This window comes from Bos grunniens, chromosome 2, assembly GCF_055505025.1.
Source record: "Bos grunniens cultivar Pamir isolate PY7600 chromosome 2, Bosgru_T2T1.0, whole genome shotgun sequence".
NCBI lineage: Eukaryota > Metazoa > Chordata > Mammalia > Artiodactyla > Bovidae > Bos > Bos grunniens.
In genome coordinates, this window is record NC_141166.1 from 32,158,243 (window position 1) to 32,229,548 (window position 71,306).

The 71,306-nt window shown below is 48.9% G+C and overlaps 1 protein-coding gene and 1 long non-coding RNA gene across 3 annotated transcripts; both read right to left on the reverse strand.

The window, feature by feature from the left end:
- Positions 1–5,981: 5,981 nt before the first annotated feature.
- On the reverse strand, positions 5,982–35,007 carry IGFBP2 (insulin like growth factor binding protein 2). Of its 2 annotated transcripts, none has more exons than XM_086341090.1 (4): positions 34,500–35,007; positions 9,860–10,089; positions 8,701–8,841; positions 5,982–6,502 (listed from the first exon to the last, which is right to left on the reverse strand). In XM_086341090.1, the coding sequence occupies exons 1-4, from the start codon at positions 34,915–34,917 to the stop codon at positions 6,338–6,340; spliced, it is 954 nt and encodes a 317-aa protein (XP_086197216.1). In that variant the 5' UTR covers positions 34,918–35,007; the 3' UTR covers positions 5,982–6,337. The 2 variants fall into 2 exon arrangements, with proteins under 2 accessions (XP_086197216.1, XP_086197224.1); XM_086341098.1 differs by lacking the exon at positions 34,500–35,007 and adding an exon at positions 22,604–22,719 and having other exon boundaries at positions 9,860–10,166.
- Positions 24,743–34,181, reverse strand: LOC147377873 (uncharacterized). Its single transcript, XR_015142248.1, has 2 exons — positions 26,234–34,181; positions 24,743–26,049 (listed from the first exon to the last, which is right to left on the reverse strand). It is a non-coding gene; the product is annotated as an uncharacterized LOC147377873 (long non-coding RNA).
- Positions 35,008–71,306: the final 36,299 nt, after the last annotated feature.

The following is a 71,306-nucleotide window of genomic DNA, read 5'->3' on the forward strand; positions in this document are numbered from 1 at the left end:
CAGGAAGGCCATGCTGGCCCAAGTCCAGCCACAGGGCACCACCAGCCCCGGGACTGTCTCCTGGCCCCTCCATTGGCAGCTGCTCACCCACATACTGCCTAGGGGTGGGGGGCAGTGAGCTAGGATTTTTGGCCCCTTTGTTCCCCCTTCAAGGCTTGTCCCATCCCCGGACCCACTCCTCCATGCCCCCTACCCCTACAACCCTCACCAAGCAACACCCTGTTCACCTCCCCACGTCATTAGGAGATCTGGCTCCAGGCTGCTCTGCCCTTCAGCCTGCTCCTCCTTGCACAGTTTATCACTGAGACCCACAGCGCCTTGCTGACCATTCATTCATCTGGGGGCCGTGTGATCCGGACCCGGCAGGGGCCTGGGGTCTGCCCTCTCCCACATTCACCCTTAGGTGTGGGGGCTGATCGGAGACCACTCTGTTGAAAGTGGTAGCCCTCCATCGTGTCCAACTCTTTGGGACCCCATGGACTGTCGCCTGCCAGGCTCCTTTGTCCATGAAAGAAGCTACTGGAGTGGGTTTCCATTCCCTTCTTCAGGGGATCTTCCCAACCCAAGGATCAAACCTGGGTCTCTTGCATTGCAGGTGGTTTCTTTACCGTCTGAGCCATCAGAGAAGCCACACTCTAGTCCACACTCTATTAGAAATGTCCTCAACTCCAAGGTCCTCCATCCACTGCAGCCACTCTCTGAGCCTGGGTTCTCTCAGGGGTTCCACACGGAAAATCTGAAGATGCTACTTTCCCATTCCAAGCCCAGCTAGCTCTTTCAGTGAGAGAAATGCGGTGAGAGGGCTGCAGTGTCAACGTTTTACTCAGTGGAGAACGAGAGCCTTTGGCCTCCCGCATTCTGTTTCTCGATTCATCAACACTTCCCTGGCTCGGCTTCCTTCCCCCAGGAGCCTGGAGCCCACGGGGCTCCACTGTTAGCATCTACTTGTCTGGTGTTGCCTGCCCTGCAGCCCCTCGGCCCTGGGAAACCTCCCCTTGTCACTCCTGCACAGCCCCACTGAGCCCTGCTGGAGAAAGCCCCAGCGTCATGGGGGCTGACACCACCAAGGGGTCACCAAGCTCCAAAGCCTGCCTGAGGAGTCCCCCACCTCTCCCTCCCATCTACTACACACCTTCAGGCTCTGCCTCACATTGTCATCTGGCTACCAAAGAGAACCAAGACCCACCTTTGAGTACATCCTACCTCCCCTTCCCAACCCAAATGGAGTCAGCCACTAAACCACCGTCACGTTCCACCCTTGACATCACTCTGCCTCTGTTTCCAAGGGACGGTCCCCTTCCTTTTCTCTCCCTACCCATCCCCTCCATCAGCCATCCCCTCTCCTGCTGTACTGGCGACAGAGAAGAGGCAGAGAAGGGGACGGACAGGCCAATGGGACTTGCTCATGAACCAGATACCAGGATGAGAATGACGGGAGGGTCAAGGATATTTTCTCCACCCAAAGTCCCCCAGACAACTCAAGTTCGAAGTGTCCCAAACTGATCTCATACCATAAGCTCATGTACTTTGCCCATCTGATTTTATACCTTAGAAGCACAAAGTTCAAAACCACAAACACAATTTGGACTCGTCATCCCCCCTCTTGAACTGTTCGCTCTTCATCTCCTTTCTTCTCCTCCTTCCGTCTCTCTTTGCTCTCAGAGAATCACCATCCACCCAGCTGCCTCGGCCTGACTCTCCTTAACCTCCGACACCTGATAAGTTCCCAAATCCCAGGAATAAGCCACCTCCTTGACAGCTCTCCAGTCTGACTGCTCTCATCACCTCCCCTGCCCGCTTCAGACCATGCTCTCTTCTCACCTGGGTCATTGCAGATCCTTCCTGCTGGGACCTCCCAACCCCACTCGTGTCCTCCATGCTGGACATTGCAGTCAGAGCTCACTTTCTAACGCACAGATCATGACAAACCTACACAGGATATTAAAAAGGAGAGACAACACTTTGCTGACCAAGATCTGTCTAGTCAAAGCTATGGTTATTCCAGCAGTCATGTATGGTTGTGAAAGTTGGACCATAAAGAAAGCTGAGCACCAAAGAATTGATGCTTTTGAACTGTGGTGTTGGAGAAGACTCTCAAGAGTCCCTTTGACTGCAAGGAGATCAAATCAGTCAATCCTAATGGAAATCAACCTTGAGTATTCACTAAAAAGACTGATGCTGAAGCTCCAATACTTTGGCCACCTGATGCAGATAGTACTCACTAGAAAAGACCCTGATGCTGGGAAAGATTGAGGGCAGGAGGAGAAGGGGATGACAGAGGATGAGATGGCTGGATGGTATCATCAACTCAATGGACATGAATTTGAGCAAATTCTGGGAGATACTGAAGGACAGGGAAGCCTGGTGTGCTGCAGTCCACGGGGTCACAGAGTCCGACACGATTTACCAACTGAATGACAACCAGTCACATTATCCTCTGCCTAAATTCCTTGACTCTTGAGCACTTTCAGTCCAAAGCCCTTTAGCAAGATACCCAGGTCCTTCCTGGTGGGCCCTCCTCCCCTTAAACCTCCCATTCCACAGGCAGCCTTGGCCTCAGGCAGGTCTCCACGGTCACTGTGTAGCTCATGCTGGTCCCTCTGTGTGAACCCCGCCACACACACATGCACACACTCACATACACACACCACTCCTTTCTCCAAATGCCTACTTCCTCCTTACGCCTCTGTTTTCGCATCTCCCAAGACACAGATGCCCCTCTTAATTTCACTGGGCACTCTTCTGTTGGTGGCTGGTTCCCTCCACTAGAATGTCAGCCCCTTCAGGTCAGGGACCATAATCTTTTCCTTCTTTATATTGTAAAACCCTAACAGTGAGCCAGGATGCAGTACAACTGCATGTGTGTGTGTGTTAGTTGCTCAGTTGTGTCCAACTCTTTGCAAACCCATGGTCTGTCCATGGGATTCTCCAGGCAAGAATACTGGAGTGGGTTACCATTCCCTCCTCTAGGGGGTTTTCCTGATCCAGGGATTGAACCTGCGTCTCCTACATTGCAGGCAGATTCTTTACCATCTGAGCTACCAGGGAAGCCTACAACTGCATGTAGGCAGCATTTATTATATGACAAAAATGACTTTATATTCTCAAAGCAATTCTTTGAGAGAAATTATCTCAATATTTAAAGATGAAACAAATGAGGTTCAGAAGTTAGAAATGTGTCCAAAGTCACCTAAGTCAAGGAATTCCCTGGCAGTCCAGTGGTCAGGACTGCACTTTTACTGCCAAAGGCCTACCTTCAATCCCTGCTCAGGAAACTAGATCCCACAAGTTACATGGCACAGCAAAAAGAAAAAAAAAGTTCACATACGCTTTAAGTAGGTACAGCCCAAATTCCAAGACTGCCTTATCTCTAAACTCATGCTCTCAACTACCCCATCACATGGAGCTAGTATTCCAGACACAGCTGACAGATAGATGAAGTCACTACAGCAGTGATTCTCCAAATTCAGAGGGCACAAGAACAGGCAGTCCAGAATAGATTCCATTGATCTCAAGTTTAACAAGCATCCCCCAGCTGACTCAACCTGGACTCCTGGGACCAACCCTTAAGCAAATGACTCTTGGAGACCATGTAAACTCAGATGCAGTTACCTATATTGCCACACAGTGGCAGTATAGCCCCGGTGTTCATCAACTTCCCGTCTTTAAAATTGGAAGAGGCAGTTAGTCCCAGAAGGTGAGCGATCAGCTTGACATCTCTGATCTTCAGAGATCGCTGCCCGGTCAACCATCTTCCCACGTGGGTGTAATTAAGCTTTGCCTCTGAAAAGGTTTCTAGGTCACACTATACATCAGTCAATGCGTTTCCTGTAGCAAGAGCCATAGCAGAAGGGTGCTCACGCACCCGTAAAAATCCACCTCTTCAGAGGGTTTAAGAGTACAAGGAGGCTGTGGGCAAGTGATATGAAAATGGGCAAAGAGACTGTGGCATCCTCAGGAGAACTCTGCAGAAACATTACAGAAAGGATCCACGCGAGTTAGCAACCCTGGGGCACGTGAGCTATGGTGGGGGCTGGCGTGAGCACTGACCCCAGCAATGGCCCCATCCTAACCCGTCATATGGTACACTCATAGCTTCTGGAGCACAACCGCATCTGTTGTCTCATATCGATACCACGCTGTTATCAATTGGGTGACATTAGGTATCAACTCTGTTGAGGCTGAAATCATCCCCATTAGACAGGTGAGGAAAACTGAGGCTCAGAGGTGAGTAATGTAGCTCTGGGCAAACGAATAATAAGTGGTGGGACAGAATTCAAACCCAGGTTTCTCAGTTTTGGGTAGAAAGCACTAGAACTTTAATTAATTTAATTACATTAATTAAAACACCTTGCCTGTGGTCCACTCTAGACCAATTAGGTCAGAATTTTTGATGGCAGGGCACAGCCCCAGGATGAGAAATTTTTTAGTGCCTCAGTCGATTCAAATTAGTTAAGTTGAAAACTGCTGCCCCACCCAGGGCAGCAGCCACTGGCTGCCGACGACAGCTGAGGTGATTGGAGAAGGATGGGGGAGCACCCCTCGTGAAGGGGCTGGTGACCCACAGGGCACAGATCCAACCAGTGCCCAAAGCCCTCTAGACTCTCCAGGAGAACCTCCTTGCTTCTGCCCACAGAGGGCAGTATAACTCAGGGCTGAGCGGCAAACCCACCTAGGAGTCAGGGGACCCGGTCCCAGGCAGTGCAGGACTCTGAGTGCCTTTTTCCTTACCTGTGAAGCTAACAATAGCACCTTATTTGTGGATTCCTGAGGACTAACTGAGCTTTAATGTACTTTCGGGGCAGCCAGACCCTCGCTGGTACAGCCCAGAGGCTCTGGCTGGGGATCTGCCTGCTCTGGGGGGCGTGCTTTTTTCTCTTCTCTAAGTGAAGTTCATCTCACCCCCAGGCCTGGCCCCAGGTGTCCTTCTGCCTCCTTCCTGAGTTGCCAGGTGGCTGATTGGGAGGGTGGTGGCTCAGGCATGGCTGTCTCTGGTCCCCTCCTCCACATGGGAAGGGGTGCGATGTCACAGAAGGGGCGCTGTGGAAAAGTAAGGCCGTGTGAACAGTGGGCCTGAAAGCAGGAGCACCACTTCCCCGTGGCCTCCTGCAAAGTGGAGCTGTTGTTTAGCCACTAAGTTGTGCCCAACTCTTTGAGATCCCATGGACTGTAGCCTGCCAGGCGCCTCTGTCCATGGGATTCTCCAAGGCAAGAGCACTGGAGTGGGTTGCCATTTCCTTTTCCAGGAGCTCTTCCCAACCCAGGGATCAAACCTGCATCTCCTGCATTGGCAGGCAGAGTCTTTACCACTGAGCCACTAGGGAAGCCGGCCAAGTGGGGAGCCCCCTGGAATTGGCCGGGGCTGGAGATGCCAACAGAACCAAGTGGACAGAATTCTGCTTCAGAAATAGGGCCTGTGTCTGTGCCCTTTCCCTGGTCCCTCAGCTTTAGCCAAGAGGTGCTGTTCTGGAGCCAGACAGCTCCTTGGGCCCCTCAGCAAGCAGGTCTGAGACTCCCAAGTCACAACAGCCCCACTCATTTCCCTTGGGGGTGATTACATGTCTCCTGCGGGGTAAGAGAGCTCTCCTTAATTGGGGGGGGGGCCAGAGGACCCCAATTCCAATTTCCAGGATCCCTTTCTTCCTCTGCAATGTCATCTCAATGTGAGATGGAAGAAGAGACACTGGGGTCCACCCTTCCTCCCCCAGAGCCCACCCAGGGGCAGGGGAGGTTGGCCAGACTCCTAGGGCTGTGCTGGGGGGCTCCACCTGGATTCCTGACTTCCTCCCGCCCCATCCATCTCATTTCTGTTATGAACCCGAGGCTGGCCTGCCTGGCTTCCCCACACAGTCGGGGCAAAGCTGGAGGGAAGGAGGCTGGTAAGCCTCAGAACCTCTTTTGGGCATGGGGGTTGGAGGAGGTTGGGGGGTGAGGAGGGTGGGGGGTGGGGCAGCAAAGACTCAGGCAAAAGACACACAAGCTTTATTTTTCCTTCCTTTAATCTTAAGCAAAAGAGACACAGGGGTTCAAAAATAAAAATTTCTTTTTTTCCCTCTCCCAAACATTTACCCCAGCTCCGCCACTGCAACCATCCCCTTCCTGCCCAGCAGGGCCTCGAGCAGGGAGGGTGCAGGCATCTCCGGCTGGGGAGGGGGAAGGTGGGGAAGGGGGGGGAGGTGTGTGCCGAGCTCGGTGCCGGTCTCTTTCCAAATATAAATACACATGTCAGAACTCCTGGAAGCTCCGCCCCGCCACCCACCACGCATGCGCTCTCCATGCTCTGCCCGCTCCGAAGAGGGGTGGAGGTGGGGGGTGCCAGGCACCGGCTGGCTATGGTTTACTGCATCCGCTGGGTGTGCACCCCTCGAGCCCCCTGCTGCTCGTTGTAGAAGAGATGACACTCGGGGTCTCCCCGGATGGTGGGGGCTCCCTGGATCAGCTTCCCGGTGTTCGGGTTCACACACCAGCACTCCCCACGCTGCCCGTTCAGAGACATCTTGCACTGAGGAGAGAGGAGGACATAGAGGACACCCCGATAAAAATGAGAGGGTCTCACTGAAATGCAGGCTCCTGTTCTGAGGTCTGGGTGTACCTGCCAATTCCACACGGTCATTTACGCTCCAGTGTGACGCGTGATGCTGGCCCAGGAACTGCCCTCTGGTTATTAGCAAGGCTGCTGGGGGTGGCTTCAATAGAAAGGCTTGGCCCCCACACGTGGGGAGGTCCCATCCAGCTGCCGACCCAGTGTACGGGATAGTTGGATGTACACTTGTAACGGGAGGTCAGGAATGCACATAATGGTAAAAGGTGCTGGGCGTGGTGTAAGCAATCTCTATGCTGCTTGCTTACACTTCCTATCTAACATACACTCATTTACCTCCACAATCAGCTTGCGAATTAAGTACCAATGTTTTACCACTTTATAGATGATCAGAAGGAAGCACAGACTTGGCTTGTGTCACAGAGCTAGGGAGAGTCACCGCTGGTACACCAACCCGGGCATTTCCCTGGTGAGAGCCACAGATGGTATACCAACCTGGGCATTGCCCTCCCAGGGTGCCTGCTCTTTCCCATGAGCCAATTCGTCTTGAAAATCCCATTTATCCATAAGGTTTGGAAGAAAAGATTGCTATTGCTTCTTTGGCGCTCCAAACAAAGTAGCTGGCTTACATTTAGAGGGTAGGTGTGCTTTTAATGGCAGACTGATATTTCAAGGGACAAAGATGCCTGGGCTAAGAAGATGGGGAAGTGAGATCCCCTGGGGTGTCAGGAGAGCCCCATACCCCATCTTCTGGCTCCACACACCCACCTTTCCTTTTAATTTTTTTTATTTGGTTGTGCCAGGTCTTAGTTGCAGCATGTGGGATCTAGTTCCCCCATCAGGGATTGAACCTGGGCCCCCTGCACTGGAAGTGCAGTCTTAGCCACTGAACCACCAGGCAAGTTCCCACATACCCAGCTTTTAAGTCAGCTCCAATACCCACTAGGATCACCAGGGGAGCCTTTGAAAAGCCAGTGCCCAGAAAGCACCCCAGACTCACAAAATATGGATGTCTGGGGGTGGGGCCCAGGCATTCGTATTGTTTAAAGCTCCCTAGAGAAGCCCGTTGTGCACCTGGGCTCAGATCCTCCACTGGAAAAGAGAATGGCTGGTGGAGCCCACACTCTCTCAATCCTGCCTTACGCGAAATGCGCACGGACCTTTTCTCCCTACACAAGGGATGAGCCTGAGGAAGTGAGCAGTGGGGCAGGTTAAAGGACAACCCACCAAGATTAAACAACTGGTAACAATCACCACTATAAACTCTATGTGGTTAGGTAAATACAGATATACACATAGGTCATTAAAAGGCATATGAACAGAGTGGAAGGGGGAGGAAAAAGGGTTCTTTTCTTTTAAAAACTTAAACTTTCTTAATTTTCTCTAATGTATTCATGTTGTTGTTAACTGTTTAGTTGCTAAGTCATGTCTGACCCTTTTGACCCCATAGGACTCCAGACCATCAGGCTCCTCTGTCCATGGGATTTCCCAGGCAAGAATACCGGTGTGGGTTACCATTTCCTTCCCTGGGGATTTTCCCAACCCAGGAATCAAACCCGAGTGTCCTGCACTGGCAGAGATTCTTTACTGCTGAGCCACTAATGGAGGCCCTCTTCTATTACCTATTTTAGTGATATTTCAAGTGGTGTTTCTCCATTCTTTGAGATACTGGGAAACCAGAGAGGCTACCTGGTTTTAAACAGTTTAAGTCAAGTGATTCTGGAAGTGGGGTCCAGGGACCATCAGCATCCCTGAGAGCTGGTTAGACATGCAAACTCTCGGACCCCACTCAACCTTCTGAACGGCAATCTCTTGCGGCCGGGTCCCCAGAATCACCGGCAGGTGATTCTAATGCTCAGTAAAAGTCAAGAGGCGCTGTTATGAGGCCCTATCTCTTCTCCAAGAGGCTCCCTCTCATACTAACCACTGCTGGCAGGTAGCCGGGGAATTGAAGTCAGCCTCGGAAGGGACTGAAGCCAACAAGCCCCGCCCCACCCTCCCTGGCCTGGCAGCTGGCATCCCCACCCTCCTCGGCTGGCATCCCTGCCCTCCTCCTCGCAGAAGACTGGTCTTGGGCTCAGCGCTGAGACCTCAGAGGCTTACTGGCGGCATGGGGGGCAAGAACAAGGCACACCCAGGCCAGGGACACCCTCACTCACCTGTTTGAGGTTGTACAGGCCATGCTTGTCACAGTTGGGGATGTGTAGGGAGTAGAGGTGCTCCAGGGGACCCCGCTCATCCGGAAGGCGCATGGTGGAGATCCGCTCCAGGACCTGGTCCAATTCCTGCTGGCAGGGGGTCTGCAGGCACAGGCACACAGAGAGGACACTCAGAGTGAGAACGGGTTCACGCAACGCCAACCCCGGCACAGCTTCAGAAAGAAGCCCGTGTGCAGAACACCACTTTCCCAAGACCACACAGCAAACTGGCGGAACCAGGAACTTCCGACACCCAGCCCAGCAAGCTCACTGCCTTACCACCAGGCCCCGCCCCCCTCCAAGAGAAAGTCAGCCTGCAGGTGAGTCTTCCCTCCTCTCCTCCCTCCTTTCAGGGGTCAAAATGGGATCTACTTGCAAACAGTGAATTCAAGTATCTCTACCCCATCCAGTGGCCCAACCATCATTCCCTTCCATAAACCCATCCAAGGGCCAAGACAGCAGAGCTGAGCTGGAAAGAGAAGAGGGGTGGCTCAGTGAGGGTAGTGTATTGCAACAAGAGTGGGCAAGTTCAAGTGGTAGTGGTGGGGACGTAGTTGCTAAGCTGTGTCTGACTCGTTCGATTCCATGGACTGTAGCCTTTTTTTTTTTTTGGGGGGGGGGTGCTATATCTCAGAGCCAAGCAGTGCTTCCGCAGTAGCTCAGCAGTAAAGAATCTGCCTGCCAGTGCAGGAGATGCAGGTCACTTCCTGATCAGGGAAGATCCCCTGGAGCAGGAAATGGAAACCCACTCCAGTATTCTTGCCTGGAGAATCCCATGGACAGAGCAGCGTGACGGGCTACAGTCCACGGGGTCACAAAAGAGTCAGACACATCTTAGCAACTAAACAACAGCAATGAAGCCGAGCAGAAATGTGGAGGCTTTAGAAGCGAGGGACTTCAAGAACCCATATGTCCAGCCCATCTCACAGCCAAAGATGCTGAGGCCCTCAAAAACACACTGACGTGCCTGAAAAAACACTGAATGTTAGCGGAATCAGAAAGAACTCTGCCCGCAGGCACACAGGACATGGATCTCACGGCAGTGCTCCGGACCCCTCCTGCCGGGACCCTCGCTTTGACCGTCCTCCCACCCCTCCAGCCAGACCCGACCCTCTCTGACCCTGGCAGGTGGCGGCCGCAGCTTCTTGGGCTCCTCCAGGCCGAGGTGATGTTTGCCACCCTTGCCCATCTGCCGGTGCTGCTCCGTGACCTTCTCCCGGAACACGGCCAGCTCCTTCATGCCGGACTTGAGGGGCTTCCGACCGGCACCACCTCCACCTCCCATCAAGTTCACGTTCCCGTCCACGTGGTTCTCGACCAGGCCTCCCTCAGAGTGCTCCTCGCCGTTGTCTGCAGGGACAGAGGAAGAGATGGAGAGCTGCAGGTCTAGCTTCCCCAGATGTGGGCTCTCCAGGGATTGGCTGACCCTGACAATGACAAGAAAGGGGATGACCAACGTCTCAGTAACAGCGCTAAGCAAGATACGTGGGCGATCAATTTCAGTTTCTACAGACGGAGAAGCTGAGGCTCACGGAGGTCAGCTTCTTGACCAAGATCACAATCCAGGATGCGAACACAAGCTCTGACTCCAGAAAGGAGCCTGGGCCACCTACTCTGCTCTGTCCGTATCCCAGGAGGCCAGGCAGGGTTGGGGGATCGAGTGGGCAAGGCCCTCACCAGGGAACGGGATTAAGGCCATCAACTCTTCCCTAGAAACACCTCTCAGATTCACCCACCACTAACCTCCCCTGTTTTAAGTCTTCATCATGTATGGTCTGAAAAGGCGCACATTGGATGAGTTTTTGAAATTCAAGCCACAGAGAGCACTGGGCTGTGTGGTGTATGGTGGTTAATGAGGTGGAGAGTCAGGTCGCCACCAGAACTCAGTGTCCAACACCGCCTCCACCGTCATTCTTCATCAGCTCGCCTGCCCCCTCTTGTGCTGCCCGCGTGGACACTCCACTCCTACAGCGCGACCCAGGGTCCCTGACTTGTTTCCTGGTCTGTCTGTGCATGCTGCCCCGCCGCCCCACAACAGGGCTTCCCTGGTGGCTCAGATGGTAAAGAATCTGCCCGCAATGCAGGGGACCCGGGATTTGATCCCTGGGTGGGGAAGATCCCCTGGAGAAGGGAATGGCAGTATTCTTGCCTGGAGAATCCCATGGACAGAGGAGCTTGGCAGGCTATAGTCCATGGGGTCACAAAGGGTCGGACACAACTGAGCGACTACCACTTTAACCCATGGCATCGAGAGCTCCCAGAACGGGAACAAGGACCACGCTGTAGTTTTATCTTATTGCAGGGCGTGTAGCCTCATATCCAGATGACTCTCCGAGGTCCACCCATTAAGTTTTTGAACTTTCTTAGACCCCCAGCCAGTCAGCCACAGGGAACAGCTCCTACTGTGTGCACAGCTCATGTGGCATGCCCCACACCCCCGCCATCTCACACAGGCTTAGGTGTGTGCAGCCAGGGAACAGTGAATGGTCTGGAAGGGTCCTGACCAGGGAGACCATGTCCGGAGAGCTCTAGGCAGGCCAGGTTGCACACAGCCCCTAACAGACACAGCAGGGGCCTCAGGGCCTCAGACAGCCTGCAGCCGCCTGCAGCCCCAGGGAACACTCAGGGCTGTCTCCAAACAAACCTTGCACATTTTCTCTTCCCCTTTAGTGCACCTCCAAAAACCTACAGTCTGGATAACAAACCCAAATGTCTTACGATAAATCCTTCCACACAAGAATTTCAAGTAAGGCGCTCAGGACTCAGTAGTCCCTTCAGAACTCAGGCACAGCGTGGCGGGCTGAGGCTCGCTGTCCCAGGTAGTGCTGTATGGAGGAAAGAAGCTGACCCTTACCTGTAAAAGGAGGGCCCGTGATAACCTCTCTGGGTTGTTCTGAGCTTTGGTGTTCACTCCCTCATGAGCTAAGGGGTGGGACCCTCCTCCGTGCCTTGGGGAGCCAGTACCTACATCCTCCAGGGGACCAGGCACCAGCAGGGTCCCCGCAAACAGAGGAGTTCAACAAAGGTTGGCTCCCATCCTTTCCCTTCACACCAGACCTGCTGCCTGTGTGTCAGATCTCACTAGCCAGAGAGGATCCCTTTAGAACCTGGTACATTATTTCCAGACTGGCGAGCACTGGTTAGGAGGGCAGACTCAGGCTAAATCCCAGCTCTACCATTTTTTATACCAGCCTGTATTTCTCCTACATATATACTCGCTCTGTGCCTCTGTTTCCTCAACTGCAAATTGTTGGATAATAATAGTTCCTACTTCACAGAACAGTTGAGTGTATGTTAAAGGGAAAGCTGTTGAGATACGGGCGGGCGCAGAAACTACCCCTGTTGGTGGTGATTACTTTGATGACGAAAATGGTAATAGTGATGATGGGATGCTGATGACATCTGCCTCAGTGATCCGCTACGCTGGCCCTGTGGAACTTGACCCAGAGACAGGAAGCAGAGGAAGATAAGTTTCACGAGCCTCAGAACAGCAGTCACCACGTCCGAGCATTGTAAAGCTGTGATGCTTTCCCAACAAGACAGGGAAAATCAACGCATGAAGAACCCTGATGGTTCACAGGAGCACTGCTCCAGTAAGCCTGGTTTCTGCATGTCTGGTTTCCAAGGCCACCACAAATAAAATCAACAAAATTAAAAGGAATAAGAAGGCAGGCATGTTGTCAGCGCAAGAAGTACCAAATGGCAGAGAGGATAGAAGACAGTTAAAAAAAACAGACAGAAGAACTCTGGGGATGTTCAGTGCCCCACAAACAACTCCACAGCCATTGATGACCCCTGAAAACTTCCACATTGTGTGGCCCAAAATAAGACTCATGTTGATAATATGACCTTGTGTGTGTGTGAGTTGCTCAGTCGAGTCTGATTCTCTGTGACCCCATGGACCATAGCCTGCCAGACTCCTCTATCCGTGGAATTCTCCAGGCAAGAATACTGGAGCAGGTTGCCATGACCTTGGGGCATGCAATAAGGGAAGGGGTAAGCATATCAAGTATTCAGTATTTAAAAAAAAAAAATTTTTTTTCTATCCAAAATTGTTACACTTTAGGAAAATAAAAATTGAAGTCTTTAAATGAGTAAGCCTTCTGAAACCCAGAAAATGTTTCTCCAGAATGGCTATTTCCCCAGAGGCTCTGAGTAGCCCAGATTCTATCATAAATAGCCAAATGCAGGTGACTCCCTATTCCAGAAACCCCAGCACCACCCGCAGGGGAACGCGGGTCTGAAGCATCTGACACCAAGTCGGGTGGGAATCGGGATCCACCGTGGTCTACATCAACCTGCCCCAGACGCTCCTTACCCTGCCCACCTCCGCTTTCTGTCCTTCAGGCCCAAACAGCAGAAACCCAGAGGCCCTAAGAGAAGGCGCTCCTGGTTCCCCAGCTCAGCTACTGGCCACGCTCCCCTGAATGGGGGGCTGGCTACAGTTTTCCTCTGGAGTGTTCAGGCAGCTGAGGTCAACCACAAAGAAGATAAGATCCCCCTCTCCCTCCTCAGATATCAGAGGTGGAGGGCAGCAGGCTGCAGGGAAGGCTTGAGAGAGTCTGAGATAAACCCGGCAAATAAACAGGATGGTCTGATCCAGGTAACCCTCCATCTCCTTCACGTTAACCTTGATGCATGTGGCAGATGTTGGCACAAGTGGAGAAGAGGACTCAACCCCAGCCTCACCGCCAGTTCTGCCATTTCCGTTTCTACAGGCTTCTTTGTCCCTGGACCCGTGGGGCAATTTCAGGCTCTCTGCCCCCATCCCTGCTGGCATGGCCCAGGGAACACAGGAGGAAAAGAGCAAGATGATTACAAAAGCCTGCTTCCACCAGGAACCCGGCAGGACCCCATGGGAAAGACAATACAGGAACCTGCGGATTGCCCTCGCCTAGCCCCAGTTCACCCTGGGCACGACCCCAACCTCACCATGCCCTGCCCAGCCAGCTTCCTGCCCCACCGTGGCAGAATTTCTGGAGACCTCAACACTACTTCCAGCACTCCAGACCATGCATTCTGCTGACCAGGGAACTAGACAAGGGCTCTGGGAATCTCCCACCATTTCTGGACCCATCCGCTCTGCTGTCTGAAGCTGTGACGCTCAGAAGCTCACTTGGCTCCTCTCTTTTCATGGGAAGCCATCCCAAGGCTTAGATGAATACAGCCTGTCTCCACTGTGGCTGTAATCACACCACCTTGGGTTGGAAGAGGGCAGGTCAGCCTGCGTGTTTAGTCCTCTCGAGGACTTTTGGAAAGGGCCTACTCACAGGAACCAATGTCTGGAACATTCTTGAGGTTGGGGTCTCCTAACCTCAGCACTACTAGTCTTGGCACCACAAGATTCTTTGTTGGGAGCTATCCTGTGTGAGGCGCCCAGCATCATCCCGGACTTCCACTCACCAAATGCCAGCAGCACCCGCCCCAAGTTGTAATCATCAAAAATGCCTTTGAACATTACCCAATGGCCCCGGGAGGCGAAAATGCCCCCAGGTGAAAACCACTGTTCAGGAGTTAGGCTTTCTCCAGAGGCCTGATGCTCTCCATGGCTCAGTGCTCAAGACCCCCAGCCCCTCACAAAGGCTATACCCCCCTCCCCGCCTCAGCTAAGACCCCCTCCACCACGGCTCCATCCCCAGGCATGCCTTTGGTCTCCGAGCCCGCCTCCTTGGCGATGGTGGTGGGGACCTCAGAGAACTGGCAGCCTGCTGACCCCTCTTTCCCAACTCTCCTGGGCACTCGTACCACTGTGCCTAGAGCTGAGCCCACAGCTGATGCTCAGAACCAGGCCCTCGGAAAGCTCTGGAAACACTGGGCGGAGGCAAAGCGTACAGAGAAGAATGCTTATTCAGGGCCTCCGGCTCCTAGCAGGGCTGGCCTGCTCATCACGGACCACGGTGGGCACAGTACCCAGAGCCCCAGGAAATGTTTTCATTTCTTTTTAAAATCAGAAGAAAAAATAATAAACTTTTAAGTCACAGCAAACATCCTCATATAACACTGATACGTGTGCAGTTATAAAAATATGATTTTAAGCCATTTTTTGTGGGGGAAAGGGCCCATGGAGGCACACATGTCTAGGGCCCCCAAGTCATATAAAATCGCCCTACACTGGGTCCCAGAAGACAGGGCTCCAGGGAGCAGCCTTATCCCAGGAGGACAGAGGCGGTTTCCTGTCCCGAGATGTCCCTGACCGCTCTGAGCTGAAGGTCAGTTTGCCTACCCTCACGGAGGCCGCCTGGGCTCCAGGGTATGTTCCTGGAACCCACTCCTTTATTGATTTCATCATTGCCGATGAAAGCGCTAATAAGATGAGGAAATCCACGGGCCTGGTTCGCTGACGCAGGTGCTGACGCCCCCACCACCTTGAAGTGGAAGCCCAGAGCTAGGGAAATGCAATCGTTTCCTGGGATGGAGATGAGAAAGGCCGGTAGGCTGAGAAGAGCCTTGATTCCTTGACTGCTCCTATTACCAGCCAAAGAGGTTCAAGCACTCAGCCTACAAAGCCTAATTGCTTGGCTGAATCCCAGCTTCACCACCGAGCTGTGCAGCCCTGGACAAGTTACCTAAACTCACTGTGCCTTCACTGCTCATCTGTAAAATGGGCACAAACAGGATCCACCTCCCATGGGCGGCAGGCAGGATCCCAAGGGTGGCATGCATACACAGTGCCCAGCACACAGGGCTGGCCCTCCCTCGGGACGAACCCACACGGCACCCCTCCCTCTGCAGGACAAGGACATCAGCACATGTTACCAAGCTCTGCCCATCTGTTCTCTTATAGGTGACAGGGCAGTCCGCAGGAAAACATTCCACAGAAGAACTCCAGCTAGAGATGGAATTTGCCCTCAGGAACAAAAATACCAAGTTGGAATTTTTTTTTTTCTTTCTGCCTAGGAGAGTTTGGTTCAGAATAATATTTATTAAGCAACACTTATGTATGCAGCTCCATGGGCTGCAGTGCAAAGGTCACTCTAAGAAATGGTTCTTAGCAACCCGAATCACTGATCTGGAAAAGCCTGAAGGCTTCAGGATGACTGACAGGGAACTCCAAGACCCCTGACGAGATACTGCCTAAGGATTAGCAAGCAGTAACTGTTCTCTGCCTAGTGACCCAGGAAATGGGTCAATGCTATAGCAGGCAGTTTCCTAATGATACATAGAAGGTCAAGCTTTTCCAAGTGGGGAAGTAGGGATGATGATAGGAGAGTAGAGCGCACCTGTGGGAGACTTGTAGGGCAGGGAGAAGGCTGGTCACACAGCAGGGACACTGTCCCAACTTCACCCCTTACACACCTGGAGGAAAGCTGAGTGAGAAAGGCAGAAGGAAGAGAAGAAATGGATGAGGTGTCCCATTTTACAGACAGCAAACTAGAGGCCCAAAGGACCAGTACCTGGGTCTCCAGGAGCACACACAACCTCTCTGCTATTGTTACAAGTGTTCCATAACTGGCCTGGGGTCTCACACTGCTCTGTGACCCAGCCTTCCTAAACCTACCCGAGGAGGGTGACATTCCAGCTGCCTACTTCTATCCATAAATACTAAAACTTAATTTTGGGCACAGCCCTTTCCCCCTCAGTGTCTTCTTGTTTGATTGTAGCACTGACAACCTTATTCAACGAAGACCTTTGTGTCCAACAGACCCTTCCTCTCATGGAATGTTACTTTCTCGTACTGCAATGCTCTGACCTCTGCTCCATTTGACAGCTGGCAGGTTTGATTTTCTTGGGCTCCAAAATCACTGTGGACAGTGACTGCAGCCATGAAATTAAAAGAAACTTGCTTCTTGGAAGAAAAGCTATGACAAACCTAGACAGCGTATTAAAAAGCAGAGACACCATGTCTGTATAGTCAAAGCTATGGTTTTCCCAGTAGTCATGAATAGATGTGAGAGTCGGACCAAAAAGGCGGCTGGGTGCTGAAGAATTGATGCTTTTGAACTGTGGCGTTGGAGAAGACTCCTGAGAGTCCCTTGGACAGCAAGGAGATTAAATCAATCAATCTTAAAGGAAATCAACCCTGAATATTCATTGGAAGGACTGATGTTGAAGCTAAAGCTCCAATACTTTGGCCACCTGATGTGAAGAACCAACTCACTGGAAAAGACCTTGATGCCGGGAAGACTGAGAGCAGGAGAGGAAGGGGGCAATACAGGACAAGATGGTTGGATGTCATCATCAACTCAATGGACTTGAGTTTGAGCAAACTGCAGAAAATAGTGAAGGACAGGCAAGCCTAGCATGCTGCAGTCCATGCGATCACAAGAGTCAGACATGACTTCGAGACTGAACAACAACAATTTCTGATTTAGAAGAAACCTTAGCACACTCTGAGGAAAACAAGCCTTAAGACTAACAGCAACCCCCTACCCCTTCCTGCTTATGCAGGGCTGATGAGAAAAGAAGATCTTTTCCAAAAACCATCACACATCTTCATCATAGGTCAATACATCTCCTTTTTTATTCTAAAGAAATCCTAGCCATTTTCCAACCTTCTGTCTCATAATTATTCGGAAATCTAAGGGCTGAGGGCACCATAGAGATGACCTAACCCAACCCTAAATCCATCACTCATTCTCTCAGTGAACTCACTTCCTTCAACAGGTACTAGCATCCCCAGGCCCTTCGAGAATACACTGCAAGTAACAGGCTAGGGGAATGTTGGCTCCTTCCTTGGTTCCATCCTGGCTGCATACAGAAGTCACATGGCTCTTTGTTGATTTCCCCCAAAATGCACTTAACCTTGACATATATGTTGGGCAAAAACATAAATACTAACTACCATCTTTCTCCTCCCTCTCAGATAACTTCTCCATTAATATCCATAGCCATGGACAATTCATTCACAAACTCGAATGGTCAGGAGTCAAGAGCCCTGAATTCCAATCCTGGCTTTGCCACTGACAGGTCACCTGTGATTTGGGCCAAACCCTTTAACCTTTCTGAGCTCTAATTTCTCAAAGCTGAAAAAAAAAAAGAAGAAGAATCACTGTACTTAAGTGAAGGCTGAAGCTGAAGCTCCAATACTTTGGCCACTTGATGTGAAGAGTCGACTCACTGGAAAAGTCTCTGATGCTGGGAAAGACTGAAGGCAAAAGAACAGGGTGGCAGAGTATGAGATGGTTAGACGGCATCACCAGCTCAATGGATGTGAATTTGAGCAGACTCTGGGAGGTGGTGGAGCACAGAGGGGCCTGGTGTGCTGCAGTCCATGGGGTCACAGAGTCAGATATAATTTAGCAACTTAACAACAACAAAAGTGAAGGCTGCTACTTAAATAGTCTACAGCATTTGTAGACTCCCAATGTGGGCAACCAGGCCTTGGAAGAAACACACAAATCATCTAGTTCTGGAATGAGTAAAATGAAAGGTGCATTTGTCAGGCAGAGGGGAATGGTGGGTGATATCTGATCTGCAGAATGGCCAAATGCATGGAGTTGGGGGTGGGGGTGGGGCTGGGGTGGGGACTAGTGCAAAGAGAGTTGTGCAAAACCATCTATTCAGATATTTCTTCTGAAACGATTCTGTTGATTATATATATATTATGTTGCAAACATCGAAGCTCTCTGCCATCTGATGAAGTCCTTGGGCAAGGGTGGATTTGCCGAAATTACTTTACTCTGCTTACAGAAACTAAGGGAAGGAAGGATGGGAGGATAAGGGGAAGAAAGAAGGCAGAAAGGGAGGGAGGTAAAACAAGAGTCTCATGCCCACCATGCACGCACAGGTGAGGCTGGACTCCCAGGTAAACTTGCCAACAAGCTTTCCACTTTTGTTGGAGAGAATCTGAAGCCAGTCCCTCCGTTTGTATGGCTGACTGTGCTCACCAGACGCGCCTAGCCTGTAGCCACTGTGTTCAGTAACACAAGCCGCCCAGAGGCTGGGGTGGGTAATTCAGGCCATGCTGGGAGGTGGGGAAGGTAGGGGCAGAAGTTAGAAATGGGTGGGGTAGAAAGGGGCTTCCCTGGTGGCTCAGAGGGTAAAGAATCTATTGCCAATGCAGAAGACCTGGGTTCAATCCCTGAGTGGGAAAGATCCCCTGGAGAAGGGCATGCTAACCCACTCTAGTATTCTTGCCTGGAGAATCCCATGGACAGAGGAGCCTGGCAGGCTACATACAGTTCATGGGGTCACAAAAGAGTCAGACACGACTGAGCAACTAACACATATACACAGGGTACAAAGGGGGCCTATTTGTTATTCTTCAGCTAAAGTTAAACCTGAGGTCCCTAGTCTCTCTGGGTGAGAGACATCACATGTCATCCTCTACTTTTTTTTAGATGGTCACGGGCAGCTGGCAACTGAGACCTCTCACATGGGAATCCTGAGTAGTGCACGCATGCGTGGATGTCAGCAGTGGCAACATTCCAGCTCAGTTAATGACTCTCCTGGATCAGGCCATCTACCCCCTGCTCATACCCAGATTCATTGCAAACTCCCTTCCCGTTCTTTCCCCGACTCTGAGCCCCTGCTCCCTGCGAGGACGACCGCTAAGCAACCTGACCTCTCTCAGCTGCCACCAGACCAGCAGCGCCTCTGCATGGTTTGCAAGCAAAGCAAGTTTCAAACAAAAGAGGTTTCTGACCACCCTCTACGTAAGGAAATGGCTGCAAGTAAGCAGCCTCTTCTGATGTTCTAGACTCACAGAAAGGAGGGAAAGCTAGTAGGGCTGCTGACCATCTTGATACCAATTTCTCTGGCTCTTCAGGGACAGCTTGGCTCACAGAGCCCCAGAGAACCGTGCTGAATTCGACCCAGGTGGTCACATCATACAGGTGCAGGTACTGACCTTTCTCACCTGAGGACCGTGGCCCTGCACCCCCACAGCTACCAGGGCCCACCACCCAGCTAAGGGCTGTAGAGCTGGGTGAAGTCTGTGGAGGGGGATGGCCAGTGGGCACCCAGTCCCATCCTCATGCTGGGAAGGAACCACTACTGGAGACAGCGACAGTGGCCAACAGGAAGGCAGAGGACAACCACCTGCCAAGCCATTCTGAGCCCTTGTAGGATTTCCTTTGGAACAAGGGCTCTTGGGCTCAAAGCCTTGGCCAACCGGTTCCAGTATGGTGGGAAGGGCAGTGCTGGCTGGGAAGTTAAAGTCCCCAGGTCCTGATCTTGAGATTACCTCCAGGCCTGGGGTTCTGGGTGATGCCAGCTGGGTGTCTCAGATGTGCAGGCCCCCGTGTGCTCAGCTGTAAATTCAGGGAGTGAGACCAGGCAAACGTTTCCTAATCATAGCTGTTCATCAGATAGCATCTGAAGAGCTTGTGGAAAAACAGAGTCCTACACTCCAGCCCCAGGGCTCCCCTGGTGGCTCAGTGGTAAAGAACCTGCCTGCCAATACAGGAGACACAGGTCCAATCCCTGGGTCAGGAAGATTCCCTAGGGAAAGAAATGGCAGCCCACTCCAGTATTATTGTCTGGAAAATCCCATGGACAGAGGAGCTTGGCGGGCTACAGCCCATGGAGTCACAAAAGAGTCAGACATGGCGACTAAACACCACCGCTCCAGCCCCAAAGCTTTGGAGACAGCAAGACCTGGGTGGGCGTCAGAGACTATACTTTTAACAACCCCCTTCTAGTTCAGGGCCCCATTCCTGCCTCGGTTTCCCAAAGAATTTCTTGGTGGTGGGAGAAAAGGCTTCTGCTCAAGAGATATGGCTTCACGTGTACACCTTGCCAAGACAAAGATTCATACGCTCTTTGCACCTGCGGACAGGCGGGTTCGTAAACAGACACGTGTCTATGCTTGGATGCACACAGAGGGGCCATCCTTGGCCAGGCACCTTGGAGGTTCCTAGAGCAGCTCTCATCTCACCCCCTCCCTGCCAACCTGAGTGAGCAGAAACACAGCACAGGGCCTCTCTGCCTCTGCGATCTCCAAAGGGCTGCTTCATAAACACCAGGGTCATTCCTGGAATCGCCAAGGCCTGGGGAGGGTCAGGGTGGAGGCAGACAGTTTGAGAAAACAAAAACATGCTGAAATTCAACACGGTCCTCTGGGGCTCTGCAAGCCAGGCTGTCCTTGAAGAGCCAGAGAAATTGATATCAAGATTGTCAGCAGCCCCACCAGCTTTCCCTTTTTGCCGGGGGTCCCAAGCATTTCTCTTCTGGTTCAACACAAGTCATCTGAGAACCTGGCCAGGGGATCTACCTGCTGAAGGCCCAAGTAAGCAGAGAATGTGCTTTGGTGCAAACCTGAACCAGAGGCTAATAGGAAAGAGAAGAATGTGCCTGACCCAGTAACTGCTTCTCTCTGACTTGTGCACAAAAACTTTCATTACAGCATCACTGTACTTGTGAAAACTATTTAGCAACTGTATCCAAAAGCCTTTCAACAGATGAATGGATAGATAAATCAATAAAATAATACAATGAAATAATTAGAGCAGTCAAAAAGAATAGCTCTGACCAGTGTCTATCAACATGGGTAGATCTCAAAAATCTAAAGTGGATGGGGGGGAAAGTTGCCGAAAGAAACCTTTTATGTACATTTTCCCATTTATTCTCAGAAAACAACTCTGAAATGTTGGTCATCCAATTAGCAAATCTGTTTAGTTAAGAAAGAGAAGCAGTGAATAACGCTAAGTGGTTGTCTAGCGAGCAGGGACAGGGGACGGGGGTGGCTGGTGGAGAGGGGACGCTGTAAAAAAAAAGACTTGGAGTAAATGTGACAACAAACATCATCCATTCCCAGCTATGGGTGGTAGACTGACATTATTATGTCATTCTTAGTACCTCTCTGCATTTTTAAAGATAAACTCACTCCAGCCACTCCTCACCCCTCCTTGTCAAGCAGGGGCATCTAGTAATTACAAGGTGCTCCGTGAACCCCAATGGCTGAAAGAGGACAGCACCAGTGACGTGGCCAACTTCACCTACACTCTCAGAGGGCAGTGTAACGAGAGCTACCTGGTGCCAGCAGGGCACCACAGGCTCCTGGCAAGGTCTCTGCAGCATGAAGAACTGGGAAATGAATCAGGAAAGGCTTGAAGAGAGCACAAGAGGGCCACAGGGTCAAGGAGGGGAAGATGCAGGTATCGCCACTCAAGGGCCACTCACGCCCAGTGAAGGGAGATGACTGTTTTGGCTTCTTAAGAAGCAGAGAGGTAGCAGCCTTAACCTGAAACGGGAGAGATCCAGCTTAGAAGCCACCCAAGAGTTTCACGGGAAGAACGAAAACGAGGGACAAACTGCAGGCAGAAAAAAATGACACATCTGTAATGAAGTTACACATCATCATTCAGGAGGAAGGACAATGCCCTCCAAGTGTAATGCAGAAACTTGACTGAGTGGAGGACGCGCATTCCCGGGCCAAGCACCCTTGTAATTGGACTCAGCTTCCTGCACAGCCCTGGAGCCTGAGTGCACTGGCACAAAGCCACGGGTCCATGCTTTTCCTTCCTCCCCCGAAGGAGGGAGCTTCTTGAAGACAAAAACTTGGACCTAGCTTCCATAGAGCTTTTTTTTTGTTTTTTAAAAAAAGTACTTATCACGAAAAGAGGGCAGGAAGGAAGACATATTGTGTGCTCAATTTTTTGGAAGAAAAAGGTTGTCCTTTCTTTTGTAAGACTGGAGATACCCTTCCTTCTGAGATTTCATCCACCAGAAAAGAGCCCCATTATTTCACGAAAGATCTTCCCAAGAGCCTTGATCAAAAGGCTAAAAGAGCCACTTGCATGAGATTTAAATACATCTCTACTGACTTGATTTCTTCTTGGACAATAATCAACTTTTTCAAATGCCTGTCTTGCTCCCCTTTAGGATCAAAAAGCATGTGTTGTTGGGGAGGGATAGATTGGGAGTTTGGAACTGACATGTACACACTGCTATATTTAAAAATACATAATCAACAAGCACCTACCGTATAGCACAGGGAACTCTTCTCAATACTCTGGTGGTGGTGGTGGTGGTGGTTTTAGTCGCTAAGTCGTGTCCGACTCTTGCGACCCCATGGACTGTAGCCCACCATACTCTATAGTAACCTAAACGGGAAAAGAACTTGAAAAACAACAGATACATATATATGTATAAGCGGGGCTTCCCTGGTGGTTCAGCGGTAAAGAATCTGTCTGCAATGCAGGAGACAAAGGACACATGGGTTCAGTCTCTGGGTTGGGAAGATCCCCTGGAGGGAATGGCAGCCCACTCCAGTAATCTTGCCTGGAGGAGCCTGGCGGGATGCAGTCCATAGGGTAGCAAAGAGTCAAACATGACTGAAGCGACTGAGCACCCACGCGCACACATATAAACTGAATCACTTTGCGGTCCACCTGAAACTAACACGATATTGTTAATCAGCTATACTCCAACATAAAACATTTCAGAAAGCATGCACTACATAGGTGGTGTGACTGTATCTGCAGAGTCAGTCTCATAGCTTGTACATGTGTTTAATCAGTGTTTAAACATTAGGAAAACGGACTGTCTGAAAAACATCCCACCACTCTGGCCTAGAGCATCCTGTTATATTACTCTTCTTCTCATCTTTCTGGTCTCTCCCTCACCATCTAAGCCCCAGAGCAGTGAGAAGAGAAAGGCAGTGAGCAAAGTGAAGCATGAGCTGGAGAGAGAAGCCACTTCCCTCAACTGGGACCCACATTCAAACAGCTGTCCCTACACTCAGCTCTGATGCCACCACACGGACCCCATCCCAGACAGCCATAAACACTGGCTTCCGCCCACTTCTCTCCTCCCACCCTCCCCTTCTGCCACCTCTTCTCCATCCCTGGGTCACTCCCAGATACCCCAGGCCTGACAAACTGAACCCACAGGATGCAGAAAGAAACTAAAAACCTGCAGAGATGTCCAGGATTGCCGGCCACACTCTCAAACCAGCACAAGAAGTGTCTTGAATATAAATAAGTGTCTTTAAATAGGTCACCATGCTTTCTTTTCCTTCAACTAAAAGTTCACTAATCTTGTCTGATATAATCCTGCAGCACATCAGTTGTCTTCCTTGGTTACGCTCTCTTGGTTTAGAAGCAACAAAGGAACCAGAGATAACTAGCAGGGCCTCAGGTAAGAACCCTCCCTTCTGGGGAATGAAGATGCCCTGGTAGAAACACAAGGCGTAACAATGGCATCAAAGGCTGTGACTGCCCCCTGGAACATCGTCCACGACTGACTCCATTCTGGACTTTCCAAAGCAAAGGGCGGCGGTCCAGGTAAGCCACACCCTGTGGAAGTTAACTGTGCAACTCAGATTGAGACCTGAACCCACAGGCCAGGACTTGAACCCACGGTCTTTTAACTTGAGATCACACACCTGGTCTCAGGACTTAATGAAGCTCAGGTTCTTGATGTCTCATCACAGAAAGAATTCAGTGAGAGACAAAGTGATAGGTAAGAAGCAGATTTATTTAGAGAGAAACACACTCCACAGACAGAGCGTGGTCCATCTCAGAAGGCAAGAGTGGCCTTGAAATATGGCATGCTTAGTTTTTATGGCCTGGTAATTTCAGGGGCTGGGCTTCCCTGGTGGCTCAGACGGTAAAGAATCCCCCTGCAATGGGGGAGACCTGGGTTCAATCCCTGGCTTGGGAAGATCCCCTGGAGAAGGAATGGCTACTTCAACATTCTTACCTGGAGAATTCCACGGACAGAGGAGCCTGGCAGGCTACAGTCCGTGGGGTCACAAAAGGTCAGACTGAGCAACTTTCACTTTCTTTCAATGAGTGGGAGGATTATTCCAACTGTTTTGGGGAAGTGGTGGGGATTTTCCAGGAATTGGGCCACTGCCCTCTTTCTGGCCTTTGATGACTGGCCTCGGAACCACCATGGCACTGCTGGGTGTGTCGTTTAGCATGCTGAGGTATTAAGATATGCTGAGGCTCAAGGGCTAATAGAAGCCAACTCATCCACCATCTTGGCCTTACTTGATTATAGTCAGTTTACATCATGCCCTCGGGTTATGTCCTTCTTTTAAAGTTTGTGCCCTTCCCTCCTTTCAGAAGCAGAAACACTTCCCTGAGATTCTCAAGTGCTTCTGAGTTTCCAATCCTGTGCTAAGTGGTTTGTGTACAGAACTTTATCATCAAGCAATCACATGAGATTGATAATTTGTCTCCTCTCACACTTGTCTAAGAAGCCACAGGATGTGGGGCCAATGGCACAAAGTCACATAGCAACAGCAGAGCCAAAACCAAAGCCCAGGTGGTTTCCCTCCACAGCACTTAACCAACCAGAATGGCACTTGCTTATTGGCATCTTGGAAGACTCTTGACAGAGACCATGTAACCTCAGGGCTTCCTTTCTTCTGTTCCCCATCATTTTGTCCCTTCCCACCTCCACAAGACCCTCTCTTGTCTTCCCAGAGAAGGAAGCCATCAGTCATAAGTGGCCCCCTGCTGCTGCTGCTGCTGCTGCTGCTAAGTCACTTCAGTCGTGTTCTCTGTGCGACCCCGTAGACGGCAGCCCACCAGGCTCCCCTGTCCCTGGGATTCTCCAAGCAAGAACACTGGAGTGGGTTGCCATTTCCTTCTCCAATGCGTGAAAGTGAAGTTGCTCAGTCGTGTCTGATTCTTAGCGACCCCATGGACTGCAGCCCACCAGGCTCTTCCGTCCATGGGATTTTCCAGGCAAGAGTACTGGAGTGGGATGCCATTGCCTTCTCCAAGTGGCCCCCTACCCGACCTCAAAAGCATTTAGGATCCAGTAAGCCAATCCGTTCTAAAGAACACTTGGCTCAGATGGTAACAAATCTGCCTAAAATGCAGGAGAGCCGGGTTTGATCCCTTGGTCAAGAAGATCCCCTAGAGAAGGGAATGGCAACCAACTAACATACATACACATATCCCTTCCCACCTTCCTTTATCTTGCCTGACACACCTTGCCATTGTTCCAATAGAAACCACCCAGTGTTATCAGGCAAATGCAAGGGCAGCGCCCAGGGGAATTGCCATTTTCAGTTTATCATGGCCTCAGGCACTTTATCTACAGGCATCTTGGCACCTCTATCCAGAAGCCAAGACAATAGACCTAAAAGAAACTCCCTGGGGAGTTGCATAAAGAAGATTTTTGAGAAGTTATGCCTTAATTACTACCTCCCAGGGAAAAGGAGCTTTTCCGAGCAGCAGTATATAATTCACTGCTTCTTTGCATGTGTGAGTCTGATGGGATGGAGCTCTGGAATGAGAAGCTGGAGCCCCAGACTCCATCCTGGTCTGTACTTGCCTTGGCTTTGGAACCTGAATGCAGCCTTGAATTCTTCACCCGTCAAGTGGGGAGAATCCTGAGGCTAAAAAGTTGCGGGTGCTGGGGGGGGTGCGGGGGGGAATCCTACTGGCATTTAGTGGCAGTGAACAAAGTCTGGGGAAAAAAAGCAATTTAATTATGATTATTTTGCCATTTACCCTGTGAGGTAGACCCTTCGTTCCCTGCAGTCCTACAACTTGGCTCACTCCCGCTAGAAAGCACCGATCTCCCCAACCCCTATCAGGAGGTAACCCCTGAGCCTTCCCCCGCTCCCCGCCCCCCTCTCTCCCCAACTTACAAAGGCCTTCCTGGGCGCAGTACCCCTCCTCGAAGGGCTTCCTCGCTCCCAGAGCTCAGTTCCTTGAATGAATGCAGGCTGACACACCTATACCCCATTCACTAATTAGAAGCCTCCCCAGGCTCTGCTCGGGGCCAACTTAAGCAAAGCCTGTGGGCCAATTCCCCAGCCTGGCAGCTGGAGGCCTGCCAGCCCCTGCCCCGCTTTCTCCCCAACCTTCACTCCTGCCCTGCCTCCCAACAGCCAGGAAGAGACATGGGGCTGGCAGCCAGAAGGGGCCCCAAGGGCTGCCAAATGCTCCCCTCCACCCTGCAAAAAAAAAAAAAGGGGGGGGTGCGGGGGGAAGGAAACAATTCTTGACTACAGTCCACTCTGTATTTCTTTCCGGGGGAGCCGGCTTTCTGAGCAAGGTCTCCCTCTGCGTCCTGACTGACACCCAGGAGCTGAGCCAGCCCAGATCTTCCCTGGCTTTGTTAAGGAACAGGAGTGGCCCAGGAGGGGAGGGGAGGGAGGGCTCAGGAGCCAAGTGTGGGGAGGGGCAGACAGAGATGGTCCATTTTCCAGTAGGGGGAAAAAAAATTTCCTATGGCTCATCCACTCTATTCACAGTGGGGGTGAGGGTGACAGAGGGGGCAGTTACTCTGGAATCTAAAAGCCAACACATTTCACTTCCCTAGACCTACCACCCCATCTGTAAGGAGAGCTTATCCTCTCCTCCCCTCCCCTACCACCAACACCAAGGTGTCTAAGAAGAGCCTCCACCCCAGATTCCCCGGGAAGCCTTCTCTGCTTCCTGGGGTCTAAGCTCCATCAGAGGCTTGACACTGAGTCACTGTGTCATGTCACTAGCCACTCAGGCCATTCAGAGGGTTTTCCAGGACCACGGGTGGAATCGGACATTAGGAAGAACCCCAGCGCCCAGAAAACATGCCCCCACATCTACTGAGAACCCTTCAGTCCCCACTCCACTCAGGAATGAGGTCAATGCTGGAGACAGCGGAGTAAGGAAACATCACTTTTTTGGACAGAACGTCCAGTTTCTTTGCCAGGATCATGTTCAACGTTCTGGCACCCGAGGCTCAGACAGGATGGACCTGAAAACCCACGTTCCTGGAGCAGGGAAATGGCGTCATGGGGTCTTCACTGGCTGCATGGACAATACAACGGCTCATCCTGCACACACCCTGTTAGCATGTTAGCACACGCCGTTCTGATCCTCGTCTGCTGAAGCTAAGTCCTGGAAGGTGTCCTGTGGAGGCCAGCCGTCCATGGAGGACAGTGCTGCCCAGCCCCGAAACGTAGCCTCAAGGACTCCCCAGTCCTCTGAACGCCAGCAACTGGAGGGCTGGGTCCTAGAGTTTGGCTGGCAGATGAAGGCAGGACTCTGCTTCTGGGAACTGAGCTAAGTTCCTAATAATGTCCGACTGTACCCATCCCATTTCTGAGCAGCACCAAGTGTCCAGGGTCAAACTCTGGGGCCCCCTCTGCCTCCACAGCCACTCCATCCACATTCTGGGCGCTACAGTCTCATTAGAAAAGACCCTGATGCTGGACAAGAATGAAGGCAGGAGGAGAAGGGAACAACGGAGAATGAGATGGTTGGATGGCATCACCCACTCAAGAGACATGAGTCTGAGCAAAATCAGGGAGATGGTGAAGGACAGGGAAGCCTGGCGTGCGGTAGTCCATGGAGTCTCAGAAAGTCGGACACAACTGAGCAACTAAACCACCACAAGAAGCTGCCAGAGGAAGAAGGGTCAATCCCAGACCTTAGTGCACAAGCCCTAACGAGCACGCCTAACTCATCCATGGGCGTCCATGATAGCTCAGTTGGTAAAGAATCCACCTGCAATGCAGGAGACCTGGGTTCAATCCCTGGCTTGGGAAGATCCCCTGGAGAAGGGAAAGGCTACCCACTCCAGTATTCTGGCCTGGAGAATTCCATGGACTGTATAGTTCATGGGGCTGGAAACAGTTGGAGACGACTGAGCGATTTTCACTAACTCATCCATGAAACATGTAAGTCTTGGACCTCAGTCATCTGTTTACTGTCAACTGGGTTCATGCCACATCGAAAGCACAGTTTCATTACCTTTTCTCCAAACAGCCCCACTACAGTCTGCAAAAGGGATCCGATGCAGATGCTTCCAATGTATAGACAGAGAGGTGGAAATCAAGTGAATCATCCCAAAAAGAAACTGCACCCAAGTGCTTAGGCTTTATATGTATTATTTATCTTTACACACTCACATACACATGTGCAGACATGACCCTATGCAGTTGACGCTATCAATTCTTCCTTTACAGATAAGGAAACGGAGGCTCAGAGAAAATATATCTCTTGCCTTGGGTGGCAAGTATGTGGTAGAAAACAGGGGTTTGAACCAAAGCCGTTTCATGCCAGGATGAGGCCCCACAACACCGGGTACAACCTGCAGAGACAAGTGGCCTGCCTGACACAGCCAGTTTGGCCTTTGTTTTAAAGGCTGGCTGACTAAGCATCAGAGAGGAGACGTTGCTTACCAAGATTAAGGCAGCTAAAAGAACCTACTATGTGCCGGGCATTCTGTATTATCATAGCTGACCTCACACACACCCCATTTGAGAAATACAATCATCCTCATTTCATCAAAGGACAAGACTCACATCACTCAGGTTCTCAGAGACAGGCTTGCATCGGAACGCAGGTCAATCCGCCAGCCAAGGCCAGGCTGCTTCCACCATCATTCCCTGCCCACCAGCTCCTCTCCAGAGGCCTGTGCGGGGGCCCTTCTGTGCCTCCTGGCTGCTGCACGCTGGCCACTTCCACTTCTGAAATCCCCAAGCTCCAGGAGTTGTGCCTCTCACAGTGGCCCAAGCATCGCCTGCATGTGGCAGGTGTCCAGGAACAAACCTTCTGATGGGGTCACAGGCTTTTGCTGCCAGAGGCCCCCACTCCCCTGCTTGGCCATGGAGGCAGAGGGGTTCAGAAGAAAGGGACCCAGGTTAGCTTCTCACCTCACTACTTAACCTGCTAAGGTGGCCCCTCCACTGAGCCCCAGAGTCCACACCTGTGACATGGAGGTAAAAGGCCTCTCTCACAGGGTTGCTGTTAAGACAGGAGATGAAGCAGGCAAAGAAGTTGGTTGCGACCAGGACGGGGGCAGATGGGAGGCTGCCTGCCATGTCAGCGAGCTGGCCAGAGGTTGCAAGGAGAAGCAGAGGGGCTCTGAACACCTGCCAACCAGACCACCTGGGGCATTAGAAGTATTACCTCACTGATCTATGTCTTGGCTGTGGCAGAAGAAGAGCCTGAGCAGGAACCCCCTGGGAGGATAAGGTTTCCCCCCTCTACCCCCCACCAAGCCCAGTTCCTGCATGGCCAGCTAACCACCCTTCTCATTTAAGAATCAGGTTTGGTTCAAACATGCCAATCCCCAATTATCTATGTGGTCTCCATCTACTTCTGGATCTCTGAGGATGGCTGAGCCAATCTATTTCCCACGTCATTTTTTTTCAAGCTATGTTCTCCTGCTTAGCATCCAGCAAGGTGTTCTAGAGCCACAGGAGGAGAAGCACGGGAGAAGAGACCAGTTCACAGGCTGGAGAAAGCAGAGAAAGACTAAAACTAAATGCGGTCCCTGGATATGCAGTCTCCTTGTGATAACCAAACTTTTTTTTTTCCCGGTAGTTTTGTAGTATGTGAGGAGGACCAAGGACAAAACCAAACGTGGGCCCAAGCCTGTTCATCTTCTGCTTCTCCCTCATTCCCTTTAGCACTTCCTGCCCTGCCCTCCCCTCCTGCCCACCCCCCACCCCGCAATCCTGCATTTCATTAAACCAAGAATTTTTGGAACTTGCTCATATCAAAACTAGCAATTGTGTTCCATTTTCCATGGCAGTGAATAGCTCATCTGAGAAACTAGAAGCTAACCTGATCAATGGGCTAGAGAACAGAGACGCTCTCAGTCACCCTCAGTGTCTGACAGCTGATGACTCTAGCTGAGTAACAGCTACCCTGCAGGCATTTCTATAGGAATAATTTCCCCCAAAGAAACTATGTGCATGAAAAGCTTATTTGAAAGCTGAGTGCTAAGGTAAGCAAACAGTGAGAAAATCTAAGCCTCCCTTTTCCCTCTGCCTGCCAGGAAACTCAATGATCCAATCAGGTCAAGAATCACTGCATAGAAAGACACTCATGTCCGCAACAGACAAGTTCTTCTTTCCTCCTGGACTTCACCACCTATCCTAATTCAGAGGCTCCTTACCTCTGGTTTGTTTCTCTAAGTTCTTTGACACTGTTATATAGGACTTTTTTTTCCCTCAAAGCTCACTCGAATACCTCATCAAAGGAATAGATGGGGTCACTGTTGTTTAGTCACTCGGTCATACCCAACTCTCTGCAACCCCATGGACCACAGCACGCCAGGCTTCCCTGTCCTTCGCCATCTCCCAGAATTTGCTCAAACTCACGTCCACTGAGTCAGTGATGCCATCCAACCATGGGTCATTATTTCTACACAAAGGGAAGCAGCTCAGTGAACTCTAGGCAGGAGTGGAAGGTGAGCAGGGAGCCTGCAGGCAAAGATTCCAACGCGGCCTGCCTCTGCCAGGCTGGTTCAGAACCTGGAGAGTCACATCCTCTGGAGGAGCCCTGCCTCCAAGGCCATAGAGCCCAGAGCCACACCCAGCTTGATCCTGTAGTCCAGGAACTATAAGTCTCCCGTCTCTCCAGAAGAACCCAGGAGCAGCAGCCCTCTAGTCCCCCATCTCCCCTTCCAACATACTCAGGCAGAGCGGCTTAGCAGAGCTAGTTCTGGGTGTTCTGTCCAGAAGGGGGTGGGGGTGGGGGGCCGGAAGGTAGTGATGCTAGCAATCCGTGACAGTGGGTCCCACTCATTCGAGACTATTTTACAAGTTTGAACTCAGTATGCAAATTTATGCAAGACAAGATGCAAAGCAGTGCTCTGAGCCAGAAGTCCCGTTGCTTTTCTCCCCCTTCTTTGAAGCTGCACTGAACCACTGTAAATCAGCCCTCGCCTCTGCCCCCCTTTATGCTGCCCCAGCAACTGCAGATGCAAAGCCTCCCCTGGCCCGCCCGCCCGCCCGCCGGCCCGCCGGCCCGCCTGCCCTGGGACTTTGAATGACTGCACATTTCTATGGCACCTTTATAAGTGCAGCGGGCCAGACGGCCACTTGGGCGGCTCCGCCCCTCGGCATAATCCCCGGCATTGTACGCGGCGGGGAAGGAAGCTGGGGAGATGCTGGAGGGAGCCAGTCCGGCCCGGCCGAGGCCCTGAATTCTGAAAGGGCCCGAACCGGCCCAGGCCTGCTTCCTTTTCTTTCCCTAACATTTCTAGGCACTTCTGCACACTCCGCTACCGAACACACCCACACATTTCTCAGGTCCAGACTTCAGGCAGGTCTCAGGGTCCCCCTGCTATTTTTCTTCCAGGCCCACCTACTCCAACCCCCACCCCCCCGCCAGCCCCCAGCCTCGCCTCCGTGTGACTTCTGGGTTTCTTTGAAACCAATTGGTCCCAGCCCATGGGATGCAAGCTCAGCACCCGCTGATGTGCCCAGCCCCACCCCCAGCATCCCAGCCATCCCCAGGAAGCCAGCAGCACAGCCCCTGAGTCCTGGGAACAAAGACAAAAGAGCTAACAGCAAAGCCGGAACTGCTGGGGTTTGCTGCCTCGAAATAAGAAGGGTGTGTTTAAAATTCTCAAAAAGCAACCTGCTCACAGAGGAAGGCAGGCTGGGATGGGGAGGGGGGCGTTATTCTTCAGAGTGGGGGAGAAGAGACAGGTGATGGAGTGGAGGCAGTGGCGTTCAGTGCTAAGGTCTTATCTGGGCCACCCCACCCAACTCGGACCTCCGCATTCTTCACTCAGCATCCCAATCCCTGCTCCAGCCCAGAACCCTCTCCTGCACAGGAGCCTCCAAACTCGCCCTTCTCTCTTCCCTGCACCCCCGGCTCCCCAGCCCCCACCCCCACCCTTGCAAGCCCAGGCTTCGCCCAGCAGTGTCCCCTTCCCCCCAGCCCTCCTCACACTGCAGACACCCTGCTCTTGGCACTTCTTTCCAGGGCACCCACTCAGCTTCCACCCCACATTCCCCGCCCCCCAACCCTGGTGTCCCCTCTTCCCAACGTGCAGCACAAGAGAAAAATGCGGAAGGCGGCTGTCTGGCCATTGGGAGCAGGCAGAGGAGGCAGCTGGGGCTAGCTGGCGGAAAGGAGTCCCATAACCAGGCAGAAAATCCTGTGACATTCTTCCCGTGAACTCACTCCATTGTCCCCGAGTTCCCCTGACGACTGCAGGGAGGAGTGCATGGGAGAATTCCCCGCATCTGGTCCCTTCCGAAGAACCCTAACCTGCCTCCGGGGTTGGGAGGCAAGAGAGTTGGTTTTTCAGGCAGAAAGAAAGCAGAACGAAGAACGAAAAAAAAATACGAAAACGTTTAGGAAGGACGTGTACTACCGCACTTGGTTACAACAGTCAAAATCCAAAGGATTCTATGAACTTGGAGGCCTTTTGAACAAAAGTTCACCCTGCTGGGGGAGATGTTTAGTTTGTCAGAGTTCAGTTCAGAAAACCACAGTACCTCCCGGTGGACCACGGGGTGCTAGCGGGCGATGGAGGAGGGCCGCGGACGAAAGGCTGGGGGGATGGGCGCCCGCGGTGAAAGGACTTTGCAGAGTCTTTTCCCTGGCATCAGCGCTTTCTAAGAGAAGCTGGAGGGAAGGGTTAACCTCCAGGCAGGCTGGGGAGGGAGGCAAGCCCCAGCCAGAAGAAAGGGACTGAGGGGTTCCGCTGGAGGAAGCCCTAACTTGCTGTGCACTCAAGGTCACAATGCGACCGAAAAAAGATTTCAACTCTGACCCCTACTTGTCTTCTCAAGAACAAGCAAAAAACAATAGCAGGCTGAAGGAATGGGGGTGGGAGGTGTGCAGGGGGGAGGGGGTCAAGACCACAGAAGCTAAGAAGGGAGCAAGAATTTTTCACTTTTCTTTTTTTCCTTCCTTCTTTTTGTAAATATCTCTTAAGTTTGAGAAACTTGGTCAGACTCGCTTGCTTTTTAAACAACGGCAGCAGGCAGTGAACACATTTCACCACTGTCTCCAAGAGGAAAGAAAATAATTACAGCTTCCTCCAGACCACTGAAGCAGGAGGCTTTTGTAATTTAAAAAAAAAAAAAAAAAACACGCAACAACAACAACAAAAAAAACCACGTGAGATATTTATAGTCTGGTTGTGTCCAAAAAAAAAAAAAAACTTTTTGGGGGGGAGGGGCTTAGAGCTCCTTACAAAGAATTTCGGAGCCCCCATTCTATGGGACAGGAAGAGCTCCGTCAATTAGGATGCGACGGCGGGGGGCGACACCTCGCTCCGGTAAGGGTAGTTGCGTCCGGGCTGGGGCATCCTCCCTCCCGGACGCCCGGGGGCCCAGATGCTAAAATGAGCGGCAAGGCTGCCCGCGCCGCAGACTGCATGCAACCGGCGACCTGGCTTGAGTTACAGTGACTCAACGGTTGGGGTCTCCTCGCCTCCCAAATGCTCCTCTTTCATCATTCCACCCAACACAAAAGCGAGCGCCTTCTTCGTCCTCTCTGTAAAATAGCAGCGTTCCTTTTTTTTTAACTCCTAGGCAGCCCACCCTACAAAAAGTATGCACAAGTCTTTTCTTCTCACCTCACAATCCCAGAAGGAAGGGACCTCAATGCGCCGCTGCCTTCTCCTAGCGCCCCCTTCTCACCAGTGGTCCCTGGTGTCACCGGTACCCGCCAGCCTCCGCCCCGCACCCCCCACCCCCACCCCGGGCAGCGTCCTTCACCAGGACCTCTCCGGGAACCTTCGGCCGGCGACCACCAGCTCAAGTGGTGCCCCAGATAAGCCTTAAGCTCCTATTCCCACCGATCTGACCAGCACCCTCCTCCCCAGCAAATCTCCCCTCCAAAACAGAAGTCGGGTACCTTCCACCAGGGAAGCCTATGGTAACAGGGATGCCTTCTCTCTCCGTACTATTCCCCAGCAAATTAGTAGCCGGGGATCTTCCGCCCTCTCCAACTCCAGTTCCTCTCCCGGGACCTGACTTTCGGGTTTTCCCCCCTCCCAACAACCACCGCCTCCACCCCAACCCAGAGCCGGCCCAGGACCCTGCTCTTCCTCCGTTAAAACGGTCTCTGAGGTCCCGCCGCACAGTCCTTCCCTCCAGAAGGGCCGCTAGCCGGGCTCCCCCCCGCCCACTAAGTTTCTCCCAACTAGTTGTCCCAGCCCCGCGTTACCTGCAACCTGCTCGGGGCTGGCGCTGTACTCAGCATCGCCGTGCTTTTCGCAAGTGCCCTCGCCGTGGACCAGCGCCCTCAGGGGCAGCTCGGAGCCCGGGTTGGGATAGCAGCGCAGCCCCTGACCGCAGCGCGGGGTGTACACGCCGCACCGCTCTCCCTCCAGCCGGGCGCACACGGAGCAGCAGCCGCAGCCCGGCTCGCGGACCAGCTCGCAGGGCACGCGGGCGTCGCCGGCCGGCCCGGCCGCGGCGCCGGGCGGGGGCTTGCAGGCGGCCAGGCTCTCGGGCGTGCAGGGCGGGCAGCGGAACAGCACCTCGGCGCGCGCCCCGCAGTCGCCGCCGCCCGCGCCCAGCAGCAGCAGCAGCAGCAGCGGCGGCAGCAGCAGCAGCGCGGGGCCGCCCAGTCTCGGCTGCATGTTGGCGGCGGTGAGCGCGACGGCGGCGAGCGAGCGGGCAGGTGGCACGGCCCTGCGAGCGCGGGAGCCGCCTCCTCCGCTTCTTTCTCCACCCCCGCCGCCGCAGCCGGGTCCTAAAGGGCCCTGCTTCTCCCCGCCCCCTTGCCTTCTCCCCTCCCCCTTTTGGAGACCACCCCCTTCCCCCCGACACTCCCGTGCGCGGGCCTCTGCGTGCGCGCACGCCCACTCGCCCATCCCCACCTCCTCGCATGTAACGTGGGTCCCCTACACCCTCTGGCCTCCGTCCCTTCACCCACTGCCACCCCGGGCTCCCTGACGCCAGGAAAATGAGAATAACTTGGGGGTTTGGGTTAAGATCGACGCGGGAGTGGGCAGGAGTGGGTGCTTTTGTCTCCTGTTTTCGGTTCAATTCGGAAGGACTTTGTGCGCTTCCCATGCGGCCGGCGCTGGGCTCACTGCTGGAGGGAATGCAGAGGACGTCAGGCATGACCTTCAAGTAGATTTCGGTCTACTCCCAGCTGTTCCCTCCATCCTCGGGGTTTCCCTCACTGCTGACGTGCTGCTTGGGACAGTGACTTCGGAGTCAGGAGGCTGTTCACGTCCTGTAGATCAGCCTACCCCCCGAACTGCCCCTCTTAGGGACCATTGCAATTTCCCAACCCTGCAGGCATCTGGTAACGTGTAAGTACCTGAAATGCAATTTCTGGACACTAAGAAATCTCCCCTCTTTCGGGCTTACTCAGCTCCACACCCCCTCCCTCGACAAAGAATCCCTTGGGGACCTGCCTCACCACACCCACTCCAGCTCTGAAGGCATTTGCTGCAGGACAGAACACCCTGCTTCAGGGGTCTTAGGTCAGATCAGTTTTCCAGGTGTGGGAGAATGCCCTGCAGTAAGGTCATTTAGAGCTCACTCCAATAAATGCAGGTGGACAAGAATGACCTCCCTTCATCGTTCAGCTTGATTTACTGATTCATCCATCCAAGCTGTCCCCAACTCAGAAATTCCAGACTGGACCCCACTTTAATTATCACATATCTCTTGTAACCCTAACAAAGATTCTTGTCAGATTCTCTTGGTAGGGATTAGGACCACTGAACTGCCTCCAGCCTGGGTCTAATTTCTCAATACCTCCATGCCACCCTTCCACGTGGCCACCTGGCCTTGAAAGTTAGCTCCATGCCCCAGGAAGGCAAGTGCCTGATCTTAAGGAACCAACAATGTTATGGGGGTGAGTTTGGTGAGATGAACAAATAACTGGTTGTCAGAGGCTTTGAGGAGGAGAAACATTTAAATGGCAAGGTGATGGGGATTGCAGGGGTGGATCAGAATTTAAATTGAAGCTTGGAATTCTACCAGGGGACATACAGGCATAGCAAGGGCGTCCTGAGCAGAGGGACCAGCTATAGCAAGGACCTGAAAATAGGAAAGCAAGGATGAAGAAAGGAAGGCTTGGAGGCAGGGGGAGGACTGGCAGGAAATCCAGTTGACTTGGGTGGAGGTTTGGCTTCATATAATGGGCAGGGAGGTGCAGCATCCGTGTTTGGGCAGAGGAGTGAAATAGACAGAGCTGGACTTCTGGAAATCACAGAGCTGTATCTAGTGCAGATCTGATGGAACTAAGAAGAGACAGGCATGGGAAGCTGCTGGTCACTCTTTGCTGTGCCCTAGCATCCTGTGCCAACCTTGTAACATTTGTTTCTATTGGTCTCATCCGTTAGAGTCTGAGCATCTTCAGAGTAGATACACTCTGGCTTGATGCTCTCCGATAAAAATCTATTGCAAACCACAAACGTGAACCACATGTGCAATTTTCAATTTTCTAGTAGTCATGTTAAAATATAGTAAAAAGAAATAGATGAAACCCATTTTAGTATATACTTTATTTAGTTTCTTTAAAATATCATTTCAAGGTGTAGTCTATATTAAAAGTTATTAGAGATTTAACACTCCTTTTTTCATACTAAATTCTCAAACTCTGAGGTGTATCTTATGTTTATGTGTCTGTGTGTGCTCAGTTGTGTCCGACTCTTAGCAACCCAAGACTGTAGACTTGGGCTACAGCTACAAGGACTGTAGCCTGCCAGACTCCCCTGTCCATGGGATTTCCCAGGCAAGAATACTGGAGTGGATTGCCATTCCCTTCTCCAGGAGATCTTCTCGGTGAGGGATCGAATCCACATCTCTTACATTGCAGGCAGATTCATTACCACTAAGCCACCTGGGAAGTGCCAATTTTATGCTTATAGCACATTTCAATTTGAACTAGCCAAAATTCAATACTTTCTAGCCATATGTGGCAAGTAGCTGCCAGATTGGACAGGAAACAGGTCTAAAATATAGTGCCTCGCACTTTGTAGGCACTCAATAAATGTACTGAATGAATGAAAAGTATGGTCTCTGGAAATACTCCTCTGAGGGCCCTGATAATCAGTTGCCATTGCAGTGACCAGTAGCTAGAGATGAAAGGTAAGGCTCAATCATGACACTGTTGAGAGGATAGGAGAGGCATTCATTCATTCGTTCAGCTCCTCACTTATCTTTTGAGACACAGTCTTCTTCCATTTCCTTTGAAGTTCTTGATCTCTTAGCCAAGAACCATGGAGATGAGCAGGCAAAGTAAGGCTAATTGACACATGCCAAGTGCTCAATGAAAGTTTTCTTTCTGATGAGTCTGAAGATCCTCCACCAGTTCTCTTTGTTCCCTGATTAAGAGTAATCCTCCTCCCTGTGTATGCACATTCACTCGCTACCAGCAGCCCCATCTTTTTGAAGTCCTTTCCTAACCACCCTGAAGTCCACAGTCCTACTCCAGAAAGACCAGCTTCTGCTGAGGCTTCAATCACAGAACATCTTCAGTGGACTGAAGTCTCAAGAAGAGGAGCAAGGGCTTGACCAAGACCCCACGCAGGTTACTAGCTGGCCTGGGACTCCTCCATTTTGTTCATCACTGCAGTCCCAGGGCCTAGAACGGCGCCTGGTACACACAGAATGGATAAATCCTGAGTGAACCCAGGTACTCAGCTCCTAGCCCCATGGAGCATATCTACCTTTTCATTTCTCATGAGTTCCTCTGTGATGTCCTTAGGCCGGTCCTGAGAGCCTGTCTCTGCTAAGGATGAGGCAGTAAGGACTCCCTGAGAGATAGGGACAGGCTGCAACTGGTTTACTCCCCTCCCCCTAATCCCTGCCTTTTTCCATTTGAAAAGTGCTTCACAAACCCCACCCTCACAAGGTTTACCGTAACTAAGTACCACCTGTACTATTATTTACATAATATTTTCTTAATGAAAGTCAATCCCCCTTTTTTTTCCTTTTTTACTTAAAGCTTTTTTTAATGCAACTTTATATCACTACCATAAATGGAAAAGCAGTATTGATGGATGGCCATATATAGATAGCAACCATAAAAATAAACACAATGACAACAAAACAATGTTACTCAGTTCAAGTTGCATACCTCTTGCTTACTGCAGCCTCTGAGGCTGGCATACTCCTCTGGTTAACAAAAGATGAGCCGAGTCTAAAGAGCAGTAGTAAAGGCAAGCCTGACCCAAGCTGAAATTTTTCTCCATTAAGTCATCGGAAGGAGAGGAATATTTTTAAAAACATTTTATTGAAACGTAACATACATGCAAAACAGTACACGTATCATAAACTTGAGGAATGTTTGAGGAATCCCATATAACCAGAGGACGAGCATCGACAGAAGACCCCTGCCTGCGGCCTTCTAGTGGCTATGGCCCCACCAAGGGGAACCATCATCCTGACCTCTGCTAGCATGGGTGAGTTTTGCCCATTTTTACATTTCATATAAATGAAAACATACAACGTGTAGCCTTTTTGTCTCTGACTTCCCTTGCTCAGCCCTACACTCATGAGATTTGTACATAATCTTGCATGTAGCTGTTCATCCCTTCTCCTGCTAGGCACACATTTCTGTGGCCTCCCTTCCTGGATGTGGAATTTCTGAATCATGAAGTGTACCGATGCTCAGCTCTAGGAGATCTAACCAGAAAGTCATGCCAAATAAATGTATGACTCTAACCTCCTATCATCAGTTTTATGAGGGTTGCACTTTCTCCCCATCCTTACCAATACTTGGCATTTTCCGTCATTTCTCAATGTATCCGTTCTGATAATTGTATCTGATTATGGTTTTATTTTGGAGTTCCCTGATGACTGAAGAAGCTGAGCACCTTTCTAATGATAGACTAGGAAGAATTTTCAAAGGGAATTGTGTCATATAATGTGATGTAATGTCATGTCCATGTATCATGATTATACATCTTGAGTAGCACCTAAAATGATCTTGCATGTAGGAGTTTCCACCTTTTTTATTATGGAGGTTTTAATTGTAGTTGTTTCAGGAGGAAGGGAAAAGAGTAAAGGTTAAGACTATTGCTTGAGCAGAGGAAGTGTTCTCTACTCTCTATCCATCCAGTAAACCACTGAAGTTGCTCAGTCATGTCCAACTCTTTGCAATCCCATGGACTGTAGCCCACCAGGCTCCTCCATCCACAGAATTTTCCAGGCAAGAGTACTGGAGTGGGTTGCCATTTTCTTCTCCAGGGGATCTTCCCTAACCAGGGATCAAACCCAGGTCTCTTGCATTGCAGGCAGATGCTTTACCATCTGAGCCACCAGGGAAGCCCTTACTGCAGACCAGCACTATCCACCTCCTCTTTGATGTGTCCTGAAACAGAATAAACAGGCAAGAGGACCTTCTGATCCAGTGGTTGGAAACCCCACCAACCAATATGAAAACTGAAGAATGTGCTCTCAGAGGCCAAGGCTGCATGCTTTGTGGGGTTTCCCAAATGAGCATCGGGTACCAGGGCAACAACATGATCAGATCACCATCATCATCTTGGTCTTCAGAACATCTTTACCAAATACCTCTCCCCAAATGCTGGCTTGGGCTTTTGTGCAACCCTTCCTCTTAGAAGTTACTGAATCGAGTTGGATGGCTCTAAAGTGACCAAAAGGAGAGGATACAAAGGGAAAGAATCAGATGACAATGTGAGCACCGGAGGCTGGTGGAAGAGTTCAGAGAAGGCGCTGCAGCCGGACTGTCTGGATTTGTGTCCAACTCCTCCCCTCCCTGGCTCCATCATTTGGGACAAGTTTGCTTCCCTTCTCTGAACCTCAGTTTCCTCATCTGTCATGAGGAGGTGATAATAATAGTACCCATTTGAGAGAGTTGCTGCAAGGAGTGAATGAAATGATCAAAGTGAGTCCTTCACACACACACACACACACCCCCCCCCCCCCCCCCCCCGCCGGCACACAGCCCTCAACAACAGACAGCCGTGCTGTTATTACTACCTGATGCTCGGGAGACTGAGAGCTCCTCAGTGTGGGGTCAGGAAAGTCTCACATCCCTTCCTCTAACACAGCTGGTAAAATGTCTGCAGGGGGAGGAATTCATGGAGCTTGACAGGAAGGGGGAGTGGCTCCCTAGTCTCTAGTGAGGTAGGGCGGGGATAACTGCATGCACTGAAGAGTGACGAGGAAGGGAAGACATCAGAGCACAGATGCCTCAGAGGCCTGGCAGAAAGCGCAGATTCCGAACCTTCTCCCTCCTGTAAGTAGAAGGTCCAGCGGGCCTACACGGCCAAAGCAACAGGCAATGAAGTGCAGTGATGACAGGAAGAAAAGAACAAAACTAGGAGCAGTAATTCCATGCAAATACTTTCACAGGAATTACCTCATTTCTCATAAATGTCATCAGACGCCCAGAGAGGTTAAGTGACCTATCTGTGGTCACCCAAATAGTATTACCTTTCTACAATCCCAGAGAAGCAAAGAAATCAGCACTCAGTTCAAAGTCAGCTGCTGACTTCAAGGTGTATGACCCTAGTCATCCCGCCTGCTCATCACGGCCCCCATTGCCTTTGTCCTGGTCTGGTTATTTCTCACTGTGGACCCATCACCCCAAAGCTTAAGTCTTAAACATGTGTATCATCAGTCGTGGTTCTATGGATTGGTCAGGCTCTGCTGGGTCATCATCACATGGATTCCTCCATGTGGCTATAGTAGATGGAGTCTGGGACCTGGGTCAGCCTAACTAAGCTTAGCATTCAAGAGCACTGTCCTGGCCAGTAGTTGAGCCAGGTGATTAAATGAATCAATGCTTTTTCTTTGCACTGGGTTCTGTCCCTCCCAGCCTCCAGGGCTCATGGTCTTACACCTAGCGCAGCAAAGTTCCACACGGCAAAAAAGAGGTGCTACCCATTAAACAAGTCACATACTTTCCCTCCTTTTTTGGAAGGTTGTTGAGGTCAACGTGTTGTGGAAATTCCTGATGGGTTTGGGACCTTGGTTTAGTTCAGTTCAGTCGCTCAGTCGTGTCTGACTCATTGCAACCCCACAGTCTGCAGCACACCAGGCCTCCCTGTCCATCACCAACTCCCGGAGTAACCATTGCCTATCAAAGAGAGGCACTGAGCAGAGCATCCCCCAGCCTTCATATCAGGGTCCAGAAGACATTTTTAGTTTAAAAAAACCAACCAAACAAAAAATAACCCTTCAGTAAGTATCTTAGGCATAGCTGGCCTCATATGGTCTCTGTCACAACTGCTCATCTCGGCCATCCCAGCCCCAGAGCAGCCAAGGATTATAGTCAAACAAAGGAGCGTAGCTATGTTCCAATGATGTTTCATTTATTAGAACAGATGACGGCCAGAATTCACCCCGGGACAACAGAATGCTGACCTCTACACTAGGGCCTCCTTGATGCTAGACAGCAGGCTTTCAAAGACGGTCAAACCCAGGAGATAATATAGGCCCTGGAGTGCTACTCCCCAGTCTGCATCCAACTGACCGCCCACTAGAAAGTACCTACATGCAACCACAAGGGAGCAACAGGATGCCTGTTGAAAAGACCAGCTTTGTCCCTCTCCAGGGATCCTCGTTCCTTCCCAGAATTCCACAGTGAGCTGTCTAGATCCCCAGGTCACCAGAAGACGATCTCAATCCGGCATCTGGCCAGGCCCAGGGAGACCCCCACTCCTATCCCCACCACCCGACCCCAGTCTTATAAGACAAGACTCAGAGTTCAATAGGATGCTCCCTGAGACTTCCCAGAGGAGGAAGGCAGGACAGGCGGCACCAGGAGGCAAGGCAGATGCCATGGACCCAAACAAGAGAGCACTGGCTTCCCTGAAAAGGTTTTGAGCAGGGTGCAGCATCTGTGAAAAATTCGAGCAGGGCCACTGCTCCCATTAGATGGGCCTGCCCCTCCTCCTCCAGGCTGCAGCTTTTCTTTCGAGGAACAAGACTACATCTGTTTGGCGATACTCTATCTGGAATCGTTAAATAAACCTTTCAGGCCCTGGCAAACAACAGCCCATCTTATTCCGATGGGGGAGCTCCTGAAACGCACCAGACTTATTAATCCTAAATCTGTCTGCACGCCCCACCCCGCCCCCACCCAACTCCTCCCCGGGCAAATCCCCACCGCCCCCACTCCTAGCCCTCCACTGGGGGAAAGGCTGCTCACCCTCGCCACCTTTGGCCCCTCTCGATGGGAACAGATTCTTGGCTTTGAGTGTTTCTTCGAGTTTACTTTTAGTATTGTCTACTTGGTTTTTTTTCTTCTCCCTCCCCCACTCTTCCCAGGGGGTCTCTCTCCCTCACTGACTTGTTCAGTGGATCACAGTCACACAATACTGTCTGAGCAAACTTGCTCAGGGCCCCACAATTATCTCATCTTCCCATTACCCCCACCCTCATCCCCTTGGGGCCACTGAGAAGCAGGCAAAGCTAAACAAATAAAGGATGGGAGGAGGGATGCAGCCAGCTTTTCCAAGGCCCTGGCCATGTGGAATTGCAGGCTCACAGCCTCAGTTCAGCTTGCCTTCTGCTCCCCAAGGGCACCAGCAGTATACACACACACACACACACACACACACCCTGAGCCCCTCCTACAGCTGAAACCCAAGTCCACCACAAAAGCCTGTTGCAATGCAGGCTGAGGGATCTGTGTGTCCAGCTGTGCACACAGACCTCTGCACACACACCCCCTTCCCCCCACCTCCAGTCGTCTCTGGCTTCCTACATGGTGGCACACACTTCATCACCCTGACTCCCCTTTCCAGGAAATCTGTTGCCTCCTCTGAGAGTCAGGGAAGGCCTGAAGTTGCCGTGGGCACGTTTGGGCTCTTACATAGTTGCTGCCGGGTGCTGGTGACACATGGGTTTGAATGTGCCGTTCTGCCCGCCCGTTCCCCTTTACCACCGGGGAGGGGATTGCATGGGGACACCTTAGGATCCAACACGCACTCATTTGCTCTGCAATTAAAGCCCAGCCTCGCCCCTCCAATCAGAATCCCGCTGGTGAGAAGGGCCACTGCTCAGCGGAGGTTGAGGGGGAAGGGAGAGAGATTTGAGCAGGGGAGGAAATGATGAAATCAGCCAGCAGGTCTGGAAGCTCAGTCATTGAGGGGGTTGGAGGTAGCAAACAGTCATTCCCTTGGGGAAGAGCAGGACCCTCCCAATTTAGAGACTCTAAACAGGCCAGTGTGAGGATGAGGGAAGTTTCCTGGGAGGCGGGGGGTGGGATGGGGGGAGCAGTGAAGACTCTCTTCTACTAGCATTCTTGCTTCACTCCCTGTAGAGCACCTTGGGCGGGGGGTGGGTGGGGGTGGGGGGGGTGGGGGGAGGCCACCCCCATGTGATCCTGCCCATTGTGCCCAATACCTGAACACTGGCATTCAGGAGTGGAGCTCTGCCGCAGCTATTCTAAGATCCGAGTTTATGTTACTTTGTGCTTTTGTGTTTTCCACCCATGTCCCCAGGCACTGTGAGGGTACACACCTCTTCTGCCTGGCTTTGCCCACAGCAGATGGAGATGATCCCACCCTGCCTAGGCGCTGACACGTGGGCAGGCTCAGCGAGTCCTCTCTGCACAAATGAAGAACTGCGGCCTGAGGAAACCAGGCTCCTCCTGGTTCAAGGCCAGGGGCCCAGTCTGCGGTTCCACTCCTGGAGCAATGGTCACTCCATCTGGCACTCGTGTCTCCTTATCTTGGCTGTGGGCAGGCCATAAACCGCAGTGACTGGGCTGTTGCTGACAGAGCAGAGATGCCTAGCAGTGTTTCCCAAACATCAGTCCTTTGGAGACCTAGCTTTGAGTGACTTCAATTATTTCTTCAATACTTACCTTTAAATCAACTCACGTATTTTATAATAAAATACTGCAGTAGTAATATTTCTGAAAACAAGTTGCATATATTATGTTTCCTTTACACATGAAAAAGAAAAAAGCATAACTTAAAAGATGTTCTTCGAAATACACCTAAAATCAGCTTGTATACTGTACTCTGGTACACAGTACAGAAGATATTTTAACCTTTGAGCCAGGTGAAGTATTTCAAGCAAGTCTCTGAGGTTCAGTCCTCTCATCCATAAAATGGGAATGAAAGTACCTTACTCTGCCTTCCTGAGGGTGTCAATACCCCACAAAGGACAGTGGGCGCTATACAGAGTTATCAGGTAGAAAGGGGATTTTTAACAGAAACTGTATCCAGGAGAATGTCTCAAAATTTAATAAGCATGGGAATTGTTCAAAGTATAAGTTGCTAAAAGAGGAAGGAGTAGAGAATGCTGTACATACTCAAAGGAACAGGAGCCCTGCACAGATCCTGCGAAGGAGATCTCACAGAAATAGTAGAGAAATGTACAGGCTATTAAAAGAAACAATACACTCCCACATGAAAAACACAAATAAAAGAACCTATAGAGATTTCTGACCCTGATTAGAATCTCCTGAGCCACAAATGTGAAGCGAGGGGATGAGGAGGCATTGGGCGACTCAGGGGGAGCCCCACAACCTAAACAGTGGCCTGGGAAGCCTTCCTGGAGGTGGTGTCAGAAATCAAAGCTCTTTATCCCTTCCCCACATCTCAGCTCCACAACCCCTCGGGTTCCTGTCGTGGACAGCGGGTGTGTGTTGGAATCGACTTTTCTGGAGGCTGGTAGTGGTTGGCAGGACGTTGGGGCTGCTAAAGGCAGCAATGCTGTGGACAGCGGGTGTGTGTTGGAATCGACTTTTCTGGAGGCTGGTAGTGGTTGGCAGGACATTGGGGCTGCTAAAGGCAGCAATGCTGTGTATCTGGGGTGTCACCCGGTGCTCAGCATCCTCTGCAGCTTCTCCACAGCCCCCCACGCACCCCCTCACCCACAGCCTCCTGAGTGCACGTTCTTCCCACTGGAAATCTTTCTGATTGCTGCCTCCAGGGAAACTTGTCTTCCTCATTTTCTGTAGTGTTTCTCTCTCTTCTGTGCAACTGTCAGAGTGCAACTATTTCTATCTTCTCTGCTGCTGCTTCTCTCTGCTACTCTGTAGCTTATCTTGGTCTTTTTCTCTGTGTTCTCTGCCTCCTTTCTCCATCCTGGTTATCTTCTTTAATGATATCCTTTTCATATCCTTTTCATCCCACGCTGACCCCCAACTCAAGGCCTCTTTCTATACCCCATCCTTTCGTTCTATAGAGAAAAGTCCCAGGGACTCTGCTCTATTGTAGTGATTATCAGTGGCTATGGGACTCTAAGGTATTGTCCTCTGGGATCTGGGCAGAAGGGAAGGTTTAGAGTCACAGTGAATACCCTAACACCGTTACACACAACGCATAAAACACACCCACAGTGCGGCATTGGGCGTTTTGCCAATACTTTCCAAATTGTGCCTCCTGCCCACGGTCAGAATGAAGAATCGATAGTTATTTCCATCCACATCTTTACGAAATAGCTACAACCCAGAAGCTCAGCCAAATGACCTCAGTTTCTGCTTTTGGTCCAGAATCCTGATCTCTGGACCTTCAGTGTGTAAAGGGACATTTGAGTTGTAACTCTAAGGATTTCATAGCTTGAAACAACCAGGACAAGCCCACATACCTTAGAGGCGGCTCTGTGGGGTCCCAGTGCCAATTCTGCCAGGATGACTTTATACGTCACCAAACAGCTTGGAGCCTCAGTTTAACCATCTGCCAAATAAGGGAAAGAACACGTAGCTCACGGGGCTTCTGGAAGGATTGAGTGGAATCATCCATGACAGCCTCTGGCAGGATGTCTATTCCAAAAAGCAGGTTCAACCTACTGTCTGCTGAACCCAAGGGGGTTCTTACTGTGAGGATCTTGCTTCTTGGAACAGTCAATCCCCTGGCTGTGAAAACTTTGGTCCAGGACATGGGGTGCCTGGTATCCTTCAAGGCCACCTGTGGGCACCTGAGCCTCATCCCACCTTCCCTCCAGGCCGGAGCGATGCTGAAGGCTCCACCCACTGGCACTACCCCCTCTGGAGACCTTCACCTTGTAAGAGTGCCACCTGCCGCTGCCTGTCCGCTCTGCTTGGTCCTAGCCATCTGGAACAGATCCTTCTCTCTGGGAAAAATATTATTGTTTTTTTGGCCACTTGTTTGCTCCTCCAAAGTCAATATTTGTGGAGATAAGCACCGTGTCCTGTAGCAGTGCAGTTGTTTATGATTCTGTCCACATCCCATTTTATTCCAGTTCCTTCTGGGCCACAGTGGGAGGTAAGGGCGCATTTCAACCACAGTGGGTCCCATTACTCACCCAAACTGTCTCATCCAATGAGGAGGAAGGGCTGGGTTCAGTCTTCTCCAGATCCTGGACGTGTGCTCCCAGCCTGCCCTGACAGAAGCTGGACAGGAATTTAATGTGACCTTTACAGGAATCGAACCCAAGTCTCTTGTGTCTCCTGCATTGCAGGCAGCTTCTCTACCCGCTGAGCCATGGGGGAAGCTCTCCAGGAAGCTGGCAGTCTGGACTCCTATGCATCTAGGCCTTTCCTGTTAACACATCCCAGGCCAACCCCAACCTTCTACACTAGATGATGAGGTCCTGGACCGGTCCTTTCTATAAAAATGAGATTTTCTGTTTCCACTTCACATAAAAATGCCTGGTGAGATTTTTTTCCACCCAGACTGGAGAGATTATTTCAAAGGATTTGACTTAAAATATAGGTTGTGAGGGGTATGCAAAATTCCCTTTGAAGTGGCCTGCAGGGAAGGGCATTCCCCAGAGAGTGGGAAGCCATGCTCTTCTGCAGCTACATAAGAGATGCCGTGGCAGGCTGGGATGACATCTGATTTAGGACAGACACACTACATATATTAAGCCATTGAGAGCAGAGAAAGCAAGTGTGGTTTCAAGTGAAGCCCCAGAGCAATAGGCATGAGGACATGCAAGGTTGCAACTGAGCTGTTTCTCAGGTGGGCAACTCTATATAATTATAAGGGAATAGAAGCAGGAATTATGGATTAACCATTATCAGTGGCTTTCTGGGGGGCTTCCCAGGTGGCACTAGTGGTAAAGAACTTGCCTGCCAATGCAGAAGACATAAGAGATGCCAATTCGATCCCTGGGTCAGGAAGATCCCCCGGAGGAGGGCCTGAAAACCCACTCCAGTATTCTTGCCTGGAGAATCCCATGGACAGGGCAGCCTGGTGGGCTACAGTCCATAGCATCGCAAAGAGTCAGAGACGACTGAAGCAGCTCAGTACACATGCACACAAGGGCTTTCTGGAGAGACACCAGGGAGGCTAGCTAGTGAATAATAGTAATAACAACAGCAACAGGAGAGAAGGAAGAACAGGAAAGGGAAAGGAGAAAGAAGGAGGGAGAAAGGAGGGGGAGGGGAAGGGGAGAAGGGGGAGACGGGGAGGGGAAGAGAGCAGTGGAATAGCTGAGTGGTCTGCTCTGTACCAGTCTCTTAGCAAAAAGACTTACAAAAATAACCTCACTGAGTTACTTAATTCTCAGAACAACCCCACAAAGCAGTTCTTATCATCCCCATTTTTCAGATAAGGAAAGTGATACCCTGAGAGGTTAAAGTGACCTGTCCAAGGCATACAGCTTGCAGAAAGTAGGCGCCAAATAGGATTTTGCTGACCTAGATCAAGCAAACTCCCAAAGATTCATTTTTGCAGAACTCATCATTCTGTACTGAAGACAGGCCCTTATTATCCTGTCTTAGTCATTTCCTTGATTATTCTTCTTTCTCCCTTTGAGACAATGGGATCCTTTGAATCCTTGGCCTGAGCCCATGCTAGGCTCCAGGAAAAATTATTCAAATGAGTCAAGATGACCCATGCCTGCCTTAGCCACCCATGGATCTGAGACTGCCATAACCCTTCCTGAAGCACTTGGAAAGTTTGGAGACCTTCAGGAATTTGGGGCAACTTCTGTGCACCAGGAATGGTTTTCTTTGTTGGGATAAACTGGTGAACAAAGCGGACAATGCTCCCTTTCCTGGTGGAAGTTATGTGGGAGGAGGGTAGGGGACACGGAGGTGGTGGGGAGAATAGATCTGCCATCAAGGGCCTAGGTGGGGTCCCTATCCATCTTGAGCCTCACTGCACAGCAAGCCATCTCCCTTTTCTAAGTGGCGCTTCCAGTCCCTTCCCTTTTTACCAGCCAGCATCTCCTTCAACCATCTCCTCTGTCATCTCAACCTTCTGGAAGGCCTTCCCCCACATTGGTCAAACTGTCCTTACAGACTCCCCAAGCACCCTAGACCTCTCTGTGGCACTTCTCAGCCTTATGGCTTCACCCTGAGTTAGGCACGTAGCTGATGACTGTCCCCCACACCAGACGATAAGCTCCTTACGGTCTGACCACGTGGAGGTAAGCTCCACACCGACTGACCGTTGCACTCACCACCGTGTGCCTAGAACTTAGCCAGGACCTGGTCCAACACAGTCTGCTGAATGAATGACCATTCCCTGCACCCCGTACCTCTCATGACCGTCTCATCTGAGGGGTGCAAACTTCCCTTTCCTAAAAAGTGAACAGGCATGGGGGTTAAGAGCTGAGGGCAGGGTCCCCATGACACTTCAGCCTCCAACCAGTATCTGTGGTCTCAGAGTATAGGTGCATATATGAGGACAAAGAACGTTTGACTGCCCACAGTCCAGGTCATACGGTCACAGCACCTGTGATGGAAAACATTCCACTGCAATGCGAAATCCTGGAGAAATAACAGTGTGAAATGAGTCACTAGCCAAATCCATCTCTATAAAAATGCTGAGCAGAAACCTTCCAGCCTCACGAAGATTAGAGTTGCAAACCCAAGAACTCTGTTGCATAGCACCTACTCCCCTTTCATTGGAAAAGTACAGGCCTGGGCTGCAAAAGCTACCTTTTAATTGGAGAAATAAGAGGCATCCCTTCACTTACTCATTGAATTAGTATGCATTGATTAAGCTCCTACTGTGCTTTTGCTGTTGTTCAGTAGCAAAGTCATGTCTGACTCTTTTGAGACCCCATGGACTGTAGCCTGCCAGGTTCCTCTATTCATGGGATTTCCCAGGCAAGAATACTGGAGTGGGTCGCCATTTCCTTCTCCAGGGGATCTTCCTGACCCAAGGATCAAACTCACATCTCCTGCACTGGCAGGTGGATTCTTTACCACTGAGCCACCAGAGAAGCCCTCCTGTGCTTTAGGGATATAAAAATAAACTAGACCATGAACTCAGAGTCTTGCGAAATGAACAGAGCAGGCAGGCTGGGTGGAACAAATGGTAGGGGCAATGAGGCAGATACCTACCTCAGCACAGGAAGGGCCTCTTGGAGATGATAAGACACAGGAAGAGTCTAGAGACAGATAAGAGTTGGGTTGGGTTGCAAAGGGCTTTCCAAGCCATTGGAATGACACAGACAAAGGCATGGTAGTAGACAGAGCCTGGGTTGTGGTGGGAACTGCTGGAGGTTTGGTATTGCTGGGAAGTTAAGGGTAAGACTGAGAATGGAAAGAAGGGAGCTGGAGCAGGAGGGAGGAGACAGGCCTCAGATCAACTTTTAAGTCCTGTGAAGAATTGTGAAAACTTTCATGTCCAAACAAAGGAGGAGCATTGAGCACTTTAAGCAGGAGAATAACATGGATAAAACTGCATTTTAGGTGGCTCCTAATATGGGGATAAAAGATTTGTAGGGGACCAAGAAAGGCCATGCCAAAGAATGTTCAAACTAACGCACAATTACACTCATCTCACATGCTAGCAAAGTAATGCTCAAAATTCTCCAAGCAAGGCTTCAACAGTACTTGAACCGAGAACTTCCAGATGTTCAAGTTGGATTTAGAAAAGGCAGAGGAACCAGAGATCAAATTGCTAACATCCATCCACAGAAAAAGCAAGAGAATTCCAGAAAAACATCTACTTCTGCTTCATTGACTAGGCCAAAGGCTTTGACTATGTGGATCACAAGAAACTGGAAAATTCTTCAAGAGACAGGAATACCAGACCACCTTACCTGCCTCCTGAGAAATCTGTATGCAGGTCAAGAAGCAACAGTTAGAACTGGACATTGAACAAAGGACTGGTTCCAAATTGGGAAAGGAGTACATCAAGGCTGTATATTGTCACCCTGCTTATTTAACTTATATGCAGAGTACATCATGCAAAATGTTGGGCTGGAAGAAGCACAAGCTAGAATCAAGATTGCCAGGAGAAATATCAATAACCTCTGATATGCAGATGACACCACCCTCATGGGAAAAAGCAAAGAAGTACTAAAGAGCCTCTTGATGAAGGTGAAAGAGGAGAGTGAAAAAGTTAGCTTAAAATTCAACATTCAGAAAACTAAGATCATGGCATCTGGTCCCATCACATCATGGCAAATAGATGGGGAAACAATGGAAACAATGACAGACTTAATTTTGGGGAGCTCCAAAATCACTGCAGATGGTGACTACAGCCATGAAATGAAAAGACGCTTGCTCCTTGGAAGAAAAGCTATGACAAACCTAGAGAATATATTAAAAAGCAGAGATATAACTTTGCCAACAAAGGTCCATATAGTCAAAGCTATGGTTTTTCCAGCAGTCATGTATGGATGTGAGAATTGGACCATAAAGAAAGTTGATTGCCAAAGAACTGATGCTTATGAACGGTAGTGTTGAAGACTCTTGAGAGTCCCTTGGACTGTATGGAGATCAAACCAGTCCATCGTAAAGGAAATCAATCCTGAATATTCATTGGAAGGACTGATGCTGAAGCTGAAGCTCCAATACTTTGGCCACCTGATGCAAAGAACTGACTCATTGGAAAAGACCTTGATGCTGGGAAAGATTAAAGGCAGGAGGAGAAGGGGACGACAGAGGATGAGATGGCTGGATGGCATCACCGGCTCAGTGGACATGAGTCTGAGCAAATTCTGGGAAATAGTGAAAGACAGGGAAACCTGGCATGCTATAGTCCATGGGGTCGAAAAGAGTCAGACTCGACTGAGTGACTGAACTGAACTGAAGGGGACCAAGGAGAGGAGAGAAGCCAGTTAGAAAGCTGTGGCCGTGTCTCCAGATAAGAGACAAGAGCACAGTATTGAGTTATAGGAGAGGCATAGGGGGAGGGTTTCAAGAAGGGTTTAGAAATCTATACTCAGAACAACTAGGGTATAATAGAAGCAATAACCCACACTTTACAATTCTGAGTTCTTTCTACATGCTGGCCACTCTGGAAAGCTTTATGTACATTATTATAAGTTTTAATATTTATCCAAGTAGGTGGGGGATCCAGGATGAGAAAGGCCTGGAGGCTCTGGGACCCTCTACATAGGGTCTAACGATCTTTAAAATGCTCTACAGATGCTAATGTCAACCAAGCTTAGATTATGGGAGGGGAATGAAGTAGGTGATGGAATGTACAGTAGAAATGAAAAAGAACAGGTCCCCATGAATAATGAAGAGAAGAATTTCATTAGGGACTTTGGAAGAAAGTAAGTTTGGACAAAAGTTTGCAAAGTCAAATGTTTCTGTGTGCCAGAAAGTGAACGCAAGTTCAACAGGCAAAAGGCCAGGCGGTTAGGAGCGGTGGGGACCGCGGCAAACGGAGAGTCTACGTGCCATCAAAAGAGTCAGCTACTGCTCAGTTCTAGTTGCAGTAGCCTTTCGAGAAAGAGGGCTCGAGATAATCAAACTAGCTGATGCTCAAAGCAAAACCAGTTCTCCAGACTTTTGCCTGAATTCTCCCAACCTGAAAATATTGGTAACTATTTGAAAATTTGGAAAAGTAAGAAAAACATTGTACAAAGCACCCCAACCTGCCTCTAAGTTGGACAAGAGTCTAGGACTGGCAATGTGAGTGCTCTGCTGTCGCCTGTCCATCCAGCAACTGAGCACCTCAAGGAGAGGGAGACTCTGGATGGGGCACACAAGTGTAACCAGGATGAAAGGAGTGGCTCAGGGTTCTGGAGACTTGCCAGCTTCCTGACCAAATGCCATTTGGAGAAGGAGAGATCAGGCGTGGTAATGTCTCGTCCGCATAAACTGAGAGGATCTGCAGAGACATGCCTTCCTAGGATGAGTGAGATCTGTCACACTGTCAACAGGGGTTGTCAGACACCAAGAATATCTTCAAGATCTAGAAGCTCAAGCAGCAAGTTATATGCTCAGCATCTGAAAGGCAGCTGCGAGTGGGCTAGACTGCCTGTTGGAATTCTGCCATCATCTCCCATCCCTGCCTCCTGGGGCCATCCTCCACTGTCCTTGCAGAGTCCCTATTTCACTTTCTATCCTGTGACTCAGGTCCAATGACCCTCATCCCCATCGCTCCCTCTAGATGTCTTCTCTTCAGACCCCAGTGACTGGCTTCCCTTTCCTGGTCTACCCCTGACCTCTCTGACTGTCCTAGTCATGAACCCACTGCTCTGGGCTGACCCCATGACCCAGGCATCATTGTGATTTAAGGCAGCAAGTGGGGAGTCTAGGAAGAGAACCTGAATCAGTACTTACTGAAACAGCAAAGAGTGGGAATAGAGCTATGTCCTCAGAGAGCTCCAGAAAGAGGGTCAGTGGAGAATGATCCTGGGGGTTCAATCAACTCAAATCAAGGAGCCTCGGCTAGCACCCGTGCCCCTCACTCTGTGCCCGGCAGTCCTGGTGCTCCCCTCCTGAACGTGGAGAATCTGAATGCTCCCAACAATCCCACTTTATTATCCCACGTTGCAGAGGAGAAACTGAAGTCCCAGTGGAGAGGTTAAGCAGTCACTGGCCAGAGGACCTGTAGCCTCTTTCCCAGCCCAGACTCTTCAGAGTCTGCTCTTAACAGCGCTTCTCCAGTTACCTCTGATGGAAGCCCAGTTTCCCCCCAGTCCCTCAGGGACCTGACTCTTGTAAAATACAGTAATAGATGAATTAACAGAAAAAGGATCATGCGCTTAGATGGCGTGGGCAACTGGCAAATTGCTGTGAATGCTTCTGGATGCTTCAGTTTCTACACCTATCACGTCGGGGGCGGAGCCACAGGGACTGAGAAACGCTAATCCACCTAACTGTATCCTCGCTCAGCTACTGAGGATGGGAAAAAAAAAAAAAACCAAACACTTGTATATATTCCAAAGGCTGAACTGTTCACCTCACTCCAGTGGTGCGCACTCCAGTACTCAGGATGCGCCAGAGCGTCCCGCCCCGCATTCCCGGTTCGGGTGACTTAGGGCAGGGTTGCCCCGTTACCGTCCAGGGGTGAGATCCGTTAGCTCCAAAGGGCCCTTCCAAAACCAAAACGCTGGGATTCGGCCTCCTTTTGCAACCCCCCAGCTCAGCAGAAATGTTTGCAAGGGCCAGCTGTTTTTGCTCCCGCATTCATTAATAAAAGTAGTGAATGCAGCCAGGGCCACCCTTTTCTTTCCTTTGTCCTGTCCTGAAAAGGGGCAGGGAGGGAACAGGAGAGCCTGCAGACGCAGGGGACGTGCCAGACGTGCAACAGGAAGGGCTCGGAGATGAGGACTGAGAGGAAGGAAGGCAGGTGGGCGGATGGGGAGCGGGCGGGGGGGGGGGGGGGGAAGGGGGAGCGGGCGCGGGGCAGGGGGAGGGGCCGTGTGACAAAGGCGGAGAGACGCGTGGAACTAATTCCCCGGGGCCATGGGGTGGGGGTGCACCTGAGGATTGAAAAACACCTGGCAGTTTCTGGAAACAGGAGGATTAAGAGCTGCTGAGAAAAATGGGGCCGATGATAGAGCAGGGCTGGCTGGGGTGGGGGGACCCTCTGGGAACTGCACATCGAACTCTGAGATCTTATTTTTGATCCCTTAGTGACTGGGGAGAGGTTAACAGTGCATCAGTAGGCGGGTAGCGGCGGGTGGGACACTCTAGGTCTCTTATTCAGTCTTTAAAGCAGGGAATTGGTTACAGAGGGTATCCAATTGTTTCCTTGGGCTAGAGGGAGCACAGAGCAGTTGAAGGAGCAAGGATTCTCTAGCAGGAGTTCCCACACAGAACACCAGACGCTGGTTAAATTTCACAGAAAGAAAGTATTCTTACTAAAAGCACTTTTGTTAAAAAAAAAAAAAGTTAGTATATAATGTATTAAATGCCACAAATGCCACAGAATTGTAGATTTTAAAATGATTTAAAATGGTGAAGTCTATGCTATGCACATTTTACCATCATCAAAATTGAATATAACATTTTCTTTTGTTTATCTGAAATTCAAATTTAACCAGTGCCCTGTGTCTTATTTGTTAAATCTGGCCACCCTACACACAGCAAGAGCTAAGACAATGCCAGGGGGCTTCCCACATGGAGCTGGAGCCACAGAGACCCAGCTACTGCTGCAGGGGATGGAGAGAGACTGGAAGTCCAGGGAAAGGAGGGAAAATGGTCCTGCTTCTCCTCTCCAGTGACCCCCAGTTCCTCCCTGCCATCAACCAAAGTTCCTAGAAGCCCAAGGGCAAAGGAGTCTCAGAAATACAAGTGCAGGGAAAGATATAAGAGCAAACTTGCAATTGCTTTACATGACCCAGGAAGGCCACCAGTGACCACAGTTTTATCTGTTTCAACCAAAATAATAATAATGACATGACATTTGTGGCAAAAGGCCACAAATATGGTTTTAAGATTGCAGTCTGGAAAACACAAATCTGGGGTAACTGCAAAAGAGTGTTCCAGAAAAGAGAAAGAATCAGGGGCTTATAAGGACAAAAAGCCATGAGGTCCCTGGGTCAGGAATATCCTCTGGAAAAGGAAATGGCAACCCACTCCAGGATTCTTGTCTGAAAAATGCCATGGACAGAGGAGCCTGGCGGACTACAATCTAACAGGTCACAAAGAGTTGGACATGACTAAGTGACTAAGTACGCACCTTAAGAGTTGCCTGGCAAGAACTGTGATTGATTCTGACTCGAGTCAGAAAATATTTGTCCTTAAGGATTCATGAGTTGTTTTAGGGTAAGGGTCCGATAACTATAGACAGGCTGTCATGAGTTTCTGGCGGATGTTTGGGATGACTTAACATCAGGGCAAAAGGTCAGATTCCATCCAGGCTGAGACATGCGTAAGTCACACTTCATTAATGGCTCTAAAATGAGAACTCTCTTAGCAATACCAACTTCGCTTTGATTTTCTTTTCACATTTCTCCCTTTTGATTGATTTCTTCCTTTAAAAAGCATCAGTGATCAACCACTTGGGTTTTGGGCATCAGTATGAACTCCATTAGGACTGGGAAGGCTCATTGCCAGAGGGTTGTGTCCCACAGAGAGGGGAGCGGGGTGATTTGTGGGAGAGGTCTGCTTTTAGAGAGTTTATAATCATATTTGAGCAACAAGGAGCCATCCAGGAAGAGAGTCTTAGGCAGTGTTCCAAATGGGCATGGATCTTTATCAGGAGAAATCTCATAGGAGTGAGCAATCACCTCCAGATGTCAATCTATCATTATTTCTGAACTGATGCTTTCCAACTGTGAAGCTGGAGAAAACTCTTGAGAGTCCCTTGGACAGCAAGGAAATCAAACCCACCAATCCTAAAGAAAATCCGCTCTAAATATTCATTGAAAGGACTGTTGCTGAAACTGAAACTCCAATACTTTGGCCACTTGATTCAAAGAGCTGACTCATCAGAAAAGACCCTGATGCTGGGAAAGATTGAGGGCAGGAAGAGAAGGGGATGACAGAGGATGAGATGGTTGGATGGCATCACCGACTCGATGGACATGAGTTTGAGCAAATTCCGGGAAATAGTGAAAGACAGGGAAGCCTGGCGTGCTGCAGTCCATGGGGTTGCAAAGAATCAGACGTGAATGAGCGACTGAACAGCAACAGCATAGAGAAACACAAAATCCAAACAGTTTAAAAACAACAAAAGAGAGAACTGTTAGAACAATGATTAGTAAAACTGGTTGCAGTTCAGATTGCACTAAGCCACCAAGACCAGAGGGGAGTCAGCTGAAGAAGACTTCTAGATGTCAAGGTTGAAGCATCTTTTGGAGTTTGAGATGTCTCTGATGACATCATCAGTTGTTTAGGTAAAGGCAGTTTTAATTGTCAAGGACTCCAAGGATGGGAGAAAAACTGAAAATGTTTGGAGAGCCATAGATACTAGAGGAGTAAGAATTTAGAATCTAATCTAGTGCTAAGTCACCTCAGTTGTATCCAACTCTGTGTGACCCTACAGAATGTAGCCTGCCAGATTCCCCTCCCCATGGGATTTTCCAGGCAAGAATACTGCAGTGGGTTGCCATTTCCTTCTTGAGGGGATCTTCCCAAGCCAGGGATTGAACTCAAGTCTCCAGTCTCCTGTATTGGCAGAAGGATTCTTTATCACTAGCACCAGCTAGGAAGCCCCAGGATCTAATCCAGTTTACAGGTAAATACCGAAACCCCAAAGAAAATTAATAGCACTAGAACCTAATATCCACGAAGGTATGATATTGAAACATACTTTTTATCTCTAAAATCACCATTATTCCCATCAAATATAGTCAAAATGAGACTAATTTGTTTGCAAAATAAGTACGGTTTCAATAATGTGACCTGATTACATAAATATAACAAGAATACTGTTGATCTGGACCTCCCTGGTTGGTGGGCAAGTGGTAAAGATTCTGCCTGCCAATGCAGTGACACAGGTTTGATCCCTGGTCCAGGAGGATCTCATATGCCACAGAGCAACAAATCCCCTGTGCTCTAACTACTGAGCCCTGAGCCTAGAGTCCAAGAGCTGCAGCTACTGAAGTCCGAGTGATGTAGAGCCTGGGCTCTGCAATAAAAGAAGCCACAGCCACGAGAAGCCCACACACTGCAACTAGCGAGTAGCCCCTACTTGCAACAACTAGAGAAAAGTCTGCCTGCAGCAACTAAGACCCAGGGAAGCCAAAAATAAAAAAATAAAAGCATTTTTTTTCTTAAAAAACAATAGCAATTGATCTTATAGGCTCTTTTCTTTCTTATTTTAAATTAATTAAATATTTATCTGACTGCCAGGGCTTGTAGGATCTACTTCCCTGACTGGGAATTGAACTCAGGCCCCCTGTGCTTTGGAAGTGCGGCATCTTAGCCACTGGACCACCAGGGAAGTTCATTAAAGGCTCTTTTAAATTTCTTTGCTGGAACTTTTCATAAGAATCTGAGATTGAACACTTAAAGGCCTCTTGGGGCTAGGAAAGCAATACCTGTAGATTGATGTGAATTCCTCTCTTCTTGAGGTCCCCAAAATATCTTGAAGTTCCTGCACTGGGAAGGAAGGGCCCTTCCTTACTCCCTGGTAAGGCTGCTGGGTACCTTGTAAGTAAGGTATCAGGCTGTTTTTCCATGGGTCTTTATTGGCTCCATAAAATCAGTCTTAGCTTTTTAAAGCTGTCTGGTCATATCTGAGTCTATGCATGTTTCTCTCAAATATAACATTTTAGTCAAAATCTTGGTAACATAACCAAAGTTCCCAATTGTATTCTGTTATAAGGAGAACAGATTCTCATTGAACTTATACAAATAACTATGTTACCATCAAAATAAGAATACTCACTAGGAGTTTCCAAATTCTAGAAGGAACAGAAAAAGAGGAATCAGAAAAACGATAAATGTTTTTTCTTTGTCGACAAGGGTATGCTTTACCAAACTGCGGCAACTCAAAGATAGTTTGGGAGAAAAGGTTTCCTTAAATCTGAAAAAGCAAAACATAAAAGAATCAGCAATGTGTAAAACAAAATGTCATACAAATTATAACTATCCTCATCCCTTCATTCAGTCCCATGGAATTAATTCTTGATTTGATCTTTTGTTAGCAATTTTATGAAGCCATCAGTTTCTCTGTTAGTGTTTTGTAAATTCTTACCCAGTTCAATGGTATGATCTGAAAGTCTTTCAGAAACCTCTACTCTAGAGTGTTGATGTCCTTTCCATGAATCTATCGGAAGATGAAACATATTTGCAAAAGCATGAAGAGTAAAACAATACTGTTGTTGTTAGTCACTCACTTGTGTCCAGCTCTTTTGTGACCCCTTGGACCGCTGCCTGCCAGGCTCCTCTGCCCATGGGATTTCCCAGGCAAGAATGAGTTGCCGTTTCCTTCTCCAGGGGATCATCCCGACCCAGGGATGGAACCTGCGTCTTCTGCATTGTCAGACCAATTCTTTCCACTGAGCCACCAAGGAAGCCCAGTAAAACAGTAACAGTCTATAAATGACTGGCAACTTAAAAACACCCACTTTTGAAAATCTGAGAGTTCATTATAATGGAATTGAAAAGGAAATTTGGTTATTTTTGTGACACAAAACAATTTAAGATAATAACTAGAATTGTGACCGATAACATTATACTAGGACATATCAGATATCTAGAAATTTCACATGGTTACTGGAACACTTACATACTTATACAGACACAATGTAAGGAAGGTTTCGTGTTACTTATTCAACAGTCCTTCCCATGTAATTTAATATCTAAGCCTAATTAGTTTAACAACTCTACTTTTATAAAGAGAGAAAATAAATCTTTGGATTTTCCAGGCAGGAATACTGGAGTGGGTTGCCATTTCCTTCTCTAGGAGATCTTCCTGACCCAGGTATCAAACCCGGTCTCTCGCATTATAAGCCGACGCTTTACCATTTGAGCCACCAGGGAAGTCCTGAGATAGTTCAGGGGCCCTGGAGTTGCACAGAGTCGTACACAACTGAAGTGACTTAGCAGCAGCAGCAGCAGCAGAAGCATCTCATACCTCAAATTAGTTCTAAATTAAAAAAAAACAATAACGATCACTTAGAATTTGATTTGGAGAAATTTGTCAAAAGTATCAAAAGCTATAAAAAAACATTTGGTCAAATAGAATCATAGGTCACTGTGAAACAATGCTTAATTACCTATTTAACCAAAATAACAATTAAAGGCTTCATGGGCAGATTTCCCTGGTGGCTCAGAGGTAAAGAATCCTCCTGCCAATGCAGGAGACACAGGTTTGATCCCTAATCCTGGAAAGTCCCACGTGCCACAGGGCAACTCAGACTGTGTACAACAACCATGAGCCTGCGCTCAGGAACCTGGGAGCCGCAGCTGCTGAAGCCCACGCGCCCCAGAGCCAGTGCTCCACCACAAGGAGAAGCCTGAGCAATAAGAAGCCCTGCACCACAACGCCAGAGTAGACCCAACTCATTGCAGCTAGAGAAAAGCCTGAGCAGCAATGAAGACTCAGCCCAGCCAAAAATTAATAGACAGAAACATAAAATTATAAAAAAAATGTATGAAAGGCTTCATGGGCAAATGTAAAAGGGTGTATACTTATAAAAAGCCTTGTGCTGTGCTTAGTTGCTCAGTCCTGTCTGACTCTTTGTGACCCCATGGACTGTAGCCCACCAGGCTCCTCTGTCCCTGGGGATTCTCCAGGCAAGAGTACTGGAGTGGGTTGCCATGCCCTCCTCCAGGGAATCTTCCCAACCCAGGGATTGAACCCAGGTCTCCCTCATTGCAAGTGGATTCTTTACTAGCTGAGCTAGCAGGGAAGCCCATAAAAAGCCTTTGCTATAAAATATGAAATCTTTGCTTGTCTAGTCAGATTACATTAAAGATAAAGAAAACTTTTATCATTTCTCATTAAGATTAGACCAATAATCCAAGAAAACTTTGCTGTTTTAATAATAGAGAAAAACCAAAGTTTGATTTTGTACCAGTTTATTTTTAATATTAAGACTCATTTACTTAATTAAATTCATTTCAATCTTAGCCAGTCCTGACCACGCATAAAATTCTTTTCCAAAGATTTCTTTTTTATTTTTACCTCCACAAACCTTCTACAACTTTCTATATCCATTTTAGTTTGTCCTTTTTTTATTCCCATTTAGAAATAACCAGCTTTAAAAGAAAATCACTCCCTCTTTCCTTAAAAAAATGCATTTTCACTTCTTACATCTTTTCTTAAAAATTACTTTATAACAAAGATGCTTTTCTTATTAATTTTAGTAGTTTTAATTACATATATTAATTAGAATTTTTAGCCCTTTGAAACCTTAATTTCTTTTGAAAAGAAGTAAGCAATTATGAACTGCTTTTTATATTAGAATTCTATAGATTGGCAAACTTATAAATATCTTTTATAATCTCTAAAAGCCTGTGCTTTTTTTATAGAAAATTTCTCAGCATGGCACTAAATGCCTTTACTTATAGTCCCAAATATCTTTAGTTTTCCTGTGAAAGGAAGCCTATGTTTAGTCATTAATATTTCAGCATCTTATTTTATTGGGGAATGATCTAGATATTTAATAACTTTCCATCATTTAACTTAACCTAGCAAAAGTCCGGGAGGAGGCAATGGCACCCCACTCCAGTACTCTTGCCTGGCAAATCCCATGGGTGGAGGAGCCTGGTAGGCTTCAGTCCATGGGGTCGCTGAGAGTCGGATACGACTGGGTGACTTCACTTTCACTTTTCACTTTCATGCATTGGAGAAGGAAATGGCAACCCACTCCAGTGTTCTTGCCTGGAGAATCCCAGGGACGGGGGAGCCTGGTAGGCTGCCGTCTGTGGGGTCGCACTGAGTCGGACACGACTAAAGTGACTTAGCAGCAAAAGTCTAAAGTTTCAAGTTACCAAAAAGATTTGAGGAAACTGTTTTAAGTAGACATATCATAAAACATAATTATTCTTAAAGAGTTCACCTAAAAACTCTTATCCTATTTACATGTACTTAATTGATTGATACTTATGAAAATATAGTATCAGTTTATTTTTCTTGATGACAAATTCTATAACAAAGATAACACATGAATTTATTAGGTACAATAAAAATATTATACTTAATGCTGATGACTCTAAAGATATGTCTGTATTAATTAAACCGAAAATCTTAAACTAGCTTTAATAGTGAATATTAGCTTAATACTAAATATTTCCCAGATTCTGTGAACCTATAATTCATTTGGATTAGTTTCTATTGTATTTCTGAAAATTTACATAAGTGCTTGTTTTCTTTAATCCAATTAAATAGAACTCCTTTACAAATTAATTTTGGCAATACCATCTACTATCTATAGAAATAGATACTATAGATATAGATAGATCCCATATCTGTTATGTATACACATAGATACACATACACACAGATAGACACAGACAGAGGTCTTATAGTTTTCATTTTAAAACTTTAATCATGAATCAAGCATAATACAAAATTTACTAGTTCATAAATAACAGCTAGAATAAATTAAGTCTACTCACTCAAATGGCCTAAGTCTTTCATTTTTTTTGCAGAGAAGAATTTTAAAATCTGTATTTGCCCTTGACAAGCAATGTTAAGGAGACTGGGCAAGAGAGTCCTTTTTACAGTTTGAATTTTAAAAGGCCTCTTTTCTTTTTCTTCTTCTTCCTTTTTTTTTTTTTCCAGTCATAAAAATTAGAGATGGTCTAAATAGTTCCCTGAGATGACCAGGTAGAATATTTACATCTCAAAGGCACAAGGAGAGAAAAGCAATTTCCTCTAAGAAGGGCTTTTGTTCCTTTAAGGTCAAAACTTTAAAAAAAAAATGCTTTTTCCAAATTGCCATAATAATGATAGACATTTTTCTTAGGCCATTGGATGCATAATTGCTTTCTGCAGGCACTCAAGCTCACCATCATAAAACAGAAGTTCAGAGAGAAATGGATAGCAAGGAGGAGAGCATGGTGGTAGACATTCTGAGGTCCACAAAGGAGCAGAGGGATTCAGAGGGAAAGAGAGTGAGCTTTCAGAAGCCCCAGAGGATTTTTCCGATTTGGAAATCCTTTGAGATAATTGTCAGTTTCTCTAAGGGAAGCAACAGTGTATACCTTATTATGTTTTTGGAGGCCTCAACATACCAATTGAAATATGCTTCCATTCTTGTCTTACATTCCTTTTCTAATTGACCATACTGACAAACTAATTTCAGAATTTTGAAGGAGTCCAGGTTGGTCAATTTAATTGCAAATCATCCTGGGTAATCATAGTCTAGCAAGGCAAATACTTGCAGGACTAGGGCCCATAACTCTTATACACAAAAACAGCGGAAGTTCCAGAAGGAGGCTGCTCTGAAGTCTTGCCCTTAGAAAGTGAACTCCCCGTACTACAAGAGCAATTACACAGCAGAACAAAAACAGGGAATGAAATCCTGAGAACAGAAGCAGGCAGCCCAAACAATATGGGAAGCAAAATCCTGAAGGCCATTCAAACAAAACAAACAAAATAGGAAGTGAAATCTCAAGGTCACTTAAACAAAACAAACACAAAATGGGGAGTGAAATCCTAAAGGTCACTCAAACAAAACAGGAAGCAAAATCCTGGAGGCCCTATATGTAAAACAAACAAAAGTGAAAAAGTGAAAGTGTTAGTCACTCAATCGTGTCTGAGTCTTTGAAACCCCGGGGACTGTAGCCTGCCAGGCTTCTCTGTCCATGGAGTTCTCCAGGCAAGAATACCGTAGTGGGTAGTCATTCCCTTCTCCAGGGGATCTTCCCAACCCAGAGATCTAACCCAGGTCTCCTGCATTGCAGGAAGATTCTTTACTGTCTGAGCTGCCAGGGAAGCCAAAACAAGCAAAAAGGGAAGCAAAATCCCAAAGGACAGAGCTGGTCCCAGAGGGCAGCCAAATAAGTTAGAACCTCTACCACGGTGGAAGGAAGCCTCCACCACCACAATCTGGGAACACTGAGAAAATGATAGCATCCAGTTGCCTCTTGTGTGGGTGCATGCATGCTAGGTCACTTCAGTCGTGTCTGACTCTGTGCAACCCTATGAACTGCAGCCTACCAGGCTTCTCTGTCCATGGGGTTCTCCAGGCAAGGACACCTAAGTATGTTGCTGTGCCATCTTCCAGGGGATCTTCTTAATCCAGGGGTTGAACCTGTGTCTCTTACATCTACCTGCATTGGCGGGTGTGGTCTTCACCTGGGAAGCCCCAGTTGTCTCTTACCTTACACAAATTCAAGACAATGCTGGAGAGTGGGTAGGCTGTTCTGCATCCCACTTCTGACACCATATAATGTCAACCAAAAAATAATGCAGGAGGTTGCAATTAAGAAAAGTGTTTATTTGGAGCTTTAAGCATTGCAATTCAAGAGACACAAATTCGGGTAACCCCAAGAGAGTGTTTTGGGAAACAGAATGAATCAAAAACGAGAAAGGAGCCATGAATTGCCTGGCCTGGCAAGAATTGTTGAAAATGTTAAAGAGTTGCCTGGTGAGAATTGTGACTGACTCTGACATGGATTAGAAAATATTTGTCCTTAAAGAATCACAGTTGTTTTAGAGTAGAGGCCTGATAAGTAGACAGGCTGTCATGAGTTTCTGGCTGATGTTCTGGATGACTTTATAAGATCAAAAGGTCAGATTTCATCCAGGCTGAGATGTGCGAAAGTCACACTTCCTTAATAGCATCCCAGCTCCATTTTTAGAGAGCTCTCTTAGCAATACCAACTCCATTTTTATTTTCCTTTCACATCTGCCGGCTGAAATGAAGTCCCAAGTCTCAATCAGGTCATTCTCTTAAGTCCTTGACCCAGCTCACTCTCATGATCAATCCACAAGCAAGTAGTTACTGCTTGCTGCTAAGACAACAGATAAGAGCACATTTGTGAGCATCCTCAAACTAAGAATCAAAGAGAAGTGCTTTGTTTAGAAAGTGGAGGATATGGTTCCTTTCTTGAAGCTGGGACCCCCAATGTCTCTTCATTCTTTTATTCAATGTCTACTTGGGGGAGAGGCACTGTCCTTGGCAATTCAGTGTATGTCAGTAAATTAAACAGATGCATTCCACATTCTTAAGGTGCTTACAATTCTAGTTGGTATAAAATGTATGAAACTTTGCTAAAATATAAGATGTGAATGACAAATGCAAGAAAAGACAGAGAAGTGACAGAGAAGCTTATAATGAATAGGAAATAGATGACTTAGGTGATATCTATAATAGGTATACAGTGTGCCCAGCTTGGTGCTAGGTACTAGGGGCAGCAGAACAGAAATGGACACATGAGCCTTCTCCAGGAACTCATGATGTTATTTACAAGAATCAGCAACAGATATTTGCCCACTTGTCCTGACTCCTTAAAACCTCATAGAAAGCCATTAAATAAAGAAAGCAGATTTACAGATTTAGTTGCTCAGAGGTCTTGGGTTCCCATCAAGCTTTGCCTCCAGCTCTGTGAATCCTGGGGCCTCTATTCCCCCATAGTGGAGGGAAACTCTGGCCTTGTTGATCTCTGCCTCCTCCTGTTCTGTTGTATCGGTTACTTCTCTGTTTCAAGTCACTGGTTACCTCTGGCAGCCCCCTGAGACGTGACAGGAGCTGAGTCACATCACTGGTAACCCTGGAGCAACAACCGCAAAGCTGTGAGCAAATGACTTGCATATTTATGGCCACCCTGTGCAGGAGTAGCACAAAATAGGAGCAGGGCTCTGGTGTCAGGCTGCTGGGGTTGAATCCTGGCTCTGCAGATGACCAGCCTGAACAAAGTTATGTACAGCCTCAGTGTGTCAGATTCCTCATTTATAAATAGGAATAATCATAGTGCTCCATCCGTTTGTAAGGCTGAATAAGATAGTGCCTGTGAAAGTGTGTAGAACACTGCTTGTTAGCTATCATTATTTATTATCGCCCTTCATAGATTTAGAAATGGATAATACGTTCACTTCTTCACTTTCAACTGCCTACCTCCAGGTCACTGCTTTGGCTTGCAGGATCCTAGTTCTCAATCGTTGATCAAACCCAGGCCTTTGTTAGTGGAAGTGTGGAACCCTAACCTCTGGACCGCCGGGAACTCCCCAGGTCATTTCTTTTCAATCTATGGGTTACAAACCACTAAAATTGAACATTACTCAGTCATGTCTGACTCTTTGCAACCGCATGGACTGTAGCCTGCCAGGTTTCTATGTCCATGGAATGAATTCTCCAGGCAAGAATACTGGACTGGGTAGCCATCACCTTCTCCAGGGGAATCTTCCCAACCCAGGAATCGAGCCCAGGTCTCCCACATTGCAAATGGAGTCTTTACCATCTGAGTGAAATCACTTTCATGAATTTCGTGAAGTCTCTCAGTCGTGTCCAGCTCTTTGCTATCCCATGGACTGTAGCCCACCAGGCTCCCCCATCCGTGGGATTTTCTAGGCAAGAATACTGGAGTGGGTTGCCATTTCCTTCTCCAGGGGATCTCCCCAACCCGGAGATCGAACCCAGGTCTCCTGCATTGTGGGCAGACGCTTTACCGTCTGAGCCACCAAGGAATCCCTCAAATTTAAGACAGTAAATTATGTATTAAAATAAATATTATAGCTATATACCTAAACACAGGTATGTAACAAAAAAGGAGAAAGATAATAGAATATCATCTACTATTATTCTATTATTAATAAAACAAAATATTAGTGTATAACATGCAGTAAGGGTAAGTATTCTGTTGAACTAGGGGTTCAATTGTGTGTGTGCATCGGTGTATACCATGTTGCAATGTAAAATTTTTCTCTCATTGTGGGTCATGGTCAAGAAAATTTGAAACCACTGTTTCAGGTTAAATCACTACTGCTCATAATTCTACCTTTCCCACTTTTCAACACCCTTGCTCCTTCTGACCCCCAGGCAAATACCACTTACCCTCTTCCTCACACACATATTCATCCCTTCCTTTCCTTTCCCTTCCTCTTTGGGATCCCAGCGACCTGGTCTTTCTCTCCATCCCTGCTCCCCCCGAGTGGTCTCCTTCCTCTGCTGTCGGACACCAGAAAAGTGCTCTGGGTACCAGGCACGGACATGCGGAAGGCCACAGAGTTGTCCCCAGATATCAGCAGTCTTGGGAGGGCGGAGGCAGTCAGGAGGTCTGGCTTAGGGGAGGACACCCTGGGAAGCAGGCTTTGGGTTCAGCTGATGGAGGGGAGTAAAGCTCTGGGGCTGGGTCACTTCTGAGGGAAAGACATTCCTGAGGGGGCAGTGGGCTTAACCTGAAGGGAGGCTGAAGAGGAAAGAAAAGTACTGGAATGAATACCCTGAAGGGGAATCACTGAGACAGGAGTCAAGGAGGTGCTGGAAAAGGGAAGTAATGTGTGCACAGAGAAAGACTGTCTCCAGGTGGGCAGAGGCTCAGTGTGCAAGACCCATCAGCAGGAAGGGGTTTCCAGGGAGGCCTGGAGACCACCTTTGGCCTTGCGGGGCGTAGGGGGGATCCTTTTCCCCTGCTTTCCATTCCTCCTCCCCCTCATCCCTCTTCTTCTCCCCTCCCCACTCTGTCAAGTGAAGTAATAAATAACCCAGGTTGTTCAGGGTTAAGTCAACTTAGCCGCAGCCATCACGACTTTAGCCCCCGGCCCCATGGCTTTGTTCATTCCAGCTCTGGGTCTGCTAGTGCTGTGGGATGCCCAGCTTGCATGATAAAGCCTGCTGTCCAGGCTGGGCCCCTGCAGATGTCCAAGACTCTCTTTAGCACAGCCCCCTCTCCCATCCCTCTTTTCCACCGAGGGTATCTGTCAGGTTGAGAGCAAAGAAAATTAACAGACCCACTCTCCCAGCTTGTCCAAATGTCAAGGCCAAGGGAAATGCCCTTGATCATCCAGAATCTCATCCTTGAAAGCGTTCCAGTGGATCAACTTTGGGGTCCCAACGTATAGACTGGACGGGCAGGACCAGGGGCTCTGGGAGGTGCTAGTTCCGACAACTAATCCCTTCGCCTCAGTTTCCTCAAGAGGGCAGATCCGAGAGTTCTCTCACCTTGCTCTCGCTTTGAACTTAGTCCTGATGGCCACCCATGCCACCTCCCCTCTGTGGGCTCTGCTTCATCATCTGTGTGAGGTGGGGCTCCCATTGAATGACCGGTAACACCCTTTATAGAAAAACACTTCTGTTACAGGTGTTACCCAGGGTCGAGACAGGTGAGGGCAGTGAGGAAGCTTGGCACCCTACAACAGGGAGTAATGGGATGAGTCAAATAGGAGAACCCTTAACTGTCTCAAGGGGCAGCTGCTCTTCCACTCTGCCGCTGACAGAGAAGCTGGAAATCTGAGATTTAAAACACTGACACTTAATCCTAAACACTGACACCTAATTCCAGATTTTTCAGCCATCATTACAGGCCAAGCTTAATCATCTGCAAGCCTGACTCAGCCTGTGAGTACCAGTTATCTGCCACATCCAAATGGTTCTCAAACTTAAGCCTGCATCAGAATTACCCCAGGGGCTTGTTAAAACATGGGTTATCAGGCCCCACCCCCAGAGTTTCCAATCCCGTTAAGTCTGAACTGGCGCCTGAGGAACTGCCTTTCTAACAGGCTCCCGGGTGATGTTGCTGCAGCTGATCCAGGGAACATACCTTGAGAACCACTGCTCTACTCTATGGGCTCCCTGGTGGCTCAGATGGTAAAGAATCTGCCTACAACACAGGAGACCTGGGTTCAACTCCTGGGTTGGGAAGATTCCCTGGAGAAGAGAATGGCAATCCACTCCAGAATTCTTGCCTGGAAAATCCCATGGACAGAGGAGCCTGGCAGGCTCCAGTCCATGGGGTCACAAAGAGCCGGACATGACTGAGTGAGCCCTACTCTATAGGAAGATGACCACTAGCCCACGTAATTCTTTATGTGATGCCCAAGCAGCTTCTCAGGAGCCACTGTCAATATTCGAGTTCCATGATTTGACAAGTAGAGTGAGGATGACAATGATGATCACAGGGATGGTACAGAAAGCAGCTAACTTCCTAAAATGCATACTGCAAACAGCAAGTATTTTACATGCATTATGGCTGTTAGTCTTCAAAGGCCTCAGAGGTCGGCATTATAAACAGTCCCTAATTACAGGTGAAAATAGCTAATACGTAGTGGATTTGAAGCCAGACTGAGACATCAGAGGTCACCTTCCCCCAACAAGGACTCACAGTTTTCTTACACACCCCATCACATAGTCGAATCCTCTAGATCCGTGGTCCCCAACCTTTTTGGCACCAGGGACTGATTTTGTGGAAGACAATTTTTTCATGGATGTTGGGGGGGTTAATTTCGGAATGATTCAAGTACATTACAGTTACTGTGCGCTTTATTTACATTGTGATATATGCTGAAATAATTATACAACTCACCATAATGCAGAATCAGTGCGAGCCCTGAGCTTGTTTTCCTGCAACCAGAGCAGCTGTAAATACAGATGAAGCTTTGCTTACTTGCCTATCACTCACCTCTTGCTGTGATGCCCGGTTCCTAACAGGCCATGGACTGGTACTGGTCCATGGCCTTGGGGTTGGGGACCCCTGCTCAAGATCATACTCTTCATGAGTAGATCTCCGTAAGTCAAAGCAAATTGTGTATTGGTTAATCACTCATTCACTCAATGAATGTTTGAGTTTAAAATATAACTGCAAGTCAAGCTACATGAAGTAAACACAGCAGACAAGGTAAAGGCACAGATAGTGACAGGGCGAGGCGGGCAGGGCTATTTGGAGACACAGCAGTCAGGGAAGGTCTCTCCAAGGAGGTGACATTTGCACAGAGACCAAGTAAAAGGGAGGAAGAGGAAAACAGGGCAGTGGGCACAAAGGTCCTGGGGTGGAAACAAGTGTGGCACATCCCAGGACCAGCAAGAAGACCGTGCGGCTAAGAGTGAGCACAGAGGAGGGTGGAGAACGAAGCAGGCATCCTTAAGTCCACACCAAGGAATCTGCCTTTTATTCCAAGTGTGATGGGGGAGCCGTGGGAGGGTTTTGAGTTAGCGAGTGATTAGCTCTGATTAGGTTTGGGCCAGAATCCCTCTGCTCACAGGGTGAAGACTTCGGGGAGGCTAGAGTGGAAAACACGGAGCTGATGTCTAAATAATAAGATCCTCAGAGATGCCTGAGCTGTGAGCTGATGCAGCCTGTCACTGCCTTGGTGGGCAGGGGAGAGAAACGGAAGGAAGGAAGGAAACGGATGCCAGATGCAAAATTAAAGCTATCTGTGGAGTTCTCTAGTGTCCAATGATTAGGACTCAGTGCTTTCACTGCAGTGGCCCAGGTTCAATCCCGGGTCAGGAACTAAGATCCCACAAGCCATACAATGTGAACAAAAGTGGGGGAAAGCTATCTGATAAATGAGGGCATGGGTCCCCATCAGGGGGAGGCAGAAAAATGGCAGGGCCACTTCTAAGGACACCAGCAACTCAGGTTTCCTGACTCCTGGTCTCAGTACCTGGTGCTTGACCTTGTCGGGGACAAGAGGTGTCTGTGTGAAGTTCAGAGCTGCAGAAAGACAACTCCAGTCCTGGGACTCGTCTCCTCTTAAGCCTGTCTTAAGTGCTCAACATTTCCCATTATGGGAGATGGAAATATTTGAAAACTGGATTGTGGTGATGGCTGCATTAACTGTATAGATTTACTAAAAGTCATGGAATTTACTAGGGAGTGAACATAATGGTATGTAAATCCTACTTCAATAAGGTTGCTTAAAAGGGAAAAAATCTTAGCTCACAAGGGAATCATCCTTTGACCTTGAACAGTTTGTCTGTCACTAAAAGAGCCCACAGCACTTTAAGAATATACACAGTAACATCCACTGAATGGAATAACAACCATGGCGATCGATACTTTTGAAGAACACTTGAAAATTTAGATATAAAACTATGTATGTAATTTTAATCATATCATATGTATTTGTGTGTGTGTATTTATGAGAGAGAAAACCCAGACATTAATTCTTGGTACTGGGATTGTTCTATTCCTCTTTTTTTTTTGTTTCCAGCTTTTGATTTTCCAAGTTTTCTACTATGAATGTTGATAGTCAAGATGCCCTATTAATCCGGAGAATGCAAATAAAATCCATATAAAATTGAGTTAGAAAAAAAGGCCAGAAAATAGGTCACATGCACTTATTGCCATGCACATTGTCTGTATGTAAGATCAGCAGAGGCAGAGACAAAGTAGGAAGGAAATGAGTTATGTTAATAGAATCACAGGTGATTTCAACATTTTTCTCTTTGCCTATCTACGCTGTCTCATTTTTCCACCATGAACATGTATTATTTGCCTAGTGAAAAGGAGGCATACAATCTTCTAAACCATTGGCACTCTGGTTTAAAGATTACTTTCTGCTTTTTCATGGACTATTTCATTCTTCTTTTTCCACTGTGAAGATTTAATTTAGTTCAAAAATTTCACAACTATTTATGGAACGCTTATTCTGTGCCAAGCACTGAACTAGGCACGGCAGGAAATGGAAAGATTATTAAAGGAAGATCGGGTCTCTTTTCCCAAGTAGGTCATCGGACCAGTCAGGGAGGCAGATACAGATGCAAAGAACGATACGGCTGCTCCACATGGTCACAGGGCACAGAAATAGACATATAAGGTGCAAGGAGAGTTCAGCTTATTAGTCAGCAAAAATGCTTTTTTTTTTTCTTAAAGGAAATTCTTTTATTATTGCAAACACTTAGAAGTAATCTCTCTTGCCTTACTAGCTTGCCAAGTAACAGAACTCTGATGGCCTGAGCTATGCGAGTAGGTGGGATATTTTTGTTCGGAGCTAATTGGACATCAGCTGTGTGAGGCGAGGTGAGGTTTCATGTTTCATCCTCCCCACTCCGTGATGCACTTCATGAGAGACAGGAAGAATATTATAGATGCTAGAAGACCAGGCTCTATAGTCAGGCTGCCTGGATTCTACTTTAGCTTCTCTTGCTCCAGTTACAGAACCTCCAGCAAGTTTCTTAACCTCTCTGTACCTCAGTCTTTTCCTCTGTAAAATGGGCATAATAATGGTACTCAGCTTATGGGGGTCTGTGGCAAACACCAAACACCTCATCACGCACTCAGCATTAGAACCAGACACACAGAACACACTCTAGGACTTCCCTGGAGGTCCGGTGGTTGATTAAGGATCCACCTGCCAATGCAGGGGACATAGGTTCAATCCCAGGCCCGGCAAGATTCCACATGCCGGAGAGCAGCTAAGCCCATGAGCCATGCACCGCAGCTTCTGAAGCCTGAGCACCTGTAGCCTATGCTCCATAGCAAGAGAAATGACCGCACTGAGAAGCCCGTGTGCTGCAACTAGAGAAAGCCTGTCTGTGACCATGAAGACCCAGCACAGACAAAAATAAATAAATAAAATAAAAAACACACTCTAGGATTTTATTATTTTATATTTATCCACCACATAAATATTCATCTTACTTTTATTACCTTTTTCATGCACTGCTTTAAATGTTTTCTCCC

Excerpts from the sequence above, each read along its gene's own strand:
- IGFBP2 (XM_086341090.1), bottom strand. The coding sequence starts at position 34,917 with ATGCAGCCGAGACTGGGCGGCCCCGCGCTGCTGCTGCTGCCGCCGCTG. Across the intron at positions 8,842-9,859 it reads TGCGGCCGCCACCTGCCAGG|ACCCCCTGCCAGCAGGAATT; the intron begins GTCAGAGAGGGT and ends CTGTGCCTGCAG. Across the intron at positions 6,503-8,700 it reads GCCTGTACAACCTCAAACAG|TGCAAGATGTCTCTGAACGG; the intron begins GTGAGTGAGGGT and ends CTCTCTCCTCAG.